We start from the raw sequence: 72,089 nt of genomic DNA, 5'->3' as shown, positions 1-72,089 counted from the left end.
ATTAGTCACTTGGCAAGTTCAGGTTTGAAGAAACAAAGCTAGTTTTAAATCACATGAGAACCAAAAGAAGAAAACGTCTGGAAGCTCTTAATTGATTCTTTATATGTTCTATGAAAGTCAAACATAGCTGAACTAAATTTTTCAAAATATGTTAAAAAAATTGTTTCCAGGCTTGAATTGTCTCTGCCAAATTTAATCTCAGAATGAATTTTTATCCTGATGTTGATTTAGAAACACATTTCAGCAGATGTACTAATTTAAGCATTTACATAGTGGGGACTATGCATATGCTGAAAAGCAAGCATGTTTTTAAGTCTTCTGCTGTGATAAGGAGGGAAATGTTTCATGCTGAAAAGATTTTTTTTTTTTTTTTTTTTTGAGAACTAAATATCCTGAATTTCCATATTTTCATGTTGGAGGGGTCTGTTTCTCCGAAAAAATAAAATATGATAGAATTAAAGCTCTTTGCACAGTGGAATAGTACTACTAATAATTAGAGAAATAACTGGTCAGGATCTTGTGCTCTCTGATTTATAGCCAAATGAATTTAGCTGAAGGGAACTGTGCCTGTAGGTATACCTCCCAGGCTATGATTTCACGCGGTACTTCGAACGTGCTTAAATTTCTCTGTGTAAATAGTTTAATTGAATGGATGACTTCAGAAAGATTATCCTTGCGTTGAAAGTTTAGCACCTACTTGAGCACCAGGCTGATTTGAAGCCATAGTCTCTGGAGACAGGAGAGCGCCCAGTTTTTCACATGAATTCACTACAGCCAAAGCAGATGAGCAAAAAGGTTAGAGGCGGCCATTTTATGGAAAATAGGGGCCCATATAAATGGGAAGAATGAAGTCTTGTAAGAGTGTTTGTTCAGTAGCATGTGACTAATCAGGGCAGATTTTAAAGGTAGATGTTTGAAATTAGTCTAATTCAAAGCCCACTGAAGTCTCTTTGACTTTAAAAAGCTTTTGATGGAGCCCGTAGTGAGCACACATCTGAGCTATGGAGCTTGGGTACTCATACTGCAGAATCTGCAACTTCTCAGAAAATGTGGTCCCACACTCCAGGCCCAGAGCTGGTGCTTCTGGGAACGCCTTGGGTCAACCACTGGGGTACCAGTGTCATGGTTTAACCCCAGCTGGCAACTAAGCCCCACACAGCCGCTTGCTTACTCCCACCCCCAGTGGGATGGGGGAGAGAATCAGAAGGGTAAAAGTCAGAAAACTCGTGGGTTGAGATAAAGACAGTTTAATAGGTAAAGCAAAAGCTGCGCATGCAAGCAAAGGAAAATAAGGAATTCATTCACCCCTTCCAATCAGCAGGCAGGTGTTCAGCCATCTCCAGGAAAGCAGGGCTCCATCACATGTAATGGTTACTTGGGAAGACAAACGCCATCACTCCGAACATCCCCCCCTTCCTTCTTCTTCCCCCAGCTTTATATGCTGAGCATGATGTCATGTGGTATGGAATATCCCTTTGGGCAGCTGGGGTCAGCTGTCCTGGCTGTGTGTTGTCCCCCCCCCGCTTCTTGTGCACCCCCAGCCTACTTTTTGGTGGGGTGGTGTGAGAAGCAGAAAAGGCCTTGACTCTGTGTAAGCACTGCTCAGCACTAACTAAAACATCCCTGTATTATCAACACTGTTTCCAGCACAAATCCCAAACAAAGTCCCATACTAGCTACTATGAAGAAAATTAACTCTACCCCAGCCAAAACCAGTGCACAGAGTTTTCTGGTACCTTGCCAGAGCCATTACTATAATAACTGGATCAGACAGGCTGGTGGAACGCAGCATCTAGTGAGCAGTCTATCTGGTTTTCCTGGTCACCCCTGTGACTTCTGTTGAATTTTCTGGAACCACTCTCAAATAAAGCAGTACAATATTCTGTGTCTTGCAATAGCTTAAGCTAATTAGAGTGCTTACCAAAGGAAAAGGAAATAATACATATTTCCCCTTTTATGGATTTTGCTTACATTGAGGGAAAGAGATTTTGGTGTTGCAAATGCACTGTATCTGCTTAGGTGATTCTGACATTCCCATTTCTGTATGGAGGGTGGTATCATACGCCATTTTTTGTCATTCTGTAACTTCCAGAGGCAAGTACAAAACACAAAAGAAATTTTGTAGTTTTAAGTAGTCAGACTTTCAAAAACCCCAGAGCTCTTTGGAATAGTTAAAGGAAAAATCCCTGAAGAATAGAGCTGAAAAAGTGGGGAAGGACAAGAAGAGTATTTGCTTTAGCTGAGAAAAGGGAAAAAAGTGGGGAAAATAAAAATGAAGCATACATACTTTCAGAAACTGGGATTTATTTCTGGTTTCAACCTTTGAGGAACAGAAACAGCTTCAACATTTTCTTCCCATAATTTTTTTTTTTTTTTTTGCCTCCCTCATGTGCACTTGAATCTTAGGGAGGCAAGAAGAGAGGGACTGACTCTGACCTGCACAACAGGGCTGGATAGTAGAGCCAGTCTTGTAATATTGATACCAGACAGTGCAAACTTAATTTACTGAATCTTTTAATCTGCATCTGTTTATTTCAGCTGCACTGATGGTCTTTAAAACAAGATAGGATGTATTTTTAAAGGTCTTCTGTGGCTCAGCTGTCTGGCATGGGTTTGATGCAGGAATGGTGGGGCAAGCTCCTCTGTTTTGCAGGATATCAGGTTGACCCCTCCTAACCTCAAAACCTTTTTAGCTCTACCAGCCACTGAAAAGTCTCCAGATAATGCTGACTCCGAGCGGTACCATCTGGACTTCATTTGAATCAAAAGTCAGGATGGAAAATTCTCCGTAACTCTCGGACCCAAAGGCCGAGGCTGGAAAAACAGAACCCACCACACTTGCAAGAGGGCAACAATTCCTGTGCCTGTGAGCACTGATGTGTGTCTCACTGGTGAGAAACCACCCACAGATTCAGAAGTATTTTGTGGGGTTTTTTTCCAGGGTAACCAGAAAGGCATGTGTGGATTATCCTTATAACAGACCAGTGGACAGAAACAGAATTGTATGTGTTTAGCAAACAATGTATTTTGAAATTAAACATAATGTATTTTTAAAACTCCCGCTTGGATTTTTTTGCTAAAATCAGCAATAAGAGCACATACTAATTTTCATGGTCAGAAAAGAAGTTTAAACTATTGACTTTCTGTACTCTTCTATTTGGAGGTACAGGTAGCTGGTGTTTGTATTTTAGCTCTGTTAGTTAAGATAAAATAAAAGGGTGTGATTGGAACCTGAACAACAATATTACAGAACTGCATGAATTAATTATTCTAAAGAGGAGACCTCTTCCTGAATACCAGTCACTGTGGGTTTTCTCGGTGGCTAAGAAAGGAAGTGTTAACCAATGTTTGCAGCAAGTCAAGTCCTGTGTGCTCACTGCTAACATTGGCAGGTTTCTACGCACTGTTTATATATGGTTATGTGTAGAGATGGGTGAACCTCAAAAGGTTTGGGAGGTTCAATTCTCATTCTTATAAGCACCTGAAAGGCTGAATGCTTATCTGAAGCACAGCAAAACCTCAAAGCCAGCTGGGAGGCTCTTGGGCAGAGCCTCCTGCTTGTCCTCCGGCTCATATGGATGCGCAGTGCTCTCCAGATCTCCTGGGAGTGGCAGAATGTCTTTTGGGAAGGCTCTGTGGAGCATGGCAGGAGCAGGATGTCTTTGATGTGGGTCTTCGTGGTGTGGCTTGTTGACGGAGACCGCCAAATGAGGTCTCACAGCTGCGTTGCTGAGCTAGAGCAGGTGACAGGTCCAAAGGGACAGAAATGGATCTCCTTAACTATTTGTTATAGTAAGTGTTGCAGCTGAGGGTAATTATTAAGGAAAGGAAAGGGTTTCCTGGCTCTTCCCTTCCACGCCTAGCGATGGCCTGAATTTGGATTATGCTGGGCTATGGTGTCATATTGTTACGCTGCCATAACGCTGATGGCTCATTTCAGTCTGCCTGTACCTCCGGCTTCGGCCAGGCTGAGAAACAGCACAAGACAAGCTGTAGTCAGCGTATGAAATGAAGATGTTGAGTAAGCAAGCATGGCTGATCTTTACAAAGGTGTCTTTGGTGAATAATTGGTTGTGTTTCTCTTCCTTTGCATTAGCAGATCATTTTGGAAAGATACTTAATTCTGTGAGCTCTTCTCATGGTACAAACTTGACTACACCACCCTTGTTGTTGCTTTCAAACAAAGAACACTTATTGCTGTCCTGGTTTTTAGAGATGAAGCTGGACTCGTGTTACCAAATGCCTGGGAATTTGGGATGTCTCTAATGTTTTACTTTGATGCTTGCTGTTTGTGATCACTATGACTCATTTTCCAGCAGGAGTCAGAGGTTTTGTCTGAAAATGAGGATCCCATAGTGTACTTGCAGTGACATCCAGACCCACTTCACAAACATGCAGTCAAAATAGATCATACAGAGAGAACAGGAGTATTAGTCAGAGCCTTGGGATGGGAGCGGAGCCGGGAGTACAGTCCGTGTCTGGCACAGGGATGATGCTGCTGAGCTGGGAAATAAAGTCACATTTCACAAGACTGTCCTTCTTGTTGACATTCCAAGTAGTATAGAAAAATAACAACATAGTAAGTGTCAGTGCTGGAATCCCTTTGTCCAGCACACAAATAATCTTGGCTGATCCCTAAAGAAAAGGCAGAAAAAACCAGAGCCAAGTATTTTTATCTTGTTTGCTTTTATCTCATAGTAGAAAAAAAATCTTCAGCATCTTTTGTCTGCGTGATGTAGATTAAAATAACACCACTATAGCCAGAAAGTTTTCTGTTAATGTGTGAGAGTTATTTCCAGGAGTATTATGTTATTTAAACATAACCAAAATGTGCCTGCTTATTTTTATCTGAGCCCATTGTTTCTATGCACTGCTCTGCAGAGTAAATACTATCGAAGAATTTAAATATTAGTTCTTTTCCAAGAGAGAGAATTTAGAAAACTTTCCTGGTCATTTAATTCACTTTTTCATCTAACTCTTTTTCCCACCAACCTTTTCTTAATCTGCAGTAATTTTAGCTGTATCTAACATTCTGTTAGATGTAGTTTTATGGCATCCAGCTAACATTTGATCTCTGGTATGGCCATTTCTTCTTTACTTCTAGTTGAGTTAGGGAGGTCAAGTCAGAGTCTAATCCCAACCATAGCCACAAAATCTGAAGTAACCCCATAGACTCGGTTGGTTTGGGCCAGCTGCACATTGAGCTGAGCAGATTCTGACTGGGAGTCTCTGACTGCAGATGAATTTTTGTTGTGGAGTTCCTGGAGAGTCCTCTGTAATGTCTGTGGGCCTGTTGGCAGAATTACATGAAATCTAAAGTGATTTTTTTTTATTTCTTCCCCCCCACACCGGATGTTTGTTTCTTGCAGCAGAGTTTGTATGGAGCATGTTTTCCTATGCTTTAGTATGCTGGGAAGATAAAACAACTGGGGACTATGTTGCATGTTCTTGGTTGCTTGGTGTACTGAGTGATATTGGACACGTACTGGTGGAGGCTGCTCTTAAAGTAAGACGTTCTGGCATTTGCATGACCCAGTGCGATAGCATGCAGGATGACAGTGGCAGAGGAAGTGAGTCAGCATCCTGGGGAACAACGACCCAGACGGTGGTTCGGCACCATGGGAACAGCGCACTTCAGGATGTCATCCACAAAAGCACCTCATTAAGTAGACCACCAGAGAATGATGACAGCAGAGGCAATATTTTCAATTCCCTAGAGGAAACAGCTCCCACAGAAAATCTCCTAGCACTCATTTATGGAAAAATATCTTGATCAAGATTTTGCTTTAGTACAGGTTTTCTGATCAGTTCTTTTGTCTTCCAAGCCTAAAATGCCCTCTTGATCTGGCATCCCAGCAACTCTGTGCCCCTGGAATAAATGCCATCTAGGAAGATTGTGCTTCCCGCTCTGGATTTGCAGCAGCACTGCTGTGAATGAGGATCACAAATCCAAGAGCAGCTGTTGCTCAACACCGCAGAACAAGACAAGGCGTTGGGTTTGGTCCAGGCCTGATGTAAGCAAGTCTTGCAGGGCTTGCAGTATTGTTGAATTTGGCCTATTCTTCTTATTCAGGAACGGATTGTGCTGCCTACTTGGCTGTCCCAGCCCTTCATCCTGAGCCAAAGGAGGCTAAGACTATTTGTGGAATCTGAAAGTGAAATCCTGGCCCTTTTCGACTCAATGGGCATTTTGGTGTTGACTTCCAAAGGGCAGGAATTTCACCCTGAGTATCCCAGATGTCAGGAATATTTTCTGTTTTTGTAATTCTTTGTGGAAGATGTTAGATGCTGTTTTCCTTAGCTCTGCTTCTCTGCTCGGGCATAAGGGATCTGCCTGGATTATTTTAATTGGCAAATACATTTTTCCAGCGTCTGTGGCAGAAATAGCTCTGTGCATGAAGTGCCAGGCTAAGTAGCTCCTGTTAAGTAGCCCCTCTGCAATCCTGCAGTTAACACCAGTTGTTACTGCCAGACCCCTCTCTGTGGGTTGTGTAATGTCCAAGTTTTTGGTGGCTGCTGCTATTCTACTGTGTGTGGGGTTTTTTGTGGTGGTGTTTTTTTTTTTTTTTAAATTCCTGGAGGTATAGCCTTTGTTTTGGGGCAAAACAGGAACAGTGAAATCCTGGCACCAGCACAGGTGAAGGCAAAGCTTCTGTGGGTTGAGGCAGGATAATAAGAATTTTATCTGAGAAGTCTGAAGGGAGCAAACAGACCATATTACAGTCCTGATGTGTGCTGACACTTGTCGTTGCCTCTGCTGGTGTTGAACCAGGAAGCATCAGGTGTGGGGGGGTTTCCAGCAGGGAGCCGCAAAGAGCTCCAGAGCTTTGAAGTGTTTCCATGCTAAAGTGAGGGCAGGAAGGAAGACATAGTCTTAGGAGTAGGTAAACTGGTTTTAAGTATTATGCTGGGCTTTGGGAGAGCTGGATTCATTCCTGGTTCTCACCTGGACTGCTGGTATGACTTAGGCAATCACTCCAGACCAGAGTTTTTGTAAAGCATATGTGACTCTGTGGACAGGTCCTGGTTTTGGCTGGGATAGAGTTAATTTTCTTCTTAGTAGCTGGTACAGTGTGTTTTGGATTTAGTGTGAGAATAATGTTGATAACACGCTGATGGTTTAGTTGTTGCTAAGTAATGCTTATCCCAAGTTAAGGACTTTTCAGTTTCCCATGCTCTGCCAGCAAGCAGGTGTGCAAGAAGCTGGGAGGGGGCACAGCCAGGACAGCTGACCTGAACTAGCCAAAGGGATATTCCATACCATAGAACGTCATGCTTAGTATATAAACTGGGGGGCAGTTAGCCGGGAGGGGCAAATTGCTGCTCAGGCGTCAGTCAGCGGGTGGTGAGCAATTGCATTGTGCATCGCTTGTCTTTTCTTGAGTTTTATTTCTCTCTGTTTTTTGTTACATTCCTTTTCATTAGTATTATTATTATCTTTTTATTATTATTAGTTAGTATTATATTTTATTTTACTTTAGTTATTAAACTGCTCTTATCTCAACACACGAGTTTTACTTTTTTTTCCTGATCCTCCTCCCCATCCCACTGGGAGGGGGGAGCGGCTGCGTGGTGCTTATTTGCTGGCTGGGGTTAAACCATGACAAGACACCTCAGAGGTGATTTAGAGTCGCAGCTCTCATACAAATCCGAAGGATTTAGAAACCTAAACACTCCTGAAAACCCTTGAAGAAGCCTTAACTCCTTCTTACAGCATTTAAATACCTTTATATGCTTAATATATCTACAGAGCTGCCTACTTATCCCTTCATTCCACACCTCTGAATGGGAGATAATCTTTTGCTTCTCTCATCCCATGTTTGCCAGGTGCACACTAGGAAATAAAATGGGCCAAGGACTCTCATCCGGCTTTGAAGGCAAGTGGTCCATCAACAGCTCATGTCTGTGTAACTAACTCTCTTCCCTGTCAAAAACCCCAAACTGGCTCTGGTCCATAATGCTTATTGAAAGTGGTCAGTGACCCATACTGTTGGTGTTGTCCAGAAGACTGCAAAGTGCCATGAGCCAGGATCTGCCCCCAAGCAGACTAGCGTGCAGGTGTGTAGGCAGCCACCTGTGGTGCCAGGGCTTTTGGCCCTCTTGGCTTCCTAGCAGTGGTGTAGTCTTTGTAAACCCTCTGGGGAAGGGCTGTGTATACGTACAGAGCAGTAGGGAGAGCCACCGTCTCAGCGGGGGAAAAGGGCCATCAGTTTCCATGGTAGATTTTTATTGATATTCTTAGCATAAGAGAATGTGGGTGCAATATGGAAATGTTTGGAAGTGAGAGTTTCCCAGAATACTTCTGGGTTTTTTTTCTGGAGCACAAGTCTTATTGTTCCTAAAATTTCCCAGAATATATGTACTGTAGAAAAAAGTGATGGTAGGAATACTGATTTTTTGATGGTTGTGGTTTAATTGTAAAGTCCTTTTCCTGACCTGAATATGCAATCTGTTTATCAGCCTTTTGGTACTTCTGGCTGGGCATCAGGGTGGTCTCTGAAAGAGTTTTAAGAGTCCCTGTGCTGCAGTTATTGCATCCTATTCTATAAATGTTCACCTGGAATCATAGAATTATTATTATTTTAATTGTTAGGTCACGGTGCTCATTCCACAAGGTTTTGTGTGCCCAGTTTCCAGATGAATTAAAGGTTCCTTTTCTATTCGGTAATGTTTTGTAGCAATTAATCTTATTTTTTTAAACATCAGCACCTGTTCCATGACAGCTTCCTTGCTCCCTCCCCCATTTCTGACACAAGTAATTTATTTATCGAGGTTTTATTGTATTTCATAGCTGAACTTACCTTTGAAAATTTGTTGGAGAGGACCTAAATAAATCAATAGTTCACTCAGCAACACCATTAATGCGGTTAATAAAACAAATTTTATAAATTTGTCACAGACCTTGAAAGTGGTGCCAAAACCTTTTAAATCCAAAGCACTACTTTTCTTCCACACACCCCTCCTGCCATGCTGGTCACGTTTTCTGTTTCTGCAGCAGGGTGGCTACAACACTGAGGCAGATTTTAATTCTTCATAATATGGTAAATATACAAAGCCCTAGGTCTGTTGTCCAGATGGCAACATCCTGTAAAACCCACCAAGTTCACTTCTTTAAAACAATTTATAGTCTTTAATTGAAGGACTGAAATGAACTAAGTAATCATTAAAAAAAGAAAAGACCTATTTTCTTGTTTTCAACAAAAAAGAAAGTAAAATTTTAAGTTTCATTCATACACAAATATTGTACTCTTTTTATGCTACAGATAACAACAGACACCCCAGTTGGTCCAGGCTCAGTTATTCCACCTGAAAGTATTTTTGCAGAAATAGCTGTTTCCTGTGAGGGAGGGGAGATCCCTTTGCCAAGAGAGTTGTGTCCATGCTGCAGACTATACTAATATAGTGATGCTGATTTAAAAATAAGAGGCCACAACCCTAAATAAACCAGTTGTAGCGTTATGGAAAGTGTATGTGCTGTGGTGGGCCCTTGTAGAAAAGAATTGATCAGGAAATACCTTTGCAATCAAAATTAAGACTGAAAATCAGGGATTGGGCTTGGGTCTGTTGACTTTTTTTTTTGCCTTACTTCTAAGGCGTGCATCATCTGTTTGCGCTAAAGTCTTCTTAGCTCAAGAAGACTCTCTATGGGATCGACACCAGTCTGTAGAAATGCATGTAAAGGCTGCCAGGGACTTCAGCTTGAATAGGGAGAGGTTTTCGTGAGCAGTTCATATCTTCTGTACCCAACCCAAGCAACCTGGTTTAGAGCAGAGCCCTAACTGGCAATTGAAGATCATGAAGATGAAATTGTGTATTTCAGGGCAATAATACAACCTCTGTGTGGCTGCTCTTCCTTGCCATGCAGAAGTGTTGTCCTTTGCCAGTCCAAACTCTCCCCATGGCTCATTTTCAGCTTCTTCTCCAGTCAATGATCAAGGCTGTTCTGTAGCTGGCAGGTCCCTTTGCAAAGCCCTGTGTGCAATGAGGAGGCTGAAGCTGTACCTTGCTCCTCCAGTCTCGGCACCCATTTTTGAAGTGCTTCCATGCATATCTTTGCAGAGCTTTGTGTGCTGTTGCAGAGCACTTTAAAAGCAGTCTTTCCACCAGTTTCGATGGGAACCGTACTGCGTTCACGAATGGCAGAAGCAGGCCAATAAAGTCTATGTCAAAGCCATTAATAAGAGGAAACTTGAAGTGTAGCTATGGAGGGGACTGGGGCAGTCTGCAGAGCTCCCCTTAAGGCTGTGAGTATCTGAATGGCTCTGGTGTTATCTCTTTCCAGTGCTTCATGCCTGCTCCATTAAGACTTTTATGTCTTTCCACTGAACAGCCAGCTGATCATAACCAACAGGGTTTTATTTCAATTTCCCAATAGAGTTTTTTGTTTTTCTTGAAAAAATGACTGAGATCCGAAGGATTTTCCAGCTGGAAAATAAGACCTGTCAGTTGGAAATTATGACTAGATCTAAGTAGACACCTGTATAATAGTTTGGTTGTAGTATGCGGCTGGAAAGGAGTGTGAGGGTGCAAGGAAAATGGAGGGGGCAGGAGGAGAACTTAAGGAGCCTATCATGTTCATAGCTGTTTTGCATTTCCCCCTTTCCTCCCTAAAGGTAAGTTTTATTTAGGGAAAAAAGTCAAAGGTAAGTAATATTGACCACAATAAATCGGAATGTTGAGTGACAATGGAATTTATGCTGGACCATAGTATGTGCTGATGCTGTGCCGAAACCAGTGGCATCCATGTGGTGCTGTCACTATGGCAGAGGGAGATTTTGGGAAAAGCCTCTGGGACTCAGTTATTCCTTTAAATCTGTGGACTTCCATGTTATAGGACATTGCCATTAACTGACAGCCTGCATCAGCTCAGATATTTTGGCTAGTTGGGGAGTGGAAAAGTGTGTATGGATGAAAACTGCAGTTAATTTGCCTCTTCATCTACCTCCCCTTTTCTCGCTTTTCTCCAGTGGGTCTTGTTATCTCTCCTGGTTCACAATCACTGTACGTGAAGGCCAATGTTTTTATATAAGGAAAACACAGATATGAAAATGTGTGGGTTTTTCTCCGTGATAACATTTTTTTGAATGCAGGTAGCCCATAGTTATGATAGACTTTTTTTTTTTGTTAATTGAGTATGAAATAAAACTGTATTTTAAAAGGCTGTTGGTATCTCACTAAAAGTACTTCAGATCTAGTTGACTTCTCTTCACGTTTGATGAAAAAATAACACAAGAATTTTTTAAAAATTATCATAGCAGGATCCAGGCTATGTAAAACCTGCCCAAATACTCATGTTGGTCCTGAACATTAAACTGACCAAATGTGTTGTCTGCTTCAAGGTTCCCAGAGATACTTAGGTGAACCTGGGGCTTTTCTTTAGTGGTGGTGCAGGTAAATGATGCAAAATTCAGCTTTGCTAGTTTTACTTCTGTGTGATTGAGGGCTTTTTGTTAGTTTCAGTATTTGTTTGAATCTGAAATGTGAAGAGAATTTGGAGATTCAAAAGCACAGTGGACTGAAACTGAAGGAAATATTTGTACAGCCTGCTGTGACCTGAAATCCCTAAGCTTTGCACAGCTGTAGAAAGAAATCCATTTTGGAGTCTGTTATGCTCAAACATGAATATAAAACACAACCTCTCAAGTGCATGTCCCAGGAATAAAGAATTAGGCATTTAGGGAATGCGTTCCCAGCAAATATTATTTATACCTTAATTCATCAAGCAAGAGCAACTAAATTAAAAGTCTGGGCTGGGATTTTTTTTCATTTTGTACTCAGGGAATAAGCTTGTGATGTTTTAGAAACACAGCATGGAGGGCAGAGAGGTAATTTCCCCAAGTCCCTGCCCTGGTGCCCGAGAAAGGGCTGTATCTTACCCTGTGCCTGGTACCCCAAGTCTCTGGTTGCAGCTGGGGCCTCTCACTGGAAGTTGTCCTTATCCGCACCCAGGACAAAGCTAAAAATAATTGTACCTGGATAATGGATTATGAAATAATTATAAAACATTTTGAATTATAGCAAAAAAGTCAGCATGGGTCTAGAGATTAGCTGCAATGCCAAGACCTAAAACAACTGGAATAATCTAGAACAAACCCCCTACTTTAACTTGTTATTTCCATGGTTTAAAAATACACCTTCTGACTGTTGAGTCTTTGGTGTTGGTGGTCGCGTTGCATCCTGTTGTTAGCAGCTGGAGCCAAGCTGAGAAAATCCAGTTCTTGGCATGTAGAAGCTAATGCTTTGCATCGACATGTCGTTGCCAAATTACATGGAAAGCGTTCTCTTGCCAGGTCACTAGAAATTAGATTAATTGTAACACAGAAACCACAGGGAGGGAGAAAAAAGCAGTGTTATGCCTCTGAATATCACTGTACACCTTGATTGTAAAACAGGAAAGTTAGCCTGAAACAGAAACACCGGGCAGCATGCACAGAAGTATTTCCATTGTGTTCACGGCTCCTTGGTGGTGGGATTCAGTATGGAAATGATGAATGTGCAGGTACCAGTAACCACAGGGGCCATCGAGCGGGATGGTGAAATGGAGTATGACTGACATAAGTAGATATTAATCAAGTTTCCCAGTATTAGTTTGTTGTTCACTCACAATGTAGATTGCATCTGAGCTGTACTTGCTGGGACTAAACATGTGAAAAGAAGCATTGCTGTGTCTGACAGCACCACTTTGAATTATGGGGTTTTTTTTCTGAAACAATTTTTGCTTACAGAGCACGGGCCAGAAATGCTCCAGCTATGGCCTCTTAGAGGTCAAAGACGTAGCCAGGCCAAGGTCTTTGTGAAAGCACAGAGCTGTTGTGCGTAGCCCTTGTTGGGGGGCACAACTGTGGAAACGTCCTTGCACCTTTTCTTTTCCATGCTGCCATGTTGCACAGCTCTGCAGGAGACCGACATCGTTTTCCAGCAGGTCTGACGTTCTCTGTGTGGCCTGTCCAAACACCCTGAGCCTCAGCTGCCCTACGCAGGGTAGAGTACAAGTGCGTTCAGCTTGGCTGCCTAAGCAAACCTTCACCACTAAGGTACAGAAACCATAGTATAGAATAGTCGTCTTTTTTTTCCCTCTCTGCTTTCATATGTGAAAATGTGAAATTTCCTTTTGGGCTATAGCCTCTAGGCAATTCTTACCAGCGGTGGTTAATGCAGTTGAACAGGCAAACTTCTCTGTTGCAGAATATTTTCTCAAGTGGAGGAGAAGCCACACGTGGATTTTTCACCAACATTGACCATTTCTTGTGTGCTAAGACTGAAGGTTTTCAGGTGTGTTCAGCTTCACTGCCCTGAGCTTCCCTATTGATTTTACCAGGAGTAAGTTAGGTTAAGTCCGAGTGCTGCGCTGTGGCCTCTTCACCAAGACAGGCTGGAGAGGTGACAGGCGTAAACCTTACTGAGTGTGCTGAGCTGGGAGGCAGGAGGCTGTTCTCCACCCTGTCATTCACCTGCTTGAATACACAGGCAAGTCTTGAAGACACAGGGCAGCTCCTGTGACTTGGTTTGCTGACTCTGAAATGTTGTAAAGACTTACTTTACTGTTGGATAGTATTTGAGATAGAAAGTATAATACATAGCATGTGGCATGTATTCCAATTTTCTAGCATGGCGGTATTTCCACCCATGCAATATCAGATTTAAGCATCTGACATAGAAGGAGCTGTGAACAATAAATGGCAAATAACCAGTAATTGTTTTATATACACATACCTTAGCTGTAGTCACATATGGCATGGAAACAGGTGTTTTGCGTATTCCCACAAATAAAACATCCTAAGGAGTAATGCCAGCTCACAGGAAACAAAAAATGGGTATTAATACTATTGAGGGAAAGAAGTGCTTGGAACACAAATATTTATGAATATTTGCATCCCTCCTGTGTGATGTCTGGCCATACTCTCATATGTTGTCCTTCCCCCACAATGGGAAGTTAGCTTGAGTGAGAGCATGAACATTTAGCTTACACAAGTCTTACCTCTAATAGTGAAATAAAAACTGTCTTTAGTCAAATTTAACAAAGAACGATTTTGGAGAAGTCTTCATCCATCATGGCAGACTAGTGTAATTGTTTTGAGGGCACAAAGGAGCAAGGCTTTGGATGAAAGCTCTGGTCCCAAGCCCACGAGAGCAAGCCAGTCACTACCCGTGCTTTGTATGAGGAAGCTAATCGAACGAAGTAGCTCAAATAGGATTTATTTATTTATTAGATGTACTTACAGTGTAGACTGAGAACACAGGCTTCATTTTACCTATGTGTATCTTGAAAGAAATCAAACTACTTTCTGTTGACTTTGGCCACAAGCAGTATCTGTGGAGCAGTCTCTCTAAGTCATTCCTCGTGCAGCTGTGGAAAATCCCTCAAGGTTAGCAACTTTCAGATGCAGAGTTACTTAAATGCTGTAGGATGCCTTTGAAAAAACAAGTGGTTGTCTAAAAGCAGCCAGCATATGGGTATAATATTAGAGCTGACATGGGAAGAGAGGAGGATCCTTCAAAGAGGACCATTATATTCTTCCCTATTTTCTGCAGAAAATATTTCCTGTTCTATAAAAAGATAGAATGACTAGTGTGTAACGTAAACCTATAATAGTACAAATACTTCAAAGACACCTTGGGCCTGCTAGTAAATTCATGCTACCCCCTGTCCACAACAGTAGTTGAGAATGTTGTTCAGCAGTTTGTATCAGCACATGCTTATCCTTTTTTGACATCAGTCTCTGGTTCAGGAAGCTATTGAAGCACATGCCTGATTTCCAGTACATGAAAAGTCCCATTGATTTCAGCCTGCAATATAAAACTAGTAACTATCATAATTATTAGGATGCATTCCTGAGTCCTAGATGTTCAGTGACTGATCGTCTAATGTGCCCAACTGTATTTTATCACATAAGCAGCTTCCTTCTTGCAAAGAAAGCACAATAGCTGATTTTTTGCCTATAATTATAACTTTAGTTTGTTATTCAATACTTTTCTTAGGTCTAGTCATTTAAAGGTCTAGCTGATCACCTCTTGCATCTTATTAAAAGCAGTATACAAAATGCCAGCTGTGTGGATAAAATCATGTGACTTTTCCACTTCCCGTAGGTTTCCTCTAAGTCTTTAGTGTGAGTGAAGTACTAACACAGGCTTAAATTTGGTTCTTGTTTTTTTATGAGGATAGAAGCACTGTGATGCCTCCTGCATAACAGATGATGTTTCTGTATTGTTGGAGGACATGAATAATTAAAGCATGCATCATGTCTTAACTGTTGCAGTTTTAGAAAAGGGGTATATTTGTGGCTGAATACTTTTCTTAGCTGCAACACAGAAAATGAATGTGCAGCAGACTTTGGCAAATAAGTTCAAAACTTCATAATTAACTGGCTGTCAAAAATTTGGAAGCAAAACACAGGAGGTGGTTGGGAAATCAAAGTATGATGTGTTTTTAATCACAAAACACAAGGAAATTTTAAAAATTTATGAGTAATAAATCTATATTGTTGGTACCAAATGGCTCCCTTTGCAGTCCTTTAATGTAACACCTGCGCTTCCTCTCCGTGAGTAACGACCCATTTTTTGACTGCCTGAGGAGCAGTGCAAGAGTAGGTTTGCAGGCTCAGGAGAACAAAGCCAGGTTCCCAGACTGAGCTCTGACTGCACTTTAGGATTCCATTTACAGTCTGTTTGGTTTGTAATTCAAATCGCTTCAGACCAGAGTTAATGTTTAGACCACAGCCACCTGAAATTTGCTTCAGGGCTGAAGCCCAGCCAGATTGCAAATGGAGGAAACACTTGAGGTTTGCTAAATACAGTTAGTGTAGGGGATTAGAGGCTGTGTTTTTTATGGTAGCACAGGGAGGTCTGTAATAGAAAAAATATTAAAATGCAAATATACAACTTCAGCCGTGCTGAGCAGGATGCAACTGATTGCACTCTAGCCATCAAGTAGCTATTCTTCCTTTCATTAAGCAAAGGGAAAATGAGAGGAAGAAGATAACAGGGCTCTGATATAGTTTTTGATGAGGGATGGTCTGTTACAGCCAGCTGATGGGAAATGACCCAATGGCTGGGTGACTAGACTGTGAGTTATAATCTTCCAGAGATGATACTTGTCTTTCTGCTGCTAATTTGTTATATGCACAAAGACTTGAGGGAGTCTTCGTTTCTGTTTTCCATTTGCTTTGTTAACAGCCATGTCCATTTAGCTCCTTGGGGCTCCTTCACAGTGTGTGTGTGTGTGCAATGCCTCATGCAGTGAGGTGTGGGTGTACCCGTCGTACAAATATTTACCGCTGCCCTATAAATCATGAAGTTGCAGAAACGGAGAGCTGGAAGGAACCTTGGAGGTTGTTGAGCTGGATGAAACAGGATCAAGTGTAGCTAAGCCATGCCTACCAGACGTTTGTCTTAACATTTTCTTTAAAACTCCGGTGAAGGAAATTCCACATTTCTGGGTTGCCTGTTCAAGTGGTATTTATCTAAACTTTGTCTGCATAATTTCAGTGAAGGAGATTCCACATTCCTAGGTTGTCTGTTCCAGTATTTCACCGCTGTAGCTGAAAGGTTTTTCTAATATCTGACCTAAGTTGTCTTTGCTAGAGCTTATGCTGATTCCTCCTCTTTCCTCTCCTGTTGACTATGAAAAACAATCAATCATTTGTCTCTTCCTAAAAGTCCCTACGCATTGGAAGACTCTTTGTCACATTCATTCCTCAGTTTCCTCTTCTCCAGACTAAACAACACCCAAGTCTTTATCCTCCCCTCAAATGGCAGATTCAGAACTGCAGCTGGCCGTTAGAGTGATTTCTGTATTGCCAAAAATGTGTAGCCCTTAGTTGTTCCTCCAGAGCCAAGAGGACTTACCCTTCTGGAACTCTTTGCAAATTTAGTCCTGAGATTAAGAGGTTCAAAAGCAGTTGTGAATGTATGAGAGACCTTGTAGTTGATATGGTTAGAAAAGGAACATCAGAGGATTCTGGACAATTCCACTGGTTTTAGAGCTTGTATGTGAGTGAAAAAGCATCTGTGTGTGTATGCAAGCAGTTTTTAATGTGATAAAACTAGATTTTAAAGGATGTTAAGTTTCACTTAACAAAAAAAAAAAAAAAAGTGCTTCCCTGAAAGGAGAAGCATGGAGAGGGAAGAGCTGGCCGCTTGGGTTGGGGAGGGAAGCCAAGGGCTGGCAGGGATCAGAGGGGACACAAGGTGCAGTGGAGCTGTGGGACCACCTTGGAGACATGCACTTGCTCTGAAAAGCCCTTGTCTGCTGCAATTCCCAGCAACCAGAACTGGAGGAGTTTTAACGCCTTTATTGGCTTTTTTGCTCCCTTCCTCTCTCCTCCTTGCCTTGCCCTCAATTTGTTATTTTCTGGCCCTGTGTGCAATTTCAAAAAAACCCAGAAACTCCGAAAAGTACCAAAACTTCCAAAATTCCAAACTCCAAGGACATTTGTTTCGACATTTTTGCTCTTAGGGAAAAGAAGGACTGTAAATCTCAGATATGTGTCTCACAATCCCAGTCTGATTTTTGTTGTCCTTACTAGAAAAAGGAAGACTATTAATTGAAAAAAAAAAAAAAACAAACCAAAACCAAACCCCCTCAAATTTCAAATTACTCCCCCAAAATCTAGACCAGACTGCCGAAGATGAAGTGCTGGTTGGTTTTGGTTTTTTTTCTCTGATGACAGTCATGTTGCTGCAAAAGAGTTTGTCTTATCAAGAACTACGTTTTGCTTTAGGAGAGAGATTTGGTCAGAAAATTTTTATTCAGAAAAGACTATAGAGAGTTTCTGAGCCGCTTTCTTCGGAGACTGCAGGCAGGTAGCACATAGCATTGGAGGAGACGTGGGGCAGGAGCTTGGCTCTGTGAGCCCGTCCTGCGGGGACAGGCTGTCATCGCAATGTATCCCTGTTTCTGCCAGAACCAGAAAGCAGGGGAGGCTTTTCTGCACCTGCAGCTGACTCGGCATATCTCCTGCTAAGTACAGCAGCTCTTGTGGCCAACAAATTTTATGGGGCAATGGCTTGGCTAGGTTTTTATTCTTTCTTTAAATCCAAGACAGGAAATATGCAAAGCAAGATGCACATATGCATCTTCTTTGATATCCATGGGGAACACTCTTGCCTTCTGCCTGGTGCTAGGAACGTTGGCATAAGAGAGAAAATGATATTGCAAAGCCCTCAGCTGTCTCCTCAATCAGCTTTTGAAGAAATCTGGATGATAGGCATGATTTCGTATGCAGTTGTAGAATGATCCCAGTTATTCATACTGCCTTCCACAGCAGAGGCTGGCAATGTGCTGATTTATGTGCTGCCAGACTAAAACACTAGCTCTGTAGGATCTTGTGACTGACCCACCTTGCCCATGAAACTGTGGGAAAAACAAAATCAGTCTAAGGAAAAAGACAAGATTCAGCACCTATCACCCCACTACTCTACCTACTATTTAAAAATCTTCATCCTCTCTAGAGGAGGATAGGAATAAATCACAGCCAACGCCTTACTCATCCTAGTAGTAAACAACAAGCTCCTTCAGTGGTTAAAGCAAACCTGTAAGTGTAGTTATTCTCAAGCTAATGTCAGTCGAGGTGATTCATCCACCTGGAACAGTGTTGTGAGCTGATTTTGTGCAGCACAAGTTTATAGCTCTGTCTTCCAGCAGGATTAACAAGCCAACTTTCAGGATTGCCCTGATACAATTGTATTATTTAAGTATCAGAACTGATTACTGCTTGTACCCCTTATATTGGGGACCTCTGCCCTATGCTTTAGTTCACAGTGGAGAACTGGCCAGAATTGTATGTTGTTAGAAACATCCACCTATGGAAGCTTCATGTTTGTGCCTGTCTCTGATATCCCTACCCTTGTGATCTGTTAGATGGATGATCTTCATTATTCCAAAGACTTCCGAATGTCTGAACCTAACCTGGCAGACGTAGCTGAAAAAAGATGTCTCCCCTGCTGTGTGTAAAAAATATATGGTAGATCCCTGACATCTATTTAAAGAGAAACTCTTATCTACAGTACTGATACTCAAGTTGATTGCTTTGCATCACGGTAAAGGATCAGAGCCAGGAGAATTCCTAAAATCTCGCTTGTGAAGTGACTTAGGATTCAAACAGCTCGTTGCTCTGATGATATTCATGCCCTCCTTCACTGCTTGCAAACAGGTTTTAAATCAAAGAATACAGGCACATGTTAATTATTAGTGTTGTTGATGATGGCAGTGAATTCAAAATTCCTCAGGGACCAATACGATTGTCCACTTTGACCTGTGGTGTAAAACAAGCCAAAGAATTTGACCTTACTATTTTTATATTATTCCCTACCAAGTACATGAACTATCAATGACATTAATCTATGACTGAGCCATGAGTACATCTTTTAGAAAGGCATCCAATCTTGATTTCAGATTCCAAGTGATGATAGAATTACAACACCCAGGAGAAGTTACTCTCATTTGTTTAAAAAAAAAAAAAAAAAAAAAAAAAAAAAGTGTATCCTACTTGAACAAGATGAGCTTCAGCTTCCCGTCAGGAGTTCTGCGTGTCCTGTCTGCTAGATTACACATCCCACTAACAGCACTTCTCTGATCTAGATTTTATAGAGTGTGAAAGAAAATGATTGGTATTTTTCTTAGAAAAAAATCTTAATGAACTCTAAATGTTTCACAGAAAATCACTCTTGATATTGAATTTTTTTAAAAAAATTGTCTTTCAGAATTTTTTTTAACTAAGCGTGATAAAAAATGCATGACATTTCAAAGAAAAGGTACATACCCTCAAATATTTTCATTTGAGAAAGCTGTACTGAGCTATTACAAAAGAGAAATTATGTCCATTTTCAACATTCTGAAACAAAAAATATCTTTGATATCTTTTAGCTGTGCTGAAATCCTTCCAATTTTAAGCACATTCAAACTGCCTGGTTATCTGTCACAACTTTAGATTCTGAAGTCCTTGTACAAAAAGATTACCTTATTACGCCAACGCTTATATATATACGTTCCTCTATATAAAAAAGATAGGAGATAATTTTTGTGCAATATGAACACTGGTGATTTGCACAGGTTTAAATGATGTAGAAAAGCCTCAAAAATTTCAGAAGTGCTAGAACTAATGAACAAGTTGCCATTTTCCTCGATAGTGATTTTATTTGGAGCTTCTGTACTAACTTAGAGCATCCTTGTCATACTTCTCTATCTGTAAACAAACCTCCACATTTTTCTTCCTGAAAACAGCCACTGAAACCTGAAAGGTTTAATCAGCGTGATGAAGCAAAGCCCAAAATTCATATGGTGAGAAAGCAGACAGTTGACTAGGTGTTTGTAAAATACAGATGCAAAACCCAGACATTTTCCTGTTTTGTTCTCCTGTTGGATTTTCAGAAACTACTTTTCTAGCCATTTCCTTGCCCATTATTCTTAATAAAGATTTTACTGGGTTATGGACTATTTTCTTTGGGCCAGGCAAAAGGTGCTAAGATGTTTCCTCTGGAATTTAAAGATTCTTTTTTTTTGTGAGGGTAGGTATGTTAATCTGCGCCGAGTGGGAAGTCTGATGGGGAAAAACTTACAAATAATTAATTTGAGGAAAGGTAAAATATTGTTTACTCTTTGATTGACTCCTGGGAGAGGAGAGGCAAAAATAAATGAAAACATTCCACTCTGCGAGTTCCAACTTTTATGGATTTCCCATTGGTAATGTTTCACTTACTATGGTTAAGGACTTTGTGTAATGAAGTAGGTTAATATATATAGGAAAGCATTTAGGCCAACAAGGTTTGCTTGATCCTGGACCAGTAAGCACAAGGTTTTCTGTTTAAGTCATCTGTGCCAGCCACCCCTTTAGACTGTCTATTTCACTTCCACTGCAACAGCTTCGTTTAAGCTGTACCTGCCAACTTGCGACTAAAAAAAAAAAAAAAAAGTATATTTTTCATTTGCCTGAGATCACACACTTCAGCATTAAACCACAAAAAGGAGAAACTTCATGGCTGCTGCTGCTCTTTACTTCTCCCATGTTACTGAAAAGGAGAAAGTGGAAGGGGGAACAGGAACAAGCCATGCGGGGTGTGCATGTGTGTGTGAGAGGGATGAGAGCATGGAGCGGGGCTGTCCTGCTTCCCAGAGCTGGGGCCAAGCCTCCTGCTAGATGTTTCTCTACTGCCATCCACTACGCTGTTGATGCACAGTACGTCTTACCTGACTTAAATATTCCTCTGCTCTGACCACCTTATCTGATAGACTGCTTTTCTTTTATAAGTGGGGGAATGGAGGAAAAAAAAAAAAAAAAGAAAAAAACCCAAAACAGAGATAGCTTTCTAAACTGCTGGTTCTTCCTGGCAGGTGTATAACCCACTAGCCAGAATCCCTCTGGCATTGGTGTCTGCTGAATTCCTCGTGTTCATATTCCAAAGAAAACCACTGCAGTTGTCTTGAGCTGTTGCCTTTGTTGGAGGTCCTCATATAGAAGCCAAGGGCTGGGGTGAATAAAGTCTTGTAGTTGAGAAATAGATTGGGATTTTTGGGCTCTCCTGTCTGTGCCATTAAACCCCTACGTGCATTATATTCATAAAATATATATGAATAGAAATGTAAATACATTTGTGTAAATAAAAGCACATGTAAATAATATAGGTGTATTATAAAAAGAATAGAGTGGAAAGAGCTGAGGACATCTTCCTCCTGAGCTAATACTGAGGCATACACATTTCATTTGAGGTTCATCAGGGAAAACGGGAGGAAGGCACAAGTCAGGCCATGTTATGAAACCTCAAGGATGCCATGGCTGCATTTTCTGAAGGGGGAAGGTGACTAATAATGCTGAGGACCCAAATCCAAGCACTCTTTGTTGTTGAAGTTGCTCATCTCTTAGCCAGTTGCTAATGCTGATATTGCCAGCGTCTTAACTCAGCACAATTGGGTATGGAGGGATCTCTCTCCCTGTCAGGTCAGGATTCCTTCAAGTTCTTTCTTTTCCTTTTAGTTCTCCCTCAACTGTATTTGTGTGATGAAGGCATTTTTCTGGGAATCACTAGCAGGCAGACTTCCTTGTAATCTTACAAGGCTTGCTCATCTGTATTATTTTGTAAGCATTATGCAGAGTTTCAAATATGTTGAGTTATCCCTAGGTTGTCAATGTAAATCCTTTTGGAGAAGGATTTCACAACCAACAAGGAAGTGTTTTCCCTTCACCTCTTTCTGCTGGGTCCCTTAATGCAAAATTGCTTTTAGTTATTAATTGCGAATTTAGTTAGCTTTGTCAATATGCTCTTTCAGATTACTGATATTGGAGATCTGATGTATACAGTGTAGATCCCTGACATCTCTTCTAGTGTGACGAAACGTGGTGCATGTCAGCAGACAGACAAAAGCACTGTAAAATCCCCGAGGTAGGCACTGCAATTTTATTTTGTATTTATTCAGTGGCTAACACAATGGGTATCTGGTCTGTGAAAAGGGCTCCAAGGCATCAGTTCGATATATATCATGCTTAAAATGTAAGAACCTTTATTTAACCTCAAGCTTTTCAGAGGCAATACTTTCTTCAAAAAAAAATTACAAATTTTCCCAGAAACAGTTTACAGAATTTTTTTTCTTAAACAGCGCATGCTCCAGCGTTAATTCTACCCTGTGTTGCTGTCAGATCGCTTTGTATTTTTTCTAGGAGACTTTTAATCTTTTCCCAGTACCAAAAGCCATATAATATTATTTTACGTGCTCTTCTTTGAACCTACAGCACAGAAAATTAAAGTGTAAATATGCATGCGAACCACCCAAAAGTCATAATAAGATTATATGAATGCCTGCAACCACACAGCAGGAACAATGGGGTTGCACAATTCCTCCGCTCCAGCACTGCTGAATTTTAATGAGAGATAGTCCGTACATGCTGATACTCCTATAGCTACCCTGGAGCCATTACAGTGATTTAAGATGCCAGCGACACAGTGTGTAGGTGAGTCTTAGCTGTAGCGTGCCTTGGAGAGTAGAGCATGATATAGCAGGCTGAAAAAATGGCAGGGAAATAAACAGATTAGATTAGAGTGAGAAAGGATCACTTAAAATTGCCAATCAGGTGTGCTGCTTTCATTGGCTGTTGAGCTCCTGTTGGAGAGAATGTGACACTGTACACTGATAGGAATAATAGGAATAACCCAAATAAAGAACATATGCTGTCATGAATCGAAAATCTCATGCTGCAGGGTTTAAAGCAATCTCTTAATCCCTGATATTTAAGAGGGGAATTTAGTGGTGTTACCTCTCTCCCACGCCAGAGTTTGTTTTCACCTTCTCTCTAATACCACTGCTAACCTAGGTATACCTGGGAGCCACTTGGGAAAGCATTCGCAATAGGTGTACCTCTCAAAATATGTACTTTCCAGATAATGTAGATATCCCTCTCGTTTGCAGCTAATCTAGGAATAAGCATTGCTTAGGGCGAGTTTCTTTTCAAGCGGGCTGGCTGCGTTTCTGTTGCACACCATGGGGTCTGCATCTCCTCTGGGCCCCTGTAGGCTCTTACACGTATTTGTAAGAATGCGCATGTGTTCCTCAGTGCAAAACATTTAAAATAATGTGAAAGGTTTCTTGGGGCCTGTGGGGGTGTGTTTGCGTAGCGTGATGCCAAGGAGAAGTACGATGCAGCGCGGGATGTGGGAGAACGGTGTCCTGGGATGTGGAGGACAGCGGAGGCCAGACCTGCCCCGCTCGTGCCTTAGGGAGAGATCCTGAGCGTGAACTATTGCAAGAACTGCAGCAGAGATTCATTTTCTGGGGAACCTGTTGGTTCATTACAAATGAGAGTTTAGGCCGTTGGGTAATATAGATAATGATGTGTTGTAATTTTGCTTATTATTGGAAACTGTGTTACTGTGAGTTTGTGTTTGTGCTTACAGTCTGTTTTGTAGTGCAGAAGAAGGACATATTTTCACCAGTAGCCAAATCTTTTCTTCTTCCATCTCACCAAGCTCCTTGTGAGCAGATCCAAGACAGAGACATGGCCACACTACATGCTCCCGTAATTCTCTCAGTTACAAGAAAGTTTCTCACAGAATTATCATTAGTATACAATATTTTGCTTGGAATAATAGCTCAGTTTTACATGGGAATTTTATTTTGCTAATAGCAGGTTATGATATCTCACTGAAGCTGTGTGTTCTTCCATGATTGCATCCTTTCTAGAAGACAAGAGCTTTAACTTTTTGAGGCAAGCTGGTTGGGTTTTTTATAGTATGAGGTCCTGTGTACTGCAGCTCATCAGTTCTCATCACATTGTTCTCATAATATCATGGCAGAATATGGGTTTTTTTTGGCCTGGGATATGCGTAGCCATACTCACCTGTTCTTTCCCAATTCTTTAACTGAAACAACAAAAGTGTGTAGGAATCACCCTTGTCAGTTGTCCTAAGCCAAGTAAAGCACAGAAAATTGGAGTGAAAGCTCCTGCCCTAAACCTCTACCCAGGAGTTAGAGAAGATCATATATCCACAGCCTGGTCTGCCTTGTACTGTAGTGTTTCATAGTCTTGCCCAGGGATTGCTGTGCTCAGTTAACCAAAAACTGAGGAAAAAAAGGTATTTCTCATCCCAAAGGTGCTGCCTACTATATGATTTGTAGAACATGTTACATTTTGATGAGATGTCCTCTGTTGATAATGATACCAGCCCAATCTGTACACTGTGTGAACGTTTTTCAAAGATGAAGCAATTGAGTAAACATCTCTTGGGTTTCTCATGAATTAGACAGAACAAACAGTTCCTTAATTCATCTAGCCCAAGTTTGCCATTCCTTTTTTTTTCCCCACTAACTAAGAAAATGTTAGCCCTTTTCTAGATACCAAAGACAGATTTAAATCTATAGCATGGTTGACTTAAAGTTTTAAAACCACTTGATCCTTTCTTAAAGACTATTAGGTTGTTTTATGAGGTTGTGTGAAGGTGATTTCTTTTAATTGATCTTGAAAAGGAAAACATTTTTTTGACTTAGTATTTTGTACACAGGGGCAACAAAACAAAAGCTCTGCTAATCACAGTCAATATGTGCCTCTGGCTTTTCTTGGGGCTAGAAGCTGCCTTTCTGAAACACATCTTACTACTGAGAAAGGAAGGAAAAATTCTGGTATAAGTACAGCCACGCCTCTAAATTGATTATTCTTGTAGGATTTGCTCGTCCTATTTTGGCTGTGTTATAAAACGCAATGGGAGCAATTCCAGCTCGAGCACATCACTCCAGCGTCAAGCAGCCCATGATGTCACAAGGAATTCCTTGTCGTAAGGGACGTCCCCCGAGGAGAGTGTTTGCTCTGCTGGAAAACAGCCATCCACCCACACACTCCATCTCCACCCAGCTACTCCATCCAAATAACCAAACCAAAGGGAGTGCTTTGACTAATCGAGTGAGTGGGAGTGATGCCATGACAATACAATAGTGCATCTGCCGTAGACTGTTCTTGATTTGCATTTGATTGTTTGCAGTCCTACCCATCTGTAGCCAAAGGCAAGAAGTGATAACCTGTCATGTTATATAAAAACACGTTTGGAAAAAAGTGGAGTAATGCAAGGTAAATAATGTATGCTTTCTGGGTCTATTCTTCCCAAGCAGTCCTGAACTCATTCCACAAGTTGCTGGTTTATCTTTTTACTGAAGGGTTTCTTTCCAGATAGTTTCCATCGGGGGGCGGGGGGGGGGAGGAAAAAAAAAAAGAAAAAAAAGGCAATTTGAGTGAATAAAAGCACAGCCTATTGCAATTTGAAAAGAACTACTAAATAAGTGGAGCATTAACACAGTGTCAGGTCCTTAGCAAATGGACAGGAAAGCAAAAGGGTAAGCGGCATCAGTCACTCAGCAGTTGGACAGAAAGACTTCTGCTCAGTTGGGGCAGTAATGCTACCTTAGCTTAGGTCACATGGACCATCTCTGTCTTCTCCTGTGTTTCTGTGGTGGTATGGCACTGAAATTTTGAGCTGGAAACAGTAGAGAATCACGTCATACGACTCGAAATGTTCTACTCTTTTGTTCAACACATCCTTTGTTCTTCTATAGCTGAGTGTCATTTAAGTTACGCAATATAATTAACCTGCCAATAAAGCTTATAGTGAAATCTTGTTGGCTTTTTTTAAGCTTGTTTTGTTAGGATGTTTTAGGTTTTCCCATCATGTGTACAACAGCCTCAGAGGGAGAGGGCTTTCTGTCCTATAAATACAGAGGTGCAAAAATACAGACTGGAGAAGCCCTTGACAAATGGAGGATGAAATACTCCCACACCTTAAAATTACCTCTAAGAGTCACACTCTTTTAGGTGAAGTAAATAGTAAGAGGGTCAGTCAAAGCAGAAAGTATGGAAAGTCTTGACTTCAGTCAGGGGGATGGGAGCCAAGCCTCACTTACAGGTAAATAGTTGTAGATCCAACTTACTACTGAGGTGTCCCTCTGTTTTGGACTGAGCCCACTTTACCAACAAGCCTAAAAACGTGAATTCTTCTTCTCTCTGAATAGAGAGCATGGTGTAGTGTGACAGTCTGAGGACCTCATTCTCCGTGAGGATGCCCTGAGGGGGCCTTTTCACATTTAGTCCCACTGGGTTGAGAGATTTTCTCTAATGAATCTCTTGCAGTGTGGTTTCCTTCACTCATCCTTCCCACACTCCACAAGGTGCCTCATGACCACTGTCCCAGCAGAGCAGTGACGAAAGTGGAGACACGCAAACCTGCACTGCTGATGGTCCCCTTTCTTCATACACGCTTGTATCCTCCCCAGGTTATTTCATGATGGCTGGCTGTACTGTAAAGCTGCCTGGTAAGCCTTCATCTCTTTGGTGTCAGACCTGTAAAATACTAATTAATTATGATAGGAAGGCATGGCTACATGAATTGATGCTGGCAGATGTGAATGAGCTCAACCCATCATTTGAACTTGTTCCAGTCTTATTTGTACATGGTATCACCATGTTAATGCTGCCTGCAATCCAAGCAAATCCCTGCTGAGAGACAAGATATTTTAGCTTAAGCACAGCACTGCATGGACATGACTTGCCAGCTCGCAGATTAGACCTAGTTTGCATCTAGCCAATGCAGAGTGCAAAGCTGAAGAGCTGTAATTATAGACAAAATGGGGGTCTGCGCACTCATATGCACGTGCATGACATATTAAGGTTTAGGATCCCCTGAACTGCGGCTCTGCTGCCAGCTCATGGAGGACTGGGAGACATCAGCTCATTCATCTTTGTTTTGAAGTATCAGGCTTCTAATCCTTAGGTCTGAGAAGAAGAGCGTGAAAATGCAAGTTATATTTAACTGCTACAGATATACACAGGCAGTTCTCACCTGACTTGGTGAACTGTGCAGTCATGATGGCATAACTCCCTGTGCGGCCATTCTGGCTCTAAAATTCACATAGGGACTTTTGCTTCAGCTTAACCTCCTCCAAACGGCCTGAGCTAAACCAAAACCCAATCCTTCTGATGCAGTAAGAATTTCATTAGATGTCCATCAAGATAGTTTTAACAGTCTAAATTTACATCTCAAGTTGTTCTGATACAACTGAGTTCTGCGTATGCCTTGTGTGTGTTTAGATAGTTTGAAAGCATAGCCATAGGTGTGGGATTGTCCTCTGCATGAGAAATGGGTGTTGGCTTCAAAATCCACTGTTCTTGGGGCCATGCCAAGTCAATCCTAATGGAGTACCAGGTGTACGGGTGTGTGTATGAGCAAATGTATGTGCGTGCGTGTGTAGAGACTTAAAGCTGAAAATAGGGATGAGCAAAGAATGCAAATAACCGTTGAAAAAGAATTTTGCTTTTGCTTTGTTCAGAGTGAAACCTCACAAATTGGTTAATTTCCACCAAATAATTCTCTGAGAATAAAAACATGATCCATCAGGAGATATTTTGATCTTTCCTTTTGAAAATTGTGACAGTTTTTTATACTATAACATGTAATGCAAAGCTATTTTCATATTCTTAGGTATCGCCACTGTCCTTTCTTATACACCTCAGTGAAATGTATGTGACATCAAACCTGTATTTTCTGGTCGGCCGTCTCCTCTTTGATTGCAGCTGCTTTCTAGAGGGAGAAAAGGGTCCCATGGCTCTTCTTCCCACAAGGGGAAAGGGAGAACAAGAGGCCAGCTTCAGTCCCAGGGAGGGCGAGGGGGCTGCACGTGTCCTGTCTGCACTAGCTAAGGCAGAGCAGTCAATAACCCACTAGAGCTGTCAGTGCTAGGGCACTGGTTGGCGCTTTGCTTCTCCTACCTGCGGAGAAGGCCTCTTCCCAATAGAGGGAGGCAAAAGATAGACAGCAGGGAGCTGTTGCTTCAGTGGGAAAGAAGATGTGTGTGGGTGTATAATGAGGGGACTTTACAAATAATTCCTTGGTGATTATTCATTTTAAAGGGACGTTCAGTTGCCCTAGAGATATCCCATGGAGTACTTAATTTCTAGAGAAGTTTGGAGAATACAGGATTTTTATTCCAGTGCTTTTTTGTTTCCTGCCCAATAGCAAAAATCGTTTTCTTAATCTGCCCTGGGGATTGCACTGTGTCTAATACACTGGTGGTGTGCACAGTCCATTTTGAAATACAACTTTTTGTTTTGAAACTGAAATTGTTCCAAGTAATAATACCTTCCCTTCGGATTTTCATTTTTCAGAAGTGACCCACCCACTATTGAATAATAGGGCTTGATAACCATAGTTCCTCAGATAACATGCAATGAGCTGCCAGTATTGCTTTGGGACTAAATCAGGAAACCACTGGCTAGTGTTATGACGGAGTCGGTTATCCAAATGGGATCATCTACCCTTGAAATCTTTTAAATAAGAATGTCGGTTAGAGATCACCTTTTTTGAAGATGTCCTGGATTAATAATGAAATAAGCATACAGATTTAAAGAACAGAACAAAACACATCCATTTCCAGGTCAAGAAAAACTGTGTTTCAGTCCAGAGTAAATTAAAATCACACACTTACGTGAAATCCGCAATAAAGAAGGTTTATAGTGGAAACATTGACTGACCTTTAACAATAGCAGCGAGGCCAGCTCTGCTGTTAGAACAATTGGAAATAACAGGCAGTAGCATTACGAGGCTATATAGGCTAGGGCAAGGTCTTTTCCTTAATCTAACCTGAACATTCAAAGAGAAAATCTCAGAGCAGTTAACTGAATCTCATCTTTTTTCCATTAATGGGCCACAGCATAGTACTCTGAAGTTGACAGAAATAACTGCTGTGATATTAGCCCAAGTGTAAGCATTTCCAAAAGACATTTTATTTCAAACATCTTTGAATTACAGTATAATTTCCTATATTGCTTACCTAAGAGACCAGGAAGTTGGCCATCAACTGCTTAATGAAAGGCTCCTAGCTTTATATGGCATAAAACTTTATTTCTCCTATCTGTGGGAAAATTAAGTCAGGGCACTTCTAACTAGGATGAGGATATGGGATAGTAGATTGGGTTTAGAAAGATTACAGTGATCCAGTTTTTAGATTCAGGGCCCTGGCTGCTACTGCAAGCTTCTCCTGGAGACTGAACAGCTGGAAACAAAAAGATCCAGCTCCTGGATCTTCTTGCTCTATACCACTTCTCCCCTTGCAGATAGGCTCTTTCTTTCCTTTCTCACCGATGTGTGGATGATGTGAGGAGGCAGAGACAAGCTATGGGGAGAACAGTGTGATGACACATACGTCTCACATGGTAGGATAATTTGAACCTTATATAGGAGCCCACAGTTTCGATCTTTGTTGTATTCCTGGCTCTGGAGTGTGTGATGCTGCAGGAGATACTTCAGTCCCACTCCTGTACAAGCTCCAAGCTCTTGAAGACGAGGCTGTCTCCTGCTCGGTGGCTGCTGCTCCCTAGCAAATAACGCTGATGTTCCCTGATGACGATGGAACTTCAGCTTTTCGGATGGTCTAGATTAGTATTCCTTGTGACGATTTAAAGGCAATGGCTATGTTTCCATAGCAGAGCTTGCTCATTTTCTGGGAATCTGTTAGGCTGTTCCACTCATATGGTTGTTTAATATTGTTAGTGACCTGCAGCTAAGCCTCTCAGACAATTCTAGTAGGACTTGTTCATCTTATTTCCCCAAGAATATAAATTGCTATGTAGTAGGTACCATTCCAAGGGCCAAACTCAGAGGTGAATATAAGTCAGTTTAAGGAAGTTGAAATTCAGAGGCTGTCTAGATTAGTGCAATCTACTGCTTTAGTTGAAGACTTTCAATTATATATTCAATGTGTACTCCCTGAACTCCTGAACTTTTTGAGTTAGACTCTTTTGGATTCACAGGGCCAAATTAAAAGATGTTGTATATGTTAATCTGTTGTATTCATTTGCACCTCCCGCAGCTATTTCTGCACCAAAAGCTTCAAAGATAAGAGATGTAGTATCCTCTCCCCTAAAATAATTTATCCTTGTTTTTGGTTTTATGCAATAATTTAAGTTCCCTTAGATGTTGGTATAGTGCTTAGCTATAAAGGAGTTTAAGTTAAACATTGTCTGAAAGTGATAACGCAGTGTGAAGCTTACTGTTGTATTGATGTAGTTGATTCATTATTACTTTAGCAAAGAATCCTTGATCTAAGAGAGATGGCTTGATCAAACAGATTAAATGCTACATCTCAACCGCTTGTCCTCCCACACTGTCTCTTTCCATTGAGAAAAAGTTAAGCCTCTGCAAGGAGTAAAATATTATAAGGATTTTGTAAAAGGCAAAAATTAGAGAAGTCTGGACTGCATGTATTACAAAATATTTGAATGTTACATCAAATATTTGGATCTTAAGTGTTCTCTTGATAGAAAATTAATTGAGAATCTAATGGCATGAAATCTATGTTTAAAAAGGAAAACAGCTACTTAAATTTTCAAACTTGCATCCTGATTTTGCATGTCTTCATTGTTGCTTGGCCGTTCTGATGGATGTTAACATGTGATGCTCAGTAGCAGCTGGTCCCTGAGATTCAGGACCTTTTCGTTTGGATACACAGGGTGCCACAACAATTGTGACTAGGAATGCTGTCTGTATTTTTAAGAAGTAGAACATAACATATGTTACTTTAAATATTTCTCTCTAAAGTGGATATTCTGTCGTTGTGGATAGAAATCCAGAAGCACATAGAAATTTATCTGAAAGTTAACCCTTGATAGAATGGTAATGTTTCCAATTTCATTTAATAATGTTAAATATCTGTATATCTTAATACTTGCTATTAAGATAGCTGCTTTTTTCAGTGGGAGTATTCCTACTTATGCATGTTACATTTACCATATTTTATATACCTTGTTTTTTATATCAAGAATGTCAACTCATCTTGAGAAAGAAATCAGGAACATCAATTGATAATTATAGTGTGATACAGACTATAATGCATGGGAGTTTATGTCAAGATGATAATTCTTGCAGGAAGCTGGATTACATTCTTAGTACAATTTTAGAAATTACTGCTCAATCACTGTAAATATTAGTAACACTGAACACCAGTAACTAAATTCTAGGTTTCTGAAAGACCATGTGCATGTACTTTTTCAGCTATAGATAAAATTTTAAAATCAAATCAGAATAAAATAAACTGAGAATTGACTCTTAAACTTCATACGCTGATATTCTATCTTCAGTATTTTTTGCAATATTTTCCAGGTCTTTTCTCCAACAATCTAGACATGGTATCAACTTTTTTCTTTTTTTCTTGTGGGTTCTTGAGTATCTTTAAGATAAGACACCATTTCCAAAGGACCAGCAAATTATATAAATTTAATATATTACTATATAACACATGGTAGGTAGTGGTAGGTGTGTGGTAGAGAAAAACAGTCTTGGTTGCATACTGGGATTGTATATACACACACACACATATATATACAAACATATATATATATATATAAAAGAATATTCTCTGAGCAAAGTCTTCCAAAGTCACAAAATAAATGCCATATTTTTCAGATCAACACCTGCTGCACAAGCATCAACAACTTATGTAACTCCTGTAAGCTTTCACTAGTAAGATATAAGAGTAGATGGAAAGGATTTGTCTGATTCCAGTATTTCCAGCTACCTTGCTTGAAGGCAAGCCAGAAATATTGAGACAAGAGAATTACCCTGGGCATTTCAACTTCTTGCCAGAATCAAGAAGGTGAATAGATATAGGAATTTGAAATAAAAGCAAGACAAATTTAATTCTTCTAACTGTGCAGTTCTGTTCCAAGTTTACAGCATAGATTTAAAATATTCTGTTGCCTGAACTCTTATGCCCCGGTCCCTGGAAGGCAGCTGTTCTCTGCATTGCAGTTTAAAAAAAAAAAAAAAAATTAAAAAGAATTGAACTGGCAGTAGTTTACTCATTCAGATCCTTTGCTATCCTAGTCACTTTGGTAGCAGGATTGTCATTCAGGTGCTATATGAGTGCTGAGTCTTTTTACGTACGAGAAAAGTAATAGCTGGAAGGAATTCACACAGCTCTAAACGTATTTGATGTTGAAATCTCTCAGCTCTGTCCACCTGGTCTAAATACAGAAGAGAAATTTGAAATGGGATCCAGTGTTCACCCTTAAAAGGTGCAAAATAAAAATTCTGGTCCAAGAAAACATATACAAAGGTAATAATAGTATTTCTGTGCTTTCCTACACTTCTAATCCTGGATCGTGCATAAAAGTCATCAGTGGCCCAGATCTCTGTATCTGCCTACGCAGCTGGAAAAGTAGATGAATTAGCTTGAATAAAATCAGGGATAATCCAACCTGAGATCAAAACTGATCTGAGATTAAAGGAGAGTGGGCAATTTATTGTTAGTGTTTTTGAGCACCTCTTAACTTTTTGACCTGGACACGATTGCACTATTTCTTCAAAAAGCAGGAAGTACAAGATAAACCTTACATGAAAACCTCTTCCTCTGCGATTTCGAACCTAATTTTGTTGACAAACCACATGTATACATTCTGACTTGGAAATGTCAAAATGTTTATTTTCAGTCAAAATGTTTCAACATTTCAAACTAAAAAAAATGTTCTGAACTTTTGATTCTGTGGGGAAAAAGCTCTGGACGTTTAATCTCTATTTGAAATTAAAATCGTAATTTCCTGAGGTGGACATCTTGATTTTTTTATTTTTTTTTTTTTTTTAAGTCAGCTCTATTTGATGCTTTATTGCAGTACTGTCCCTCAGACATGCACTCTCAAATTTCTGCCAGCCTTTCGGTTTACGCATCTGCTAAGTGTTGTGCAAATGCAGGTTAGACATGTCCTGTTGAGCGACTACTCAGTTTTGTGAATAGTCACATAAATAATAGGCAGCTGAAAGGCTGGATTCAGGCTGACTGAGCATCTAACCAGTAACTGAGGTTTAAAAGATGCCAAAGAGTCTTAAAAACATGCATGTGTGTATTGGGTTTGCAAGGCAAGATTTTGGTAGTGGAGGGGCTACAAGGGTGGCTTCTGTGAGAAGCTGCTAGAAGCTTCCCCTGTGTCTGAAAGAGCCAATGCCAGCCGGCTCCAAGATGGACCCGCCACTGGCCAAGGCCAAGCCCATCAGCAACAGCGGTAGCACCTCTGGGATAACAGATTTAAGAAGGGAGAAAAACTGCACAACAAATTGCAGCCAAAGAGAGGAGTGAGAATATGTGAGAGAAACAACTCTGGAGACACCGAGGTCAGTGAAGAAGGAGGGGGAGGAGGTGCTCCAGGCGCCGGAGCAGAGATTCCCCTGCAGCCCATGGTGAAGACCATGGTGAGGCAGGCTGTCCCCCTGCAGCCCATGGAGGTTAATGATGGAGCAGATACCCACCCGCAGCCCGTGGAGGACCCCATGCCGGAGCAGATGGATGTACCCGAAGGAGGCTGTGACCCCGTGGGAAGCCCGCGCTGGAGCAGGCTCCTGGCAGGACCTGCAGACCCATGGAGAGAGGACCCCACGCTGAAGCAGGTTTGCTGTCAGGACTTGTGACTCCGTGGGGCACCCATGCTGGAGCAGTCTGTTCCTGAAGGACTGCACCCTGTGGAAGGGACCCACTCTGGAGCAGTTCATGAAGAACTGTAGCCCATGGGAAGGACTCACATTGGAGAAGTTCATGGAGGACTGTCTCCCCTGGGGGGGACCCCACACTGGAGCAGGGAGAGTGTGAGGAGTCCTCCCCCTGAGGAGGAAGGAGTGGCAGAGACAATGTGTGATGAACTGACCACAGCCCCCATTCCCCATCCCCCTGCACCACTGAGGGGGAGGAGGTAGAGAATTCAGGAGTAAAGTTAAGCCTGGGAAGAAGGGAGGGGTAGGGGGAAGGTGTTTTTAAGATTTGGTTTTATTTCGCATTATCCTACTCTGATTTGACTGGTAATAAATTAAATTATTTTTTTTCCCCAAGTCGCATCTGTTTTGCCTGTGACGGTAATTGCTGAGTGGTCTCCCTGTCCTTATCTCGACCCATGAGCCTTTCGTTATATTTTCTCTCCCCTGTCCAGCTGAGGAGGGGGAGTGATAGAGAGGCTTTGGTAGGCACTTGGCATCCAGCCAGGGTCAACCCACCACAATGTGTTTAAGCTGATTCTGATCTAATTTATACGTGTTTATAAAAGCTTTAACTCTGGTTGTATTTTTTCAGTAATTCTAGATTTACATTACCATAAAGGAGACAAGGATTTGGCCTGTATTTTTTTTTTTTTCCTTGTTTAAACAGAAAGTACTCTCTCTCCCTTCTGGATGGGACAGGTCACATTCTGACTTGATTAAACTGGTTGTGTTTGGATTCAAGGGAAGTCTATGTTACCGTGACTGGGTATGTGGGGTATTTTTAGCAGCCTACCCACAGAAGCAACCCTCTTGAGCAATAGGCTGAAGTCTGGGATAATTAGACGGTGCTGAGGATCCTTCCTTCAGGATTGCTCTGGCTAGCTGAATGTCAGCGTGGGCGATCAGGGCTGCGCTGTCCTAACAGCAGCAGAGACGTGTTAATTATGGCCTTCAGGTCTAATCTTTCTGGAAGGACATCCTTTTCTTTGTAAAAATCCTTTCTGTAAATGGCCTGGGTTTTGCGTCTTGAATTCATCATTTGTGGCCGACTTCAAAGTGGAAGAGATGGCACTGTGCATTTAATACTGCGATCTACAGGGCATGGGCTAGACAGGGAATACTGAGATGGCAGGAGAGGAAAGGCCTTTGCTGTGGTGTGCTCGCAACAGGGACAATCTTCAGCAAGTGAATGCTGCTGTAAACATTTAGGAAGGAATGGGCAGCGTGCCAGCAGGGTTTGTGAGTGATATACAAGGTGCATACTCAGCTTTTGGCTTTGATTAATGTGTGCAAGAGATATAGGCAATCGATTGCTGTCATGTTAATATTAATTAATGAGCAGCAATGCTTAGCTCACAGTGTCTAATAGTGGAGACCTGTTAATTCACTTACTCTCAAGGTTTGCCTTAGCAGATGGAAAAGGATTATTTTACCATATTTTCAACGGCAATTCAAGTCTATTTTTGTCTCTCTTTTGGCTTGCATGAAAGGAGACTGCCACCTGTTTTTTGCAGGTTGTTTTCAGCACTGCAAGCCAGATTAAAAATTGGCCTAGTTAGTGCTTTATGGAAAACGAATTTGTTGCTCTAGCACAGAATAATGAAAATATCCAGGGCCAGTGCTGGCGTCCAGCCCTCTATCACTGTGTGAACTCTGACTCCAGCGAGCTCTTCTGGGTCATCAGGATCCCCACTGCTGGTAGCGCCGTCTGCTCCCTAGGCTGCTCGTGCCTCCTCATTTTGACATGAAGTGCAAGAGAATGGGGGGGTTCAGTTACTTTTTGCATGGCTCCATTCGGTACTGACTTAAATGTCTGGGAGAGGGAGGATGATTTAGCAGAAGATCTGGAGAGTTGTAATGACTTTTGGGAGCATTAAACTTTTTAGAAGGACAGCCTTTAACAGGGAGTTACTTTCGATCTCGCTGGGGTTTAGCAGTATCTGGTTTTAGAGTTTACCATTCTCCACTCTTCATGTTAGCATGCACTGTATCTTTCTGATACGAATAGCCCTTAGTTTTCCTTGCCTGCTGCGGCCCTGACCTGGACACCTCTGAAACATCGTCACCAAGGCAGCCCAGTGGAAGGCTGTGTTTTGCCTCAGTTTATGTAAGTCAGAGAGGCCCAAGTTCATATCCCCTCCCATAGCCTCAGGTAGGTGGCCACCTTCTCCAGCTGCTCATAGAGCTCCTCAGTATGCCACTTGAGAAATTTAAGAGTGAGTAACCCTCGAAGAGACTTGTGATGTTCTTGCCTGAATCAGGAGCTCTTATAGTCAGTGGAGAGGTTCACAGACTCTCTAAGATGTATTTAGATCCTTTTCCCTCTGTCAACTTTTTTTCTCATTGATTTGGTAGGTGTTACATATGACTGTATTTACCAGCACCTGACTCAGAGCTCCTTTTATTCATCATCAGGAACTCCACCAGAAGAGCTACATCAGAACTCGGCAGTGGTGTTATTTATCCTGGCTTCTCTCAGGGTGACTTTCTGGGTGGGTTTTTTTGTTTGTTTTTTTTTATTCTTTACTATTCAATTGTTAGGCTATTTTCTCAATTTGTACTTCTGGATCTACTGAAGAAGTATGAGCTCCCACATATCATGGTTTTTAGGCCCTCTTGCACTAATTAACTTGTAACTTCATCTTCAATTTTGCTAAATTTGGTACTTATTTTACTGTAAACACCCATTTGTTCCATTGGGTAGCACAGCTCTCTGAACATCTGGGAATCATCATGTGTCATGAGTGACATGATGTATCCTTACTGTTAGACTAGCACAATGCTAGATCTGATGGATGGAAGAAATATGTCAGGGTGAAGATTAATATACACTTTGGTTTGTGACTTGTGACTCACAGGGTAAACTTTGTTCTCTCTTTGATGGTACGGATCCAAGATCTGCGTTTTTCCTCTCCCATTTTGGTCCTGGTTTATAACATATAAGCTTGCACTAATGAGACTAGAGCTTTTGCTAGCTAGATCAGAATCCTTCACTTCTGTCTGGACCAACATGTCTAAATAAATCCTCTATTTGTATGGCATAGCTGTGCACAAGGCTCTCTTCTGGAGACGGTTTGCTACCCTTAGGCTAGACAACGGGTGAGAATTTGATAATATTTGCTCCTTGCTGTGCCTTTGGAAGTGCACATGGTACAATATCCTCTTTGAGTGCCCTCTGGCTGGAGGATTAAAGAACAACCTGTTCTAACAAAACAGGACAAAACAAAAGCATCAATATGTGATTTCCCCATTAAAGTTTCATACTATCATCTCTTTAAAATACCTGTTTCTTTCATACTAATTTCTCTTTAAAATACCCTGCACACTCATGCTTCAGCAACATCATGAAAAGGCCCCTCGGGAAGGAGCAGGATGGTATCTTAAAGGGAGGGTTGTAACTTAGCTTCCTAACACATGTATAGATACAGGTGATATTGTAAGAAGTGTATTTTTACAAGTGTAACTGATGCTGTAGGAAACAAAATATACAATTTCTGGGTGAAGAAGTACTACTTCAGGCACACTAGATCTAGGTAGGGTTTTTTTTTGCTGTGGTCACTGGTTGCCTGTCAATTGTACCATTAAGCAGATTCATGGCACCTCCTTCAAGAGCTATTCATATGTATTGCCTTGGGAGAAGAACACTCTGGAATATTAATCAAAGCCACTCACGAGAGCAGTGGCCACTCGTGCATGCACACATGGGATGTCCTCTGCCCAGGACACCACGGGTCCAAGTAGAAGAGGGATTTTATTTTTTTTCTGGTAGGCGAAAAGACGTTAACTCCAAGTACATCTTGTGGGGAAGTAGAGAAGGCAGCCAGGGAGAGCCTTACAGGTAGGGCTAGAGTTTCGGCAGTTTGTCCCCAGTCTGGCTTGAGCAAGGGCTCCAGTCTGGCCAGGGGCAGCACCTGCAGCCATGAGGAAAGTCAATGCTGGGTCCCCTTTACATTTCACACAGAACAGAAATTAGGGACTGAGACACACTATAAGGGCTGTGCAAAGCTGAAAGCTGCAGAGGAGGCCTCTCCAGGTGCAGAAACATTCATAAATTTCTAGATAGAAGCTCTGGGAATGTGAAAAGGTCACTGTCTTCAGTTATACTCTTGTTGGGTTTTTTTCCTTTTTTCTCTTTTTTTTTTCTTCTTTTATATCGTTTACCTGGAGTCCTGGATTTTTCTGATTTGATTTAATTTTTTAAAGCAGATTTCCCTTTCTAGGAATTGCATTAACTCTGCTTTCAGCCTGCTGTATTACTATTCATTATTACATATTTGGCGAGCAGTGAGCAGGAAAAACAATTGAGAAATTATTAGAGGCTGTTCAGAGTTGGAACTGTTGTGATGGTCATTAGAAGGGAAATGTGGCATTTTGTCTGTGAAGTTTGTCAGAAAGAGGCCAGAGACAAATGAGCAATAATGAGGCTCTTGAAACCAGTCTGCAGGTGCATAGTAGTAAAATAATAGGTAGGTGCAGAGGGTGAGTCTTTAATCAGAGTCTTGGCAGGGATCTTGTTCAGGGTCTGCCCTGGTTGGCCTCTGCGCAAAGGAGAAAATTCAGTGGCAAAGGACTCAAATGCAAACTGCAACTTACGCTTGTGCACCCCAGAAGATTCAGGGTTTTTTCTCTTTTCAAGGCACTACTGTCTTAGAAAGCTGAAGGCTTATTCCTTGTAGCAGGAATAAATGAGTATGACTCCTTGTCCTTCTGAGGATAGCTGGCTCTAGTCTAGAGATGAATGCATATGTCAACATTTTCCATAAATACTGCAACTTAAAAAAAAACCCAACAATATTTTCAGGGAAATTCATTTCATCAACAGTTGTGATTTACTTTGGGTTCCTTACCAGTAAGTATTTGAGCAGGTGAAGTAACTTTTGTGTCTCATTCAAGGACTATGCAAGGTCCTAGACAGCCTTGGAAATGATTGGAAAAAAGGTAATTCTAACATCACAGAATTTCAGTGTTTTGTTTAACAAGTGTATACCAAATCAGGACAAAGAGTAAAAATATTGATATCTTCTGTGCTCTGGGAAAAGTGAAGGGGAAATAAGTATGCGGCAACAAAAGATTGTGTCATATCATGGGAGATACAGGGGAACAAAGCATACAACTGATCCAGAACTGCATTTTCTACAAAGCATCTTTGTGTCTGAGAATGCACCTCTGGTTCCTGAGCTGAAGCAAGCAGCACTTCTTCCTGACCTCCCCAGCAGAGCTGTCCCACCACTTCCAATCTTTCCTCCGAAAGATGTTGCCCCTCTCTCTTTACCATCTCAGCTGCCTCCTTTCACCCAGGCAATGAGGAAATGAAGATTAGCTCAAACCATAAGCTCCGGTGCCAAAAATTCAGAACATACTGAAAAAAACTATACCTATAGCTTGTGTGTCCGGCCAAAACTAACCATCCCAGCTCTATGGCTGAATTTCAGCGACCACAGTCCAGACATAGTGGCTGTGGTGAACTTTCAGACAATAACTACTTTTAGCTATTACCAATGGCAAAAATGTAATTAGTGACTACTCATTTTAAGACAACTGCAAGTCACCTGTTGACAGTTTGTAAAGAAAAGAATGATGAATTGCCCCATTCATTTATTCAACCCAATCTCCATAGCACTTTACAGTCTGCTGCCTTCAAGCACCAAACCTGGAGCCTCTGCTGCATCAGCAAGTTGTGTTTGTTGACCTGAAGGTCCAGAGGCAGGACCTACAAAGGATGATGTGCAAAAATTTGTCACGTATATACCACTGTCACACAGCCCCTCTTTGTATGCTCTCCATTTCCATCAGTTTTTTTCAGTGAGTCCACAAGTTTTTGTTAGGGAAGCTCTGTAGTTCAACTGCTCACAACTCCCTAGATCTTGACGCCACTACATTACTTGGTGACCTGACAATGCTAGGGCTTTTAAACCAGACATTTTCCCTTCCCTGCTCACTTGTGGGCATCTTCAGAGTCTTCTAAAGATGGATGTCATGATGGTTTGTGTGTCCTGTTATATTCAGTCATCCAAGGGGTGATGCAGTCTCTTGCCATGGGGAATGACTAGGGTTGAACCCCCCCAGCTTGCTGTGAAGCAGCACCCAGGACCCAAGACTTTCACAATGGCTAAGAGACTGTATTAACTGGCAACCTGTCAGGTACTTGGGTGTGAACTTTCTCTCTGCTACGTTTAGCTTTGAGGAGGGCATGCTGCAAGCTGGGGCAAAACTAATGTGGCTATCTGATCGACAGAGAAGATCTACAGCTCTACACCCATCCATATGGGCATGGAACTCACCGCATGCCTTGCACAGGGGATTCTTGGAGCTGCTGTGAATCGGTCTAAGCAGCAGGTAGTTCAGACCCCCTACATCTTTAAGCCCAAAGGGCACTGCAGGAATCTTCTGTGTGGTCTAGCCTCTACGACGTTATTAGTGGGGGTTATACTTGTCCTGCTGGCTTGTTTGCAGTAAGAGCTGTGTGGTCTTCAAAGTGCTCTGTGAAGTTAATGCAGAGTCACGAGGACACGATTAAGATGAACTCAGAAAGGCTGATTTCAGGCAAAGCTAGAACATTCAGGACTATAACTGGTCTCGGTGCTTGCTGCACATATCATGCACAAGAGACAGAAAACACGTGATAAATTACAACTATGCCTGAAAAGAGGGTGTAAAAATATTTTAGTTGAGATTAAATTTCTGTTAGCAAGCACCTCTCAGAGGCAGAGAAGTAAAAGCCTGGAGTACCTACACCTGAACTACACCAGGCTAGTGTGTGCTATGCTTTTGGGGTAAGCAAAGGAGTGTGAATATCCAGCAAAACTGTAATCTACAATCTTTGACTAGTTTTTGTTTCTCCACGTTCAGCTGGTTAGGCTGTAATACACATTTTGAGATCCCTACTCTGCTCCAGAATTTCTGGCATCTCCTGGGAAGGTCGTTCATCTTCTCCACATCTCAGTGTTTCATATTAGATGAGGATGTCAGCATCACAGTGGGCCAAAAATTCTGAGGTGCTCACACTAAGGTTATGGGAGCTACAGAAATGTTAAATACTTTGGTTTGTATTATTTTTCTGTTGCTAAGGTGAATGTAATCATCAGTCATATCAGTACCCAATTTAAATATATAGTAAATGATAACCACTCTTCAAAAGAAAACTTCCAGTAGGGCCAACTTGTGATGGGCTCTCAATTATCTCTGCTGCTCTGTCCTGATACTATATCACACCTCCTAGACTCCATTGGATCAAAGTAGTTCTTTGGCAAACTTAGGGGAAGGGAAATTGGGATGTCTGAAGAAAAGTAAAAGGTGTGTGCATGGCAGGGGGAGAAGCAGAAGCTATTTGCTAGCAGGGTTTGATTATAGCAGCAGAAAGGAAGACACTTTATTCCAAGAATAGTATAGTAAGGATGCTGGTTCTGTAGTTTCAGGCAGAGAAACACTTGAAGGGATTAAGATAAAATGGGATTCTTTGGCACACTTTCTGCAGACAAGTAAAAGGAAGGAGAAGAGTTAGTAGTGGCTCTTGAACTTTGCCAGTGTGCAACTTAGTTACAAACAAGGGGAAAAACACTTCTATAGCCATTCCATGTGGATTTAGGAGGGCTGGTCACTGGTCAAAAATATACAACTTAGACTCTGTGAAGTTTCTGATCAGTGTTTATAGGGATAACTTAAAGAGTCTACAAAAGATGGCCTTTCCTATGAAAGTGAACATGCAACATTTTCCTCCATTGCTACTCTTCTCTCATTTGTCTGATAACCCTTTCTCTAAAGGCTGCATCTCCTACCATGCTGTACAGAGCATGTGAGTGTGGAAAGTAATTTTTTTTCTTCATAAGTGCAAAGTGAAAGCTTCTATTATAGATTGTTTTGTAAGGCAACTCCAAGAAATGGCAGCAAGTATTAATAAAACCTGCTTAATTGATATTAGCATAAACGTAAAGCCGAGTAATATTATCAGTATCAATGCTGGAACAGTTCCACCACATGCTCTTCACATCTTTGTTTATCTCTTTCAGGTGATCTCAAAGGAGAATGCTCAGGGGGAATTCAGGGACCAGAGATTTAATGGTTGCAGTTTTGTAGTCTTTATCACACCATCAAGGCTGTAATCGAAAGATAGGAGTTATCATCTCCAAGAGTTCTGTCATCTCAATCAACCTTCAAGGGAAAATCATTGCAAGAGAGCCTCTGGTAAGTCTATGAATTAATCTAAATTTGGAGAATGTTATATAATTTGTGTTATGTTAACACCTGCAAGCTCTAGTCATGGATCAGGAATTTTCTGCGATAAATACTCTAAGAAAGCAAAACGAAAATAAAGTCCTTTTCCCAAAAACCAACCAACCAACCCAAAAGGGTGGTGTGTTATCTAGGCCATGTCTCATATGTGTTTGTTGCATAGCATGATTACGGTAGGCTCATATGATGTGTAGAGTCAGCCTCATCTTTGCAGGCAGCTAGAAACTCTGGAAATTGGGATAATCCCAGGCTTTCCCTGTGGAACAGAAGACTTGGAGAATGTACATGCCAGCATGTATCTAGGTGGTTTGCTTAAGAGGGAAGTGGTCATTGGGACTAGAGATGATCTGTCATTAAGAATGTCTGTCTTTAACCTCCTTTCCTGACAACATGTACTAAGTGCTGTTACGTGATAAGCACTCACTGTGGACCCTAGTACAATAACCATTAATCTGTAGATTTAATTCATTCCCATCTGTTTATCTAATTTAGTGGGAAGAGGTTGGAAAGATAGTAGAAAGAGGAGTACGGCTGGGGTTCCGTGGACTTTGCAACCCTGGCCATTAATGTTGTACCGGAGCACTTTTGGAAATCCAGTCTTCCCTCAGCTGCAGAGCTCAGAGCTGAGTTACTGTGACTCTATCCCTGGTTGTCTAAAATAGAACATGAGCTAATTCAAGTTGTGGCCAGCAACAGCAGAGAGGGAAAAGGCAGTTCAAAGGATCAGTCCTGCTCAAGCATTATCTGTGATTATGTACTACATCCCCTGTATTAGCCATCCGAAACAGATGTCTGCTCCTATCAGAACTGTCCACGTTGATAGTGAAGTTGCTGTGGGAGCATGCTTACTGTGCACTCGGCTGAGTATTGCACATCTGGTCAAGGTCTTGAGCTTTATTTCTCTTTCGCCTGATTTGGGACTTCAGAAGCATACACTCAGTATTAAGCCAAGGGCTGTCTTTGTTCCATGAGGCTGCCCCAGCTGGAACCTGTTGCTGGTTGACACAGTCAGATCTTATATTGAGACTATTATATTCTTTGGCATATTACACTGCGTTTACATCTTTTAATTCACCCCAGTAGACAGATGGGTTGTTTTAAGAACCGTGTGTAAGAGCTTTCATTAAAACCATTACAGGACACCAGCTGGGGGTGCAGAATAGACAGCAACAGGGCTGCTTGCTACCACGAAATATTCAGAAGTGCATAGCTCTTCTTGCCACTCAACTTGTCTGCTTTCCTGCATTGTGGTGACCCAAACACTTCTGGGTTTGAGTTATATTTCTATGAACCAGTTGCCACTTTTTGCCAAGGAGGGTGAAATGTATCTGGATTTCCTTATCTGAGTTTTCCAGATCACATCATTTCTGATTTACACTTGCTATGGCAAATATGATTTTGGTGGGGGTGTTTTATGACAAAGAAATGTCAAATGAAATGGAAACGAAAGGTTAACTCTTAAGTTTTGCCTTTAAGTAAACAAACGAGAAAGGAATTGACTGAGAATTTTCAGTGCCAGAGTAAATTAGGAGACAAGACTCATCAGAGAAACAGTATCACTGAGGTGTTCTCAAGTATACTAGCATCTTAAGTACACTAGAGTCTAGAGAGAGTGCCAATGGTCTTAAAAAGATAAATGACAGAGGATATGTTTCAAAAAGGAAGGAGATTAGTGGATCTAGTAAATCTTGACCTATTTGATTTAGATGTTTAACTGAAAAGGTTTCAAAAATCTCTGATGTGTAGAGTTTGGCTTGGAAGTCTTGTGAACTAGATTATTCTGTTAGGTGTTCCTCTTGCCACAACAGTTACTGAAAGAGTGCCAAAATCTTTGTGACAGTAGTTGTGGGGTTTTTTTTAATTTGAGTCTAACATCTGCCAGAGTGAATGCAATAATTGATAAAAGTGTAATAGTACTTGTTTAATACTTGTGCTGAACAACAGAATTCCTAAAAAAAGGAGGTTCAGGGCCACAGGGGCTATATCTGAATTCAGGTCACTTTTCACAAATAGTTTTAGGACATATTTAGAAATATCAAAACAGTTAATTTCTGTCAGATGTCAGTCTTTCCTGCAGGTAAAACCACAGTGCTTTGCTTCAATATTATCAAAAGATCATACGTAATGTTTTGTTTTGAGATTATTTTTATCTGTCAAATGACCTAAACTTTAAGAGGTTTTCAGAAGGGTTGAGTAACCTGAAAGGAAACTAAATAAAACAGTCGAGGCTATGAACATGAATTTATTTTAACTTTTTTTCTGAGTGGAAAAAATACTGTGTTTTGGTTCAACAACTGAACCCCCAAAATCTATTCTAGCCCAAGGATAACATAGCTATAGTTTCCTATATCTACAAATATTTGCTTCAGATTTTTTTATAACTTCATAATAAAATGCTTTATTGTATCTTATTTTAATTTATCCGTCTAAAAAACAACTTATGTTGAATTTTGCAAATTCTATCTGAGAAGAGAAAAATTAAGGATTTCTATTTAATATCCCTGTCACAAACAAAATTTGAGTAGTTCAGCATTCAGTGGAACTGGAGTTCTGTAATATTTTTTTAGCTGAAATTCTGTTCTTGGAATAGGGATGAAATACTGACATTCCTAAAATCAAAATACCCCCGGACTTTTTTGTTGGGATGACTGAAAAGTAATTCATTTTCCATCCTGTGAACATTAAACTCTATTTAGCCATAGGTATTTAGGGGCATGCAATGTCTTAAGGCAGCTTGAGAGCAATCAACTCATCCTTTCTTGTAAGTGTGGTTCACTGGCTGGTCTTTCCCCTATGTACCTGCACCCAACTGATTCGTGTGACAGCAAACATCAGAGTTAACCATCCCTGTGTAGCCTCATGGGAGGCAAAGTGCTCTGTGGATTCTGGTCTGGTAGGAAGAGAAATGTTTAAGTACCTGTTCATTATAGAGCTGCAATTTAATAAATCAATGGACTTTTAGGTTTTAGCTTTAAATGAAAATCTGTAGTGCATTTCAGAAGCTTACAATACTAAACTATGCGACTTTTTCTAAAGACAAAACTTCGGCTTTAGCGGTCACCTATTTTGCCCATCAGACTGTTTTGACTGTTTATATAACTCTAGATGCTCTCTCCTTGCTATGTTATCTGAAATTCCTGTCTTCAGACTAGTCCTGGCAGTGTGAACTGAGAGAGTCCCAGCTGCTCTCTCCGCAGGAGCACATCAGTGGAGATCTGCATCCACAGGAGCGAGCATGTAAACACAAAGGCTAGCACGCAAACCTTACCTCCTGGTGAACTTTGCCATTTGCTAATTTATCCCTGTTCTAATTTTTCTCTTGTGTTTGCCTTTTTCCATGATTTCTTCCTGTAAAGCCTGTGTGGGCTGGCTTCTAGTTCCCGTTCAGTGCGATCTTCTAATACAGCAGTTTCACCTCCAGCTTTGAACATAAATCAGCAGAAAAGTCCCACAGGTTCCTCACATTCTGTTAGGGGAAGGAAGGAGGAATAGTGCAGATATTGAGCTAATGCTATCAAGCTGCCTAAAGCGAGAGGAGATTGATAAGGGAAAGCATTGTATTTATAGTTCCTGGCATATAGCATAGCACAAGTCCTATTTGAATTCTTCAGAAATTAGTATCAGATGACTTAGGAACTTCTGGCGTATTTGAATCTTAAGTGGTTACAGATAGTTTTGCTCAGACTTTCCTTCAGTTGTTATATGTGCTACTTCTTTCTATTCATTTGAAAACAGGTTGGGAGAGTCTACAAATTCTCGGGAGAATGGAAAAAAATCCTGCTCTCACTGAGGCTGAATGGCAGCAGGGACACAGTGGTAGCCTCTCTTCTATGCATGTGTGTGCGTCTGTGTTAAGTGTGTGCGGAGAGATTTAATTTGCCTGTCTGACTGTTCAGTCTGATGTTGCCTTTACTTTCCAAATATGCAAGCCTGACCTTGCTTGCCACCATGTATGATGTGTGCATGGCAGACATCTGGTCAGGTAAAGGGTCAACTTCAAATTAACACAGTTTTTGTCTTCAGAAATGGGTTATTGTATGAACCACCTGAATGAATACTTTACAAAGAGTAGAGAAAATGAAAAATGTAAAATAAAAATTACTTTTAGAAAATTTAAGGCATTGTTGTCATCAGAGCACCATGAAAAGTGTGGTGCAAAGGTGCCCCAAGATGACTGTCAATGGGTAAATCAGTGCCTTGGCACAGAGTAGAGGACAGCAGGTGCCAGTGCATTTCCCATGAGGATAGGAAAGGTGTTTTTCCTCTTAGACCCAACTATGTACTGCCATGGACGTGTCTCAGTGGTTGGGCCCACTCACTCCACCACAATGAGAACAGCTCAGAGAGTATGTCCTTCCTTCTTTTTTTCATTTGAATTGTCTGTATCTGGGCTGGGAGCTAAGCCTGCGCCCCGATGGGCAGATGCCCGCTCAGCTGGGTGTTTTGGACATGAAACCTGTTCCCCTTCTGCTCTGCTTCCACCCAGCAGCAGTTGAGGCCTGCCGCAGCAGAGGTCTGCCCAACCTGCCTTCCCAGGGGCTTGCAGAGCAGTTCAGTGCACTCTGCCAGCCCCCTGCACTACCAAAGCAGCTCTTGTGAAACGTGAGGATGCGTAGCAGCCCGGGTCAGCACGCTAACCCAGCTGTCTTCTGGGAGTCCAGCCCTTGCTACTGCCCTGCCTGTGCTACACGATAGCATGAGTTTTTCTTCTCCAAGCACCCACATGTGTGTGCAGGAGCAGCCTGGCTCAGACTGACATTTCGCCGGGCATCCTGGCGAACCTCCACCATGCTCCAGCTGCAGTTGGTGCAGCAGCTTGTCCTACAGCCTGCCAGCAAGCAGGCAGTCCAAATGGCTGGGAGCACTTCGGAAGCCTCAGCAGCCGGGGAGAAAGTGGGTTGCGATCATGCACAGCTGTGCAAGTGCTGCAGTAGGGACCACCCGCCTCCGGACGGGGCAGGGAAGCCTTCCCAGCCACTCACTCCGTGGCCTCACCGGGCTCCCATAATTTCCAACCCAGGCTTTGGCAAAGGATGCTCCTCTGCCTGTTCGTTGCGGTTATGGGTTGGGTCATCTGTGGAAGGAGCAGCGCTTTTCAATCTCCCTGAGGTCTCTTGAATCCTAAGGGAGTAATAACTCACTGGGATGCTTGGAGCTTGACAGGGACCTGGAGGTTTATTGCTGTAATTCCCTGGCAGTATCTTTCGCCCTTGGGGCAGGACAAGTAGGAGTTTCTCCCACAACAGGAGTCAGAAATCTTCTCCTACAGGAAACACCCAGGCCAAGAGGCCTCTATCCAAGCTAGTTCTTTTGGAGCAACACACTTCTCATTATTTTTTTTAAGGGAGTCTCTAAGCTAAGAAAGAAAGAGATCTGGTAAATGGATTTCTTACTTGCAGGCTCACATAGCTGTATCATTAGCATTGCCACTGATCAAAAGATCAATTGCAAATGCGAATAAAAGTAAACAAGTGAATAGATCTTTGTGTTTAGAAATAATGATAGTTGGGGAAATCCCCCTCTATTCTTAATCATCAACCCTAAAAGATTTGGAGGCTGATTCTCCTTGACACTGAGTCAGTGTTATGTTGACACAAAGGCAGAGAGAATAGAAAGTTGCTTTGTGAGAGTATTTTCTATCTATTTTGGGCTGTTATGACTGATGATGAGTAACTACAGAATCAGGGTGTCTCTATTTTATGGAAATACTGATCTTGTTCTCTTAAAAGTTAATGATTAACATACATAATTTTACTATATTACTCAAATCCTTTTACTTTAAGTGCAGCTTTTATGTTATGGTGAAATTAGCTATAAATATATTGCATTATTTCTAAATATTGCATCTTACATGGTTTCAAAGAAAGCTGTAATGTCCTGATGGAAACCAACTCTGTCCTCAGCAAGGCTTCTGTTAGATGCACAATATCTTTTTCATTATTATCTCACTCAAGGGTGTTTTCTCATGCGACTAAGAAAAAATTCTGTGTAAAATAGTCTGTAGCGAAAGAGGAAGCCTTTTCTCAGGCACTAAAGTGCAGGCTTTACACAGGCGCAGGCAAGTACACAGTGTACTGAAGATTGCCAGAACTGTACGATGAAGTTCTGTGTATTGTAATAAATACTATTGTTCAGATTACCAGTCCAGACATAATTTTGGAATATTCTCATTTCTGGTTGCTTACTTCTGTGCATTCAGGTATTCTTTTAAAGTTGTCTGTTGATTAAATATATGCTACGGGTAACACTATCAAAAGACCCAAGTCATGTAGAGACCTAAGTCATGCAGGGACCTGCAGACCATAAGCCACCTTAGGGCTAAATCCTATTGCTGTTCTTGGTGACTTAAACTGTGACAACCTGTATCGTTAATGCTCTGGTGTGCAATCCCTGTTAGAAGCTATGGGGTACAGTGCCCAAATCATACTCAGTTAATACCTTAAAAAGTTCCTAAATACCATATGGACATCTGAAGCAATCATCTCTGTTCAACGCATTCCTTCAGCTTCTCTTAACAAGAATATTAATATAATCCATGTTAGAGTACAGTGAAAGTTATTTGGCTTTCTCGTTAGCATGTGTGTGTAAATGTGTACACAATTTGCCGCAGAAATATAGATTGTTTGCAATATACATTAAAATACACATAACTAGTAACTTTTTTTGCATTTTCAAACTGTCATGCAAAAAAAAAAAACTATTTTTATATGTATATGTAGTGTGTATGTGAGTGCATATGTGCATTTTTACTAGGAAGTTATCCTTCAATGTTTATGTGCATTCAGCGAGTTGAATGAAACACCCATGGAAGCTTGCCAGCTATGCTGACGCAAGCTCCAGGCTCATCCTATAAACATTTACGCTTCTGAGTAACTTCAGTCACGTACAAACACTGGGACGAAAGAAACCTCATGGGTCACTGATTCCAGTCCTGTGGTATGACAGGCAAGGCTCGTAACTCTTCTCATAAAATGGCCAAGCTTTATTGTAAAGCTTTCTGAGTTTTCGCCTGCCATCCCTCCTGCTGGAAAGCTATTCCATTACCTTGTTCAGTTGACAGTTAAAAAGTCTTCCCCCATTTTCAGCCTCAGGTTAGTCATGGACAGTTTCTACCAATTTGTTCTTATGTCAATATTGTAAGTACCTCTTCTTCCTCCCTGATGTTTACCCAACGAGACCAGTCGCGCAGCTGAAGTTATTTATGTGTATTTGCAGCTTTGGGTTCTTAGGGGTGGATGTCCACGTGTATTTTACTTACGTAGAGATAAACAAGCAGAATGACTTTACAAGCCAAAGCTGTCAGAGTGATTAAAACAAAGCAGGATCCTGAAGTAAATGAGCCTCAGGTTGATAAGGACTGTCTTTGAAACAATTGTCCTTCAGCGTGCAGCTATTTCTGGACAATTGCAGCTGGCTAGCTTTGGTGCTCTGTGATTTATATCAGGACGAGCCTCTTGCTCACATAAAACATAGGGTGCCACAGTCCAGTATAGATCTGTTCGTTGTGAAAGAGGATATCTGAGTCTATCCTTTATTTTCCTAGCAATAAATTACATGTAAGCTGGCAGAGCCGTTCACTTCCACTTTGGGTCTGAACTGAAGTGATGGTTTGCACTTTGGTATTCTTCACTCCAGTGCTGCACCAAACGTGCCACATTGGTATTCATCCTCGGCTAATTAACTTTGCAAAGATGATTTTTCTTTCCTTGATGATGCTGCAATTTCTGTATCTTCCAGAACTGAGACAGGTAGAATTTGGAAAGTTAATTTAAGGTCAAAGATGTTTACTGGGAGCGAGGTAGAATGGGCTACAGAAGAGCTGGGACCCCCCTTTCCCCTTCTTCTCCTGTCCGGTCACTCACAGGCAGCACCCCACACAGGCAGACTCCTGCGTCTTGTGGCACATTCTGAACAAGGAGGGGAGGAAGGCAGACACTGTATTTCATATGAATTGGCCACCCGACTTCTCTACCCCTTCTCTGAGGGTTACAGTGATGTGAGAACATTTGGGATGAGAGCTGGTAAAGCAAGGAGTGACATGGGAGGGAGAAAGTCTGAAGAGTTACCAGCAGGGGAGTAAAAGCTGCCGTGGGAGACCATATACACATTGAAATCACATCAGCTAACAGACTTAGCAAGGAAACCAATAACTGAATCGAACACATCTTTTTGAGGGTGTTCTTCATAAAGCAGGCTTGATTTGCCATCTTCCAGCTTGTGTCTAATACCTGGATAGACTAGGTCTTATTCTAAAAAGCTGCTGCAGTAGCATATTTAGTTGGCATTAAATAACTCAGTGTTAAAAAAGAAGAAATTCCTAATGAACCAAATAATTTTAAATGACTGGAAACTGAGCTGAAAAATAACATGGACAGAAAGCTGTTTTGCTGTAAGAGGATTGAGGAAAGAAACTTCCTAATAGCTAGCTGTACTTTCTGCTGGTTGCCCAGATTAAATCGTGAGAACTCGGAAGCAGAAAGTTGCTGGTGGTACAGCAGTACTGAAGGTGGCATTTTGGACAGCACTGCAATACACTTGAAATAACCTCATAATAAATGAAATAAGATTTTAGTAAGAATGCTGGTATTACAAACCTGAACTCTGTAGCTCTAGTAGAAAGTTGTTGGCAGCCTCATCCTGCAATGCCAGGTGATTTATGCAGCAACTTGTAACAGCAGTTAAGCAATGAAATCAGGTGCCCTTCCCCAAGGCTACAGATGAATCACCGAATTACAGGGAGGGAAATGAGATTGGGAGTAGAGTGGATACACACTAGTGAAGAAAGGAGATGGGAGAAGCTGGGGTGGACAGTCGTCATTGAGCCCAGAGAATGTGTCTCGAAGTTTTTGTTTAAGCAAAATATAACTAGTGGTAACTGGAGGGTAAAGATCAGGATCCCATGTCAGAAATTGTTTGGGCAGGTGTCAGTTGAGAGTAGCTTAGTGGATGGATATCAGTGGAGTTGCACTGACATAATGTTTTGTGTGGTCAGAAGGAGGTCCCAGATCTGTTCCCCTCCTGGCTACCTGGTCTCTAAATGGAGCTTCCTTTGTCAGTCACCTGTAGCTTCCCAATATTCATAGTTTAAGTCACCTGAATAAGATTCAGTTATGTCACCATAAGTGTTGGTAGTATTCACAAGGGTTTATCATAACCTATTCTTAGGCATAGCTAGATAACATAGAAAACATCTACTATATTTTTCCTCCACATGCTTACATAGTCTGGGTTTTCCTGGCAGATCATGCAGAGGTTTTCAAGTGAAATGTGACCTGTTTTGTAGCTTCACAGCATAAGATTCACAGGATGGGATATTTTAAACCTATTTTGTAGTTGTGCTGCATTGTCAAATGACTGGGGGTGACACACTTCATAAATCCAGCCCCGCTGACACTCTGACAATGATGCTTGATGTGATAAAAAAACAACCAATACAGCCTCAGGCAATGAAGTAGGAGGACGGAGGCTGGAGCTGAACAAGGGCCTGAATTTCCTAATTGGATGCCTAAAGTTACGCCTCCAAGCGCGTCTTTGCACACCTTCATTTAGTTAAGGCTTCAGAGTGTGAAGTGTCTGTATTCCCTGTTTGGGGAAAGTGTGTGAGAATTGTTTCACTTTCCATTAAAATGCAGCCACCAATGCCAATAGAAGTCCTGAACAAAAGAATAAAATATGGGGTGGTTGCCTAGACTGGGATTTTCTCAGAAAAATAGCTAACAACTTTATTTTGTCCAACCCTGCACCGATGTGCCTTCCCACCACGAGCGGGTGATTTGTTATATGTTTCTACTGATAGCGTACAAATCCAGAGCCCGGTACGGTAAATGTTTTACCCAGGCATTCGATCAGGTTTGATGTACCCAGGAAGGACAGCGTCTGCTGGACTGTCTGCCTCCTCCCTACAATCTGCCAGGCAGTTACATGGGCATTTCTCTAACCCTCCTGTCCTTGCTTGGTTGGTAAGATCTGGTTACATCAAACCTGGGGATCTTCTGGCCCATCAATATTTGTAATGAATAGATGTACAATCTTTGAAGTGTAAATCATTGTAGAAACATACTGATGTGCTTTTTTATGCCTACTGTATTTCTTATCTAGGTGAACTGCATTCTTAATTCCTACTAGTTTCTGGTGGAAAAAACTGTGATTGCTTCTTGCTTTTGGTAGCATTTGCACATTTGTCCATCATCTCTGATACCATTTCTTAGAGTAGTTTCAATTCCTACATACTGAAATGAGAAATCCATAGAAGGCAAGAATGATGAACATTTTTAGTAATTAAATGGCTAACATTTATGCTCTTGAGTCCATGTTTGGCACTGCATTTAGGCTCAAATTCTGAATCAGCTTCCCATTGATTTGAATGTTGAATTGGATACCAAAATATGCACCAAAAACCTTAGCAGTAAGCACTCAACACTTCTTGAAAGCTCAATAAAAATCACAGGCTTTCTATAAAAATAAATTCCAGTATCAGTTAGGGAAAAAAAGTATTTGAGAGAAAATTGTGACGTAATCTTAATACCCTTACACTAGGCCTGTGAAGTAGCATGCCTTTTAGCTGAAACATTGTCATATAGATCTTCATTACCAAGGTTTTGCTCTTTGATATGAGTTAAAAGTTTGTCCAGTGGTTTCAAAGGTGACTGTCTTCATCTTTGTGTTCTTTATACCAGTTTCACATCCCAGCCCTATGTTCTCCTTTAAACATCATCAGACATTAGGCCCCAATTCAGCAGACTCACTGAAGTTAAGCACTGTCAGGCAAGGACTAGAATCCAAACTGCTGCTTTGATGGGTAGATGTACGAAAAACTATTAACGGGGAAGGAGGGGGTGGTATCTTTAAAAATAATGGGAACAGTATTCTTTTTAATCAAAATTTACAGAATAGGTCTTTAGGTTAAAAGAAAAAATACTGTAGCCTACAGATACTAGCAATATATTACTCTTGTGTCTTTGCAAAGGATATTTTTATTATAAATAAATAACCTGCTTTGCAATACTGTGACTTCATTCAGATCTTATTCTTTAACATAATTGAAAATCAAATACCTTATACAGCAGTTAGTCACCTCTCTTTTTTTATTTAACTGTATTTTGATCTGTAGGTATTACGTAGGGACATTATACGTATGAGCTGAAATGTTCATAAGAGCCTACAGACTCTTATTCAAACCAGCTAACACCAGTTCAGTACTGTCCTCAGAGCAGAAAAGCTCTTGCAGGTATTGTAACAGCCCTCCCTCTACAGATTTCCTATCCAAAATAAGATACTATACTTTCCTTTTTCATTGATAAAATATTTTTGAGAAAGGTTTCACATCCAAAGTGTCTTTGCAAACCATTCTTGGAAGTTCTAAAATAAATATATTTCTTTATACCTCTAGCTCTAAATTAATCCAGATTTGTATTTTTTTCTAAATGCTTACCATGATCTAATACTGAAACAACTGAGCCATTGGCAAGTGATTCGAAAATGCACATCAGTGGCAATTCTGAAGAGGGTCTGCATTATTCATGCTATAATTAAAGGAATAAGAAAAACCTCTGCCGATGAGTGTCCTTCACTGAGAACAGGGATTTCATAACTGGGCACTCTGTGGGTTTAAGGTAGGTCAGAGTAACTTCATGATGGGCAAAACTACGAATCATCATAAGAAATGTTATTAGTGGCAAGGCTAGTTCATTTATCAACTCCAGTTTACCAAGCCCCGTCATAAGAAAATCTCGATCTAGTTTCCTTTGGTAAAATACAGCAGGAAGTCATTTTTGAATGTTTTCTAAAATATATGTAAGGGTTAGGGTGTGATGCTATGTGGATAAAGCTAAGCAAAAAGCATACAGCTGGCTCTCTGTACCTTGCAGTGGAATAAAAACTGAGTCGCTACCATGGAGAGGTCACTCTGGTGCTCTGAAAGCGGGTGGGGATTTAACATCAGTTATCCAGATGTATCTGTAATATTCAATATATCATTCATAATTTTATGCAACAAAATGAGGATATTGAAGTAGACATGATGTGAAATTAGAGCTATTGGGAGACTTTTCCAAAGAACAATAGGAGTTTTGCTTTTATTTCAACAGGACTGAAATATATCCCATTTCTTATAAGAAAGAGCAGCAAATAATATTTATTATCCTTTTGATATGGAGCCATTACTGGAAGCCATTATCATCACATTTCAAGTTACTTAATCAGCTCTGTGAACTGATAACCCACATAAATAATTGCCTCACTGCTGCCAATAGTGCTCTTGGCACACTATGAAAATAACATTATTCCTTATGAATTAAACCACAATAAGATTTTAAATGACAGATTAAAGGCTTTCTTTAGGTGCCTTGAATACTTCCAAACTGAGCAAACAAGAAGAGACCTACCATTTTGCAGGTACGTGATATAGGTGAACTACGGTTGAGTTCCCTGATGGCATAGAAACGAGATACATGTGTCCAAACATGCCAAGCAAATGCAGATGATGAAAAAGAAAGATTAACTGCTGAAGAGCTACCTGCTCTTCAGAGCATTCCAGCTATCAGGCACACCCCAGCCGATACTGTAATGCTCAGCAGCATATCCACAGGACTTCAGGCAGGGACTCCATTATCTGTTTGGCTCTTTTCCGTTCCTGTGCAGAGCAGCTTACATCTACGGCGTTGTGCAAGATGTTCGCGTTTCATTAATATCCCTCGCTTTTGTAGTTGTTTCTTTTAGTTTGAGCCTTTTGCCTTTGTCTGCTTGTTGTTAGAAATGTCCGAAATAGCCATAGCTCAAGCAAAATTGTTGGTCCCGTTATTTTCTGGTATTGCATTATCTAGTTATCCTTGGCTGGATGTGTGCTCATAGCCTGCCTTTCACTGCTAGAGGTGAGAGAAAACTTCTGTCCTGAAAGAAGTTCTGATACATCAGTATTTCTTCTCATCCTAAATTATGACAAGAAATCAGGAGATGCCAGCCTTCCTGGTACTACCAAAACCTGTACATGGACAGAAGCTATAACACACTTAACATATATATGCATAAGGCAGCCAAGGGAAGGGATCTCCAGACAGGTGGGGACAAGGTCTTGCCAGGAGAGACAGCTGCTCCATTTTTGAACAGCCTGGTCTGAGTGTCGCTGAGGGGTGGCCCAGCAATGTCACATGGAGAAGCTCAGCTTGACGCATTTGCTCTCATAGCAGAAGGTCAGGTTCCCCATGGGCAGGCAGCATGGGCAGGGAAGCTGCCTTGGAACTCTGCCTGCGCCACTCGGATCCCAAAAGCCACAAGGGTGAGAAGTTCCTGGAAATTTCAAATTGGAGGTGGCATAGTATTTTTGGCCGCATTTTTCACTAAAACAAAATCAAAAGATGGAATTTGTGACTAGATTTAAGTCCTTTTTATATTATACCGTACTGTCGTGTGAGATCTCACCATCTTTTGTGAGTTGTAGCTGAAGTGTTTCAATCCTCCTTTCTACCCTGTATTTATGTGGCTTTTCTGATATATTGTGTGGGAAAGAGAAGAGACACTTGATAGTTTGGGACATGAGATCTGGCCAGGGATCTCAGACCCGCAGAAGGGAATGAGGAAAGAGACACCTGAACTTAAGTGCTCTGCAGGTAAAGTGATTCATACTTGACTCAAATGGAAAGATTTCATTTAAGCTTTTTCACTTTTCTTTTGCAACACGGGGTGGGAGTTTCTACAGAAAATAATTTCTCTCTGAAAAATTTTTGGCCTGACCTACTTGTTAAAATCTGTGTTGCTGCATTCAGTTGAACTCTCACGGTGTGTACAAGCACTACCTATACTGGCAAGTGAGACATCAGCTCTCAGGGCAGGTACCTGAGCCTCAGTAGGCAGTTGCCCCAGTCATCTTAAGGAATTACCTCTAGATGTCACTCATGAACCCTTCTCTTATTTGAGGGATTTAACTAAGTAGTTAGGATACCTCTGACAAAGAAACCCTTCAATCACTCTGCTTGGCTACCGAAATTTGTATTCTGTGCTCCCTTTCTGCACTGCTACAGTCAGATAAAGGCTGAAGGCAGAGAAGGCACTTCTTCAGCAGTGCAGAGATGCCTTAGCTCACACAGAAAGTGAATTTAAAATATTGATTAAAATAGAAAAAAACTTAACCTTAGTCAAAATAAAGACAGACTTCTGTAGTCTTTGATGCTGATTGAACATGTTGGGAATGCTCAGTATGAAGTTGATAGTCTGTTGATTTATTTAGATAACTATGTCTTGTTAGTACTTGCTTAGCAACGGGTACGGATACCTGGTATAACATTTTCTAGCCCATGATAAAAATTACTTAAGTGGCTATTTCCACACTTGGTAAGGCTGAATAGAGCGGATCCCCTCCAAAAAGTAAATAATTTCTGTTAGATGTTTTCAATGGATTTTCTTTTTTTTCTTAAAACCCGAAAATTCTTTGCTTGCTTTTTTTAGTAATTAAAAAATCCATTCAAACAGATCTATGCTATACCTTCAATAGGAGGAAAGTGCTCATATGGAAAAGCCATTTCTATATAAAAGAAAGAAAAATTTCAATGAGAAAATTTTGGGCGCCCCTAGCAGTAAGTATGGTTTCTGAGGTTTTGACGACTTTAGCCATAGTAAGTAGAATTTTGTTCTACAAATAGTTGAGCTGAAGCCAGATGGTCTCCTAGTGGAGTAAAACACTTATAGTGTGTATAAGAGTATATGAATTCTCATACAAGCTGTGGCTGATAACTGTTCCAATTTATCTCATGTTTTGAAAAAGTTTGGCCTTGCATTGTTCCCGTTCAAATGTTAATTGAGTGATGTGGTTTCCCACAAAACCTTCATTAAAGCTTTTGGGGGTTCACTCAGTCCTGAACTACTTAAAGGACTTTTTCTTCAATGTTATCATATCGCTAATATCCACCTTCCATTGAAATAAAAATTAATATGTCTGATGTCTGTATTGCAGCCAGGACTTCCAGAGGGCTGGCAGTCAGAATGGACAAGATACTAAAAAGATTCCTATCGCATAGTAAACAGAGCTTTTAAAAATAAATAGGGGGTAATGAATGTCTGGCAGCATAAAGCAACCACATTTGCAGATCATGTAACAATAAAGACAATTCGAGTTTATCACGTAATTAACCTCTTCATGCATGTAAGTAGGTATGTATACATTTACATGTATATACACAAAAATAAATGTGTTGATTGTTGCCCCTTTTATTTCCATTTTGCTTTGAAAGACAAGGTCCGATATGAAGAGTTCAACAGCATAATAATTTGGTTAAAATGTACTTTTATTACTAGAAGTGCAAGGGACAATAAAACACTTGCAACTGTACTAGAGTTGCTTATGGCCAACAGGTTTTACAAGTGCAATTTAAAAGTAATGGAAGCTGCACTTTGAAGTCATCGAAATTTCAAAGTTATTTAGGTTCTGTCTGTAAGGCAGGAAAAAATAGGTTGAGAGCATCTATAAAAATCTTCAAAATATTTCTAAAGAGTTAATCTTACAGTGTTTATACATATGTATAAATATAACCAGACTTTTCTAACAATATTTGTGGAGAAGAACAGCAGCATCTCTCAAGTGTTAAAAAGTGGTAAACATGTGTCTGTGCCATAGGAAAAAACTGAGACATGTTGACGGATTGAGCCAAGCCTCTTCTCTACCTGTGTCGATGCCCTCCGATCAGTTTGTTGTTGTGCCGATCTGGTAACTATGAGGTTACCCGTAATGATTTTAAGACACAAAGTTCAATTTGATCTTTTGATTCTTATACACACAGGTAGGCGTTTGCTGTTATGTTTATATTCCCAAATGTGTTTGTAGGCACCTCCGTGGCAATGGCAGGATGTTGCTTATGGCCAAACAAGGATTTTTGGAGATACGACAGTTTGGCAGAAGGCTTCTTTGGGGCTTGAAGACACTCACTCACTGGTAAAAGCCCAACAGCAGCTATCTGCTTTCCTAGGTTCTGTAGGGAGATGGTAAGAGTTTTTGTTGCTGCTGGGGAGAAGGATAGAGTGATATGAGCTTCCTATAGCTGCACCTGCAAATGAAGAAGCTCTTATGGCTGTTTTCTCAAGCACAGAGACAGACAGAGAAATATCACTTACAGCAGGCAGATCCACAGGGGTTTTTTTGCTGCAACTTCACCTCTTCCATGTCTGTTTTTTTGCTGTTTTGTATCACGAACACTGGCTCTGGTCCCTAAAGATGCTTGGCTGCTTTGTTCCCGATGGTCTGAGTGAGGCACCCAAAACACCTCTGGGTCTTAGTCGTTAAGTGATCACATATCAGCTATGGCAGCATAAAAATCAGGGGAGTCCTTCACCTATATCCATGAAGACAGGCAATTGTTAGAGAGACGTTCAGCATGTCAATACACAAGTACCTGTCTTGTAAATGATACTGATATCTCTCTACTTCAAAAAAACATAGGCACAAAGAGAAATTAGGCAGGGATTAAAAGTCAGATTGTTAAAGTATCATACATTAGTTAAAATAACAGGAAAGCAGAGGAAGTGGAAGATCTTGGAGGTACAGAAAAAAACTCAGAAAAAAATCAGTTCATATGTACCCCGCAGGATGCTAGGGTGATGTGAGAGAACTTATCTTCTCCATCTTGGGAGGTGCCCCCGCTGCTGAAACGGTTCCTTCTTCCTGCTTCTAGAAATAGGTTGTTCTGTCTGGGTTTGACGCAGAGCGGTGGAAGCTCGAGCATTCACAGGGCAATTGTGAGATCTTGGGGATGTGGTGAGGAAAGTAAGTTCATTTTACTTTTAAAAACCTGGAAGTTTAAATATACAAACAAACCCCATGCTGGAAAAATATTTCATTTGCAAAGTGCTCCAGACTTAGGATGTTTCTGAACTCCACAGGACTCATCCTTCTCTGCTATGGCTGATAAATGGCCAAAGGGTGTGTGAAGAATGCGCTAAGGAGGATGAAACTAACCAAATTAAAAACCAAAAACCCTGACAACAAAACTATCTGCTCATTCCTATACCACAGAAATGATTAGAAACTATTTCCAGGCTCCTAGCATGATTTCTTTTTGCAAGAAAAAGCTGTAAATAGTAAAAATCTGATTCATTATCTTATCATAATTATGCAGTTACTCAAATGATGAAAACCGTTTCTGAAATGATTTGTTGACACAGCAATCTTTGAGGCTTTTGCTGCTGTGCGGGGATGCTGGGTTGTTCTTAGCACAGCAGGCTGAAGATGGCAGAGACCCCAGGGAAAACCTACTTGAAGAAAAAAGGATCATGTAATTAGAGATTATATCATAATGAATGTGCACAGAGAGGACAAAATTAACCTTTGTGCCATCACATGGACTTGAACCACTTGACTGCCTGAAGTGTAGCGGCAGTAGGTCACTGGGGAGATACACAGCAGTGAGCAGCAAAGCGCTTGGCAGGGGAGAGGGATCTGCAAGTCTCTGCTGAGCCAAGAACGGTGGGATGCAAGGCCTCAAGCTGCTGGGAATGTGTGGGAGGGGACACTTTTGCTTATTCTTTTATGGGTGACACTTCTGTGCTCCTCCCTCCTTTTTAGCCTGTTTCACCCTTGCCTGTCCCACCACTCGTGCCCCCTCCCAGTCTCTTCTGTTCCCAGCCTTCCCTTATTACTCTGACATTTAACAGTGCTTGGCTGTTATCACTAATGCGATGGAGAAATGCTTTGGGGGTATATAGCCAGGTCACACAGGGGTGGAAAGGGGGAAGGGATGTGAATTTTGTATTCTTGTGTGACCAAGAACCGTGGTTACTTGTACGCAAGCTCTCAGTGGGGACGTGGAGGTCCCAGTGGTGGGAGATGCTGGATATGCTCTTGCTGGGGTGCTGGCAGCAGTGGCATGATGAACCCAAGTTGGTTGAAAGCGTTGACGATAAGCAACAGCCAAAAGCAGGAAGTGCCTGGCCGCACGCCCCAGGCATGTGCTGGGGATGGCACTTTAACCCATGTTCCTCCAGCCCTCCCCGCCTGCCAGCCACACCACATCCCCTCTCCACCCTGTGATCTTGCGAATGAGGGGGTGGGTGAGCGAGACAGAGGGCATGGGCCTTCTGCTCGGCATGTGGGGCTACACCCGGCGCTCCAGCTTTTCGGAATACGCGCTAGCAGCATGCGCTGTGCAATGCCACTTCAAAGCCGGCTCTGGCAGCGAGGCAGGGAATTGTCTGGTGGGATTAAACCACATTGGAACCATTTTGGAAAGGGTTCGAGTCTTTGATTCTTTCGTACACAAATCTGACATCAAAGCAAAGTCCTGGTGTCTGTCAGATATGTCCTTCATCTCTAGATAGAGATAAAACAGCCTCCTGTCAGTCAGATAACACAATAATTAGACAGTGTGATAATGCATTTATCCTAGTGCTTACAATCCTTGATCATATATTGCAATTATGTATACAGGCCACAGCAGCCAGTGTCTTTAATTATAGCCTTGATGGCAAAATGATAGGAAGAAGGAGTCTTCCTAAGGGTAGAAAAATGAGTCTTTTAATTTATTTTTATAGATCCTCGCTGAATATAATAGAAGGGATTAATATGAAAGTCTTTGCCAGAGTGTTTGTGTGAACTGACAAACGTGTTTATAAAGAAGCAGCGGTGCATGGATATTACATTAATATAGGCCAGATAGTAGAGTAATATGAGGTAGGTACCAACCTAGATAGTAACAGCAGATAGCACGACATTTAATTTTTATGTTAATCTGCTGCCCAGAAAATTCATTTGTAAGTGCATATAATAATATTATTATTGAGATTTATTAGGGGTGGGTTTTCAAAGATAAATAGAAGACTTAAAGATTTCTCATTCATTTAATCGGTAACTCCTAGGTTGCTTTGCAAATCTCAGCTAGAGAAAAACAAATAGATAGTATTATCCCTGCTGCAATAAACTGCCTCTATACCTGAGTGGACAAGGTTCCTGGATCATGGAACCTGATGGCTTACACCTAGTCTAAGAGTGTGTTTTTTCTTGCATATCATTCACCTGCAATTATATTTTTTGAGTTATTTGTGCATTATGAAGCCCTTAATTGAGATAAATGAAGCAAGGGAAGGCAGTGGATGTTGGGAAGCAGGAACTGGTTGTAAAAGATGTCAGTCTTAAGAGTTCATAATTCTGGTGCTTGAGGTTTATCAGATTTCCGCTGCGCTATGTTTGGAGTCATGAAAAACCCACTCAGTGGTGCATGTCTGGCTATTGGTCCAGCCCAGATTCTCCTCAAAGTCCATTTCTGCTCTCATACAGAAAAGTGACCATGTAGCCACGTTGTCCTGGTGACCACGCCTGGGAGAGCGCCAGGACTGAAGGTGCCACAGCCTGGGCATCTGCTTGGCTCTCAGGAACAAAGGACAGAAACAGAGAGGAAAGGGAGAAATTTAAAGTGAGGATTTTCCCAAGGGACCAGTGGAAGAGCCACTCCTGGTTCTTTTGGATATGGAGAAGCTGAGAAGTCTTAGCTGTTAGGAAGTGCTAAAAAGTTATGCAGTGAAAATCAGGCCCCTTAAAATAAGATACTCCAAAACTGAAATACCTGGGGAAAATGGTCGCTTTCGGAAAACTTGAGTGTAGATATAATCAGCTGGTTACAGAAGGCAAGTAAACCACATCTAGATGTGTTAGAACATGGACTTACCTATGTCAGGATAGGAACTGTGTCTGAAGCTATAGGCCTTCATTAGCATCTTCACTCTTGTAACTCTCCCAGGGCAATTAATGTGTTCAGCCACAGATAAACGCAGTGCCAGGACAGTGTTAAGTAAGCAGGATGAGACTAAACCTGCTTGGCTGTGATTGTGCATTTGCTTAGTAATGATCAGCACTGTGACTTCTATTGGCATTGTTTGTTTCGTGTTCTTCAGTACAGGACTATGTGTTTATCAGACTGAAATGGCCCCTCAACCACCCCGTCAGGGGTTGGGAGTCCTTCTCTGCATCTCTTATTCTTGCAGGGCCTCTCCTCTCTCTGCTTATGCCACTGCAGGGCTTTCCTCTGTAGCTCCCCCTTAGGCCCTTCCCAGCAATAGTGTCCTCCAGCTTATCCTCTGTGCCTGCTTAGTGTCTGAATAATGTAATTCCTCGTTGTCAGCAAACCAAGATGCATGGTATATTTGGGAAATCAGGCTTGCTAGGCAGCTGAGCCTCTACTGCCCGTGTCCAGAGTCCAGACTCCCAGTAGGTGACTGCTTAAGTAATTTGCTACGGCTCTGCTATCAGCAGATCTGAGGAGCTTGGGTTGCTGAGCATGCACAGTCAGAAAAGATATATGAAATACACTGTGTATTTGCAAAACAACTGTGCCAACATGGTTAACAAGGCTCATGCATAGGAAAACCCCTTTCAGATTGAAAGGCCAGGATTTGGACCCTAGGGACATTCAGATTACACTGTTGAGGATCCTGCGGTTCTTCTGCAGCAGTCCTTTCTTGCTCCCATCTTTCCACCCTAAAGCACCAGCCAATGTGTCTGCAGAACCTCAGAGGAGATAAAGATTCCATGGCAAATCTCTGTGGAAATTCCCTCTCCAAAATTAGGGGATTAGTCTCTGTACTGGAGAGCCACATACATGCATGGGAAGAAGCTATAAAGCTTTTCTTACTGTCTTACTCCTTTGGTGTGTTGTGTGAAGGATTTTCTCCTAGACTTTAATCTTACTATTATAATGCACTATCTAAAAGATACTGGTCACATTATTTATTCACGTAAAATTTCTATGTTTTAATAGGGGAACATGACTTACGTAAAAAAGAAAAAAAAAAAAGCTTTTTGACCTCAGTGATTCCTTTCTAGAAGAATTTTCTATCACAAAACCCAAACCATGTCTTCATGCTACTGGGAACCTAGATTACAATTTTAAAATTAGCTGAAGTGGACCACTTTTCAGCAGTCAAAAAGCCAAATGAAAACACACAAAAATCAGAAAATCTTTGGGGCAAGGGACGTTTATTTTGGAGGAGAAAACCTGAAGCAGACATTACAAATTTCTATTCTATGAAAAATAGTGATGGCAATTGCTTAACTAGCTACATGTTTTGCTACGTTATTGTTGGCTCCTTATTGCAATATTAAAGTGTCAACTGGATTCGGCCAACTAATGTAACTTTGTATGCCATATATAAGTGTGTATATATGTAAATATATATATGTGTAAATATATATATGTAAATACACATACATATACATAAAAGCAACTGGTAAATGCAGTATTTCATGTTATAAATCATTCTTTCAACCATCCATTCCAATAACACCCAATGCTGCAGATCTTATAGAATATTCTTACTTGGCTGTGAGTGTTGCCTTGTGGTCATGGCCCTGTGGGGATGGATTAGCCTTCAAACACATGGGCTGAGGAGCTGCAGGGACAAGAACACCATATCTTCAGCTCTCGCAGTGAGGCAAGGGGATATTTATCAGTAGCTTCCATGAGATTAGGAATTGCCTCATGAATATTTACATGTGAAAAGAGATAAACTGTGCCAATGTATCCAGGACACGTATTTACCACTCTGGCTTCTCTCTTGGTTTGAGATAAACAGGAAGCTCCCAGAGAGATGAGCGCTGTTCCTGGTAGAGGACAAAAGAGTGAGAAAACTAGCACGTGAGCACACTGGAAGGAGGCTGGAGTAGGTGTTACGCAGGGGACGCATTTCCGTTGCTCCTGGAAGAATGGGGAGAGGAAGAGGTAACAGCCACTGCGAAGGCAACAGCAGATGTAGTCATAGCTTGAAGCGGCTGCAGGGGGTATAGGGTATAGCTCCAAAATGCTGATCTATATATAATATAAAAATAGCAATAACAACAATAATAACAGAGTAAAGCTAGGAAAATGTTGAATTATGGGGCTGTAATTCCAACAAGGGCTTCTGGGTGACTTAACAGACCGTAAGAGTCCCCAGACGGTGGTGGAATTGTGGTTCTGTAGTTCACAGTTGCCGATTTGAGTGTTTAATATGCATCCCTTCTTTTTTGCTTGTTGATCACTTAACAGAGACAACCTGTCATTATACAATTAGCTACAAGCTGCACAGCACCACCTAAAAAATGTTCCTCTATTTTACTTGCACCTAAAACCAGCAAGACATACCTGGCACCTTGTGGGCCTGTGCAGGACTATTAGCGTCGTTCCAAACGCGCTACAGTATGGCTCCGTGCCTACCCTAATTAGGAATAATTAGCTCAAGCACTGGTGCAGCTCTACAGCTTTTTGTATCACAGCTACACCGCATACCTTCATTACCTCTGCTTTTGCACTGATGCTCCATGGTCTCCCGTTTCGCAATGTGGACTTTTCCATGCACAGCTGGGTATTTGCTCACCAAAGCTTTTTTGCATTTCTTTGCGTTCCTGGGAGGAGAGCATGCAACTCTCAGGCTTTTCAGTCACAGCTTCCCTGTCCTCTGCCTGGGGCCACGGAAGCTGGAAGGGGCCAATTCCACATCAGAACCATCTGGTGAATCCCGATAAACCATCAGACTATTTACCTTTATTGTTCCTCCAAGCTGGATTGCATGTGTTCTTGGAAGTCACCATATTTATATTTCATTGGAGATGTGAAGGATTAAATAAAGAGTGGTGGTGGATTTTTAGCCCTGGTAAGAAGATCTGCAGGGCTAGAAGCTTTCCTTCATCTGAGATCACGTGGTTTTCTCAATTAGGCATGTGTCTTGAGTAATAACCATAAATCATTTGAAAACGGGATCTGTCCCTCAGTACGCTACTGCTTTCAGTTACTTTTTGCAGAGTTCAGCCTATCTTTTACATCAATCAAACAAGCCACAGTTGTCCTGAAAAGCTCCAGGTTTTGCTCAGCACCGTGTGAGCATGTTCCACCAGCCCTGGGGGCCCCTGAAAGTGGAAACGCTTTGGTTCCAGCGGCTGTTTTCCCAGAAATACTTTAGGTATTTCCTCTTCTCTAAGCAGTCCAGATCCTTTGCTTTTTTAACTGCAGTATTTTGGAGCATCTCTGCTCCTCTCGCTTTCTCCTTCCCGCTTGTTGCTACAGGCTCTCCAAAGCCTGCTGTGTTTGAGTAGGCTCTTTTTGTTTAGAGCCCCTCTTCAGCAGCCTTTCTGCCGTTGTTTTTTAAAACATTTTTTCCCAAGTTGATCCAAGGCTAAAGAGACGGACATGAAGAAGAACAAAGTCTGTTCCCACCAGCAAAAACATCACAAGTTTCCAAGTCCTGAGATGTGTGCACTGGGATTTCGTTGTGTGCACAGCTTGGGCAGACAAGTAGTGAATCATCAGGGAAAGCTCTGCTGGTGCCGTGCAGCCCCAGGAACGTGCAGGGGAACATCACGTGGCTTTACCATTTGACAGCAGATGCCTCCGGAGGTGCATTCAGAGAGGCCAGGAGAACGAAGTGGGTCAGCTCCTCATTGTGTTATTGGGGCCTTAGCTTGAAGTGAGGGCAACTAACAGGGAGTTGCTCTATAAAATGAGAGTCGGTAATGTCCGTCAGCTCCCATGTGGATGTTCGGCACTTTCAGCAGATCCTCAGGAGTACCATTTCAGAATGGGAAAGGACTCCTATTCAGAACTCTCCAACCTCTCAGACATTTTTTAATCTGTTTTTTTGCTTTAAAAAGCTTTGGTGACTAGAAAATGCCAAATATATTTCAAGAAGCAACACTATTTAAAAAATAGGCCTTATTTAGATTTCATTTTTTATCTGATCCTTACAGGTGCATATGTTTCACATTTCACAGGGGAGGAACTTTGGTACAGCCTGTTTTGTTAGGCATGCTACAGAAATATGAAAGGAAGGTTTGTCTAGGTGAGAAAAAGTGTTTTTTGAAGTCAGCTAGCTTGCATCTCTTGAACATTATTTGGCAGACCTCTAAACAAATAGGGTACCATCTGTTTGAACTTCACATTAACTGGTCATGTTGCTTCGTGATGCTCTTTAATGTAGCACAAGTCAGAGAATCAGGGCTTACAGCAACACCAACATGACAAATTGGGGGCTTCAGCATTTCTACAATTGCCTTTTCCGTATTTCTGGTTTTTAAAACAAAATTTATATTTGGAGCCCAAGCAAACATGACAACACCTCTTAATCACCTTTCTAATCATTCCCTTTAAAAAATGATTCCTTTCATTTTGTCCTCCCGCCAGGAGAACTGAGTTATAAAACAGCTTAATGCTAATTCTTCTTACTTTGACGAGGGCTAATTAAATTCATACCTCTTTGAGTAAGCTGTTAAAAGCCACAGTTAATCAATGTTTTGGCCGATACATCCTCATTAAGAAATGTTATTTTTACTGAGAAATAAACCACACTCCTTAAAACCAAGCACATGAAGTGAGCACACACCGATTTGCTTTTGCGATTTTCACCGGGGCCAGGGTACTTACACAGCACATAGTTCACCTAGAGTTGTGTGAAGTGGTTTATTCTGCTGAAAATGTACTTTGCCTATGACTCTTCTAAAAAGAGGATTGTTGCCCATGGGGCATTGTATTAGCGGGGCTGAGACATCCTGATTCCAAACAGTCATTAAGCAAATCAGAGGTAATTTATACTGTGGTGAACAAACTAATGCAAAGCCTGCCAGCTGTCTGGCCCTTCCAGTATGCCTTCAGACAGAACTTTGAAGGTCGGTTCGGGAGCAGTTTCTCTTGCATTGCGTTGTTGTTGTGACTAGAGGAGGACAGTCAAGTTCAGAGGCAGGCCCCGATCCAGCAGAAGTTTAAACATCTGCATAGTTTTGAGCATGCGAGCAGTCCCATAGGAGTCAACAAGGCTACTTTAAATGCTTAGAATTAGGCATGTGCTTAAGAGCTTTGCTGGACAGGAGCCACGGTAAGAACCAGCCCCAACTGTGACCTAAAATTAAACTGGAACACTTTAAAGATTAATTAAGGCCTTGTCTACATGGGAAAAATTGTTCATCGTGGCATGAGAAACTTTCTTCTCATGGCGTTTGTGGCCCAACTGGATTCAGACCATTTACAGTGGAGTCGGCTCTTATGAGGTTTCCTGACCGCATTCGGGAGGTGTGGAGAGTTTGGGAACGCACCCAATGTTTGGAAGCAAATCTTTCATTCACCAGCGCATATGAAATTTGTATGCCTTCATAGTCATCTTTATGATAGTATCGTCCTTTCAACTCTTGGGAAAATGGCAGAACCATTCAAGTAGCCAGAAAGCAAACAAACAGACACATTACACACCTCCCTTCTTCACCACAACTATTGAAACCCCTAAATACTGCAAGCTGGAACTATTCTCCTTTTAAAGCTTAGGGATTTGAGGACTTGGAAATCTGTGGATCTCATTCTCTTTCCCAGAAGACATCTGCTTTGGCACTCTAGAGGGGCTGTATTGTAGACATGAATTACACTTGCATCAATTCGTTGCCCCTTTTGTCTGCCAGAAGAGAAGGAAGGGGAATTGGTGTGTATGACCAAGGCATGATGGATTACTAAACATCATGTCCCAGCAAATAAGCCAATCACTTCATGCCTATGGCACAGCACTGTACCTGCAAACCCATTCAGCAAGGGAATGGTGGGGAAACAGAGAGACCTGTACCTGCGAGAAACCATGAAGTATGATGAAAAGGTGGTTGTTTTGGTCTTGGATATGAAGGACCTCAATAACTCGGAATGGGAACAGAGGGTTTTGTACATGCTGTTTTCAGCCCTCCTGCTGTTTTTTTCTGTGGGAGGACTAGGCCTGGTTTTGAGTGTCTTTACTGTAAAAACTAAAGTCAGCTGCTTCGTTGTGGCACGGACATGGAGCCTTCTTCCTTCCCCAGGGTAAAGGAGCACTGTGTCAGTGCTTTTTGGGGAATGATACACATATATCACTTTAACATTCAAAGAAAGGCAGAGAGTTTTTAGTGACTCAGTGTCCCCTCTGATTAGGCTACATTGAAGCTTTGTTTCTTGGAGTTGGGGCTCTTTCATCTGTATCGCAGCAGAGCTGGACAAACCTGCTGTAGTGGCTGATGGCCACCCTTCACCTTTAGAGACCAAACATTTGCTTGCAGGCAGGGTGAGTCATCCTTCAGCTGAAGAAAATGCTCCTGAATTGGTAATTCAGCTCTGCTCTGGCCTGAGACAGTTTATGATAGAAAAGGGGTCTCTTTCTAGCTGAAAGTATATGCATTTGTATTTCCGATATTTTTACATTAGTTTCTTTACAATGGTTTGGCTATTAGTTGATGTGAAAAAGCCAGCTAGTGGGTAAATAGAGAGAAATAATGATACTTAGTGCTCATGTGCTGCCTTGCATTTATAAAGTGCTTTGCAGACCCAAGGAGTAATTAATCTCTGCTGGCTTCCATGTGTGCGTAAATCTCAAGTCACTTTGTACAACTCATGTACAATTTTATCCACTAAATAAATGGGTCTCAATTGTGCCATTTAGGCAGGGCTTCCTAGAGGGGGTTGGAGGTGGCAAATGGAGCAGTTTGCTGGGAGGTTACAGAAGGACTGCGTTCATCTTTCTGCTCTGTATCCTAATAGACAGAGGGTCACACTCCCAGCTTTTACTGCAGACCTCATGGGACCTTTTTCTGTCCCTAAATTTCCTACAGTAAAGGCTGGCTGAGAGTTACATGAGCTGTTAAATACCCTTGTAAGGAGGCAGAAGGCTTCTTACGGCTTCCTATTCGCTGTGCACCCACAGCTCTGCTACCTGCTCTGAGTTCGGATCAAGCCATTACACCACCTCCTACACTTTTTGTCTCACCTCTAGCAGTCAGAAATGGAGAACACCTGAAATCACTCAAAAAAAGGACTGTAAAATTTTCCTGGCTTTCATCCCTTACCCTTCCTACAGTTGGCTTGTATAAAAGCTAGGGAGAACCTCAACCCAGGGAGACTGAATTTATGGGAATTAAAAAAAACATCCAGCCTGGTTTGATTTCTTTTTTTTCTGTCTTAACAAATGTGTTACTTAATGCAATCAGGGACTCTTAGTGCAGTTACGAGGATCACTGGACCATATTCCCAGCATAAGGCAATGGAGGTATTCCAATAGACAGCCACCTTGTGGGTTTTTTCTCTTTTATTTCTAGTCCATGTTTGATGGACTCTAAAGCTGTATACAAAATACAGCAGGTTGGAAAATGAGGTATTTGTTGTTATTGCCCTTGCTGTTGTGATTTTCCTGTAGAAAAGGACAACGTTTCATTAAAAAGTGCCAAGTAAAAATTGGTGAAAAACCCACAAAACCCAAGTACTCTCAGCTTGAAAGCTAGACCGAATTGTCCGTTTGGGCTGAAACATTGGAGATTTTAGTTTTCTGATGAAATAAAAAATACGGGGACAGACTGATGAAAGTAGTCATGCTCTGCTGATGTTTTCATCTGGTTAAAATGAAATGGTTTTAATCTAAAAGTGGCTCAACTTTTCAGCTGCCTCTAACACTAAAAGCCCCAGTTGTCATGCAGGACTGCTGTTTTCTACATGCTCTGATCGATTAATCAGTTGTTAAATAAGCATTCAGGTCATTGATGGCTACTTGAGAATAGAGTTACCAGGACACGTAGGAAAGTCTCCCATCATGCATGGGGCTAAAAGCAATGGAAATCAACATCAAAAGGAGAAAAATGAGTGAGGCAGATTTGTTTATATAAATGGTTACACCCAGCATTTTGAAAAATAAATATCCTGCTCAGACCCAAAAATGAATTAAAAGTTAATTGGAAACAAACAAACAAACTAGCATAAAACTTCACAGGTATTGAGGATTAAAATCTAAGCCTGTCTGAAAAGGAAAGGCGGATAAACTGGCATGGGTGAAATAAAACCCCCTGTGAACCTTTGTCTAAAATTCAAATTCAGTCAAACTCAAATCTTTTAAGGTTCAAAAAGATCTTTTTGCTTTAATTACCACATGTGTCTCCATTCCCTGGCTTAAGGTATGACTAAAAGCCATGAGAAGGCTAGTCATGAAAATTTTTGGCTCTTTGTTTGGTGTTAATGCAACGCTGGTGTCTTTCAGCAACTGCTTATTTTCGCATCCATGCCACTGGCCAGGCAAGTTTCCCTAAAGAGAAACATCATCTCAGTAGTGCAGACGCCCAACGCTACCTCTCCAGTGGGATTCAACCCACAGCCATCTTGAGAAAGACCAACTGGAGGTACAGAGTGACTGTGACTGTCAGCTTTTGGCAATGCTGAAACAGGAATTTTTTGTCACATGGGATATGTAAGCAGCACGCAGCTTACGTGCCACAGAGTCTCACGAGTCTCACTGACTGTTCAGGTTAGCTGTGTATTTATTTCAGCAGTTGTTGATTCACCGCAAACCATAGTCCAGATGTAGGTGCTGCAGGGTCCACCATAAATGGGGGGGGGAATATTTTGCAAACCAGGAAAGACTTTGGTCTCTCTGGCACTGACCTACTTAGCAAAAGAAATCAGCATTAAAATGGAATAAAATGGATGTACCTTGACCACAATTAAGCGATATGTTTAACTACCTATGTCTGAATCTGGCTTTTTAATGGGAATTACATGTTCTCAGTGATTGGCACTTGCTAGAGCACAAAAGGGTCTTCATCTGTGACTGGAGACAGGTATCTATTGAATAGCAGAAACTGTGGTAGGAGGATGTGATATGGCTTTACCTTGTTTTCCCTTTGGTGTTCTTCCATAGGGACAAACAAAACACAATACAGCAGAGAGCATATTCATTAGAAATACTTCATCAAGTTATTTAGACTTCTTGTTTCAGAACTGCTTCTGACAACTTTAATTTTCCCATTTTTTGGCATTACCTTGAAATTATTGGATCATTTTAAAAGAGAGGGGAAAAAAGTGTTTTACTCCATGTATCCCTTTTTGTTTCTTTTGACTCTCTGCTGTCGATGGTATATTTTGAGTTGTTTGGGTCACTGGGTGTTGCTTCTATTTCTTGATTGAATCACTGCAACTGTTAAGTGTCAGAGTGAAAGAAATCAAAGGGATTTAAAATATCAAACAAACTTCCAGAAGGATTTGCCTGACTGTTGAAGTGAAAAACATGGCACTCTGGTCATGAAAAATGAGAAATAAATTCACAGGTATGAGTCATCTTGGAAAGAAAAATTGTAAATTCAGCCTTGAATATTGCTGAGGCAAACCTGTGAGTGTGGGGTCTTTGTGGCTGTTGCTCAGTATCCATTAAGGAGATTCAGTTAGATTTTCAGTAGGTATCAAAACCACTAAGTAAATTTACATCAGCTGAGGATCTGCCCCCACATATGCCATAAGGAGGAGTGTGGATAAACTTAGGTGGAAGTGCAGGAGATTAGGGACAGGGTAGCATAAAACAGATGATTTGCTTTCTAAAAAAAACCCCACCAAAACCAGGTAGAAGTGATAACATGAGCAAGCCTGAAACTGTATCACACAAACATTAATTCAAGATTTACCATAGATTTTGTGTGTTATGATAAAGTTATGTTTTCCAACCATGTATTTGTACTTACAGGGGAGTTTCCAAGACCAACATTTTTAGAGGTGCAAGGACAAATGCACTGAAGCCTAGGTAGCTTTAAAAAACATCTCTGCTTATCAAAAGGTTTTGAGCATGGGGGCTCTGACACAAGCTTTTCAATATTTCATAATTCTGGAAAAAATTGAACCCTTCACCTTTGCATAAAAGGCTCCATTCAGTTTACATTCCTGTTTGGTTACCTTATTGGTTCACTTTTTTCCTTGACCTATTTGCACATCACTGGAACACTCTCCTATAGCTAATGCTACACATCAGTTTTGCAAAAAATGACTGCATTTGAAGCACTCAGTAAATCTTCCAAGCAGCAAAAAGGTCAGATTGTAAGAAATATCTGAAATAGCTCTCCAGAAAAATGAGAAGAGAAGAACTCAGAACGTGAGAGCTGTAACATTTATTTCTGGCAACCCACGCTGTTTTGT

This window comes from Gymnogyps californianus, chromosome 3 (genome assembly GCF_018139145.2).
Source record: "Gymnogyps californianus isolate 813 chromosome 3, ASM1813914v2, whole genome shotgun sequence".
Taxonomy (NCBI): domain Eukaryota; kingdom Metazoa; phylum Chordata; class Aves; order Accipitriformes; family Cathartidae; genus Gymnogyps; species Gymnogyps californianus.
The sequence above is the reverse complement of the archived record's forward strand: the minus strand, read 5'-3'. Positions refer to the sequence as shown.